Source organism: Adiantum capillus-veneris, chromosome 27 (assembly GCF_014529385.1).
Source record: "Adiantum capillus-veneris isolate H3 chromosome 27, ASM1452938v2, whole genome shotgun sequence".
Taxonomy (NCBI): domain Eukaryota; kingdom Viridiplantae; phylum Streptophyta; class Polypodiopsida; order Polypodiales; family Pteridaceae; genus Adiantum; species Adiantum capillus-veneris.
Genome location: NC_140957.1, coordinates 68,457,569 through 68,529,657, shown reverse-complemented (window position 1 = coordinate 68,529,657; position 72,089 = coordinate 68,457,569). Strand labels below are relative to the sequence as shown.

The window sequence follows — 72,089 nt, the reverse complement described above, 5'->3', positions numbered from 1 at the left end:
AGCATGGACCACCGAGTACGAGCATTCCCCTTAAGGTAAGAGGTAGCTCTCCGAATCTTGGAGTGCTCTGAACAGCGTCCTTCCGCGAAAGCGATGTCAAACTGCTGTATAAAAGACAAAGCCTTCGAAGCATCTGAGTATCCTGAAAAAGTATCAAACTTGATCGAGTGGCCACCTTCCTTAAACTCTTGGACTTTCTTGCTTTTATCTTCGAGAAAGTCATACTGGTTGGCTTTGTAAAAATTCTTCTTGTTCGCATAGAAGTTTCCATCATCAAAATCTGAGCTGTCTGTAGACGAGTCCTCAATAGAACTGTCAGTCTCTAGGCAAGATTTAGCTTTCTTTGCCTTTTTCTTGCCCTTTCCGAAGCTTAGTTTCTTGCTTCGCTTTTTATCTTTTCTGTCTTCTTCGCTCGAATCTGAAGAGCTAGAAGAACTATCAGAAGAAGAAGAAGAAGAACTGGGTACTCCTTCAAATCGAACACGCTTCTTCTGTTTCTTTGCCTTGTCAAAAGTCGACTGAAGACCCAAATATCCCGGGAAGTCGGTGCTTTTCTTCTGCTTTTTGTCGTGATTTTTGGCTTTCTTTTGCGCGTCAAAAAGCTGAGCAATCCGTGCATCAACCACCTCTTGTAATTCCTTCTCTGAATACTGTTTTCGATCAGAAGGTTTCTTGAGAGCGGGTTTCAGGGGTGGTGTAGTGGTTTTCTGCCACTGCGCATGCACTTCCTGAAAAGAAGTCTGCGCCAATTTCGGATCCTTCGCAAAACTAAGCATCATCTTTGTTGCATCACTGATCAATTGACGACGCTTCATCTCTCTTTGCTCCGCCTCAGTAGGCCGAGGCAGGCCATACTCTCTGCCGGACTCTTCGTTGTGATCCCTGCCCGTATCTCCAGATGCAGAGGGAGTCGACTGATCCTTGCGTGAAGCCATAGGTGCCGCGGAAAAAAAATTGGGGATCGGATTTCCCGTAGAAGAGAAATCGGCCGTGCTCTGATACCACTGTAATAGACTTCGACACTCCAAGTCAAGAATCAATCACGACAGCACCAAATAACCACTTCAAACAATTCACAGATCACAATAGATTTGCACTGGCCTGGCGGAGTTCCGTGCCTAGAGATATTGGCCCCAAAGACTGGCGCCCCTTTCGGTATTTCTTTATGTAATAAAAATCAGTGTCAGAGTACAAGAGCGGCTAGGGTTTCACTCTCAGACTCTGTGTCCAGATGCCCTGAGAAGTGAGGCCCTCACCGCATATTTAAATGTTACAAGGGATGCCCAAAAGCAGAGCCCCAAAAGCTTGAGAGCAAAAGCAATTTCTCTCTCTCTCTCTCTCTCTCTCTCTCTCTCTCTCTCTCTCTCTCTCTCTCTCTCTCTCTCTCTCTCTATGAGAGCAAGTAAATTAAAGCATGCTCTCTCTTTCTCTCTCTTTCTCTCAAAGCGTAGCAAAAAGCCAGCAATAAGCGTCGCTAGCTGCTTTTTTATTCCAGCCCGCTTTTTTTTCCGCCGCAAATTTCGGAAGCCTCCGTACACTGCTGTCACGTGGCACTGCCCCGCTGATTAGGGTTTCCAGTCAACAGTTAGGGTTAGGGTTTCCAGAAATTAAGGTTTCTGAAAATTAGGGTTTTGGGCAAAAATTAGGGTTTGCAGGAATTTTAGGGTTTCTGGCATAATTTAGGGTTTTTGCTGTCGGTAGCCACGTCATCACTTTGTGACAGTCTTAATAGAATCTTATTCCTCTCTACCTACTCTACGCATACACAAAGTTTGGAGCATTTCCATCGGAAAAGGACCTCCATTTTGGCATTGGAACGCGCTTAGGTAACAATTTCTGGTTATGTGCAGAAAATTATAGCAAGCGTGTGTGCGTGCGTTTTGCATGTTTCTTTCGTGGGTTGACTGCAGGAATGATTATGTCCGAAGAGACACAATTAGCGGAAGATAGACTCTCATTTTTGAGAGCTTCCGATGAGTTTTGTGGAAGGTAGACTCTCGCGTACGAGAGCTTCCCAAAATATCACAGAAGAGGAAAGATTCTCTCAATAGTCAGAGAGCAGTTCTTTTGCTCTCTCAGTCAGAAGTAGAAAAAGGACAAGAAAGGATAGAGGATGGGCTTTTGCCCCGTTCCTATGCTTGTAAAGATTCTCCCTTAGTAATAAAGATATTCTCTTTAGGGGGGGGGGGGACCAACCCATCTTCTGGTCCCCAATGATGTGTCAAGCTTTCTCTCTTTCTCTCCAAAGTCTCTCGAGTATATAAATTGCATTTAACAGACAGTTTTCGCTTCCATATTTTTGTCACGACCCCTTTAGTACCTCAGTAGCAGGTCCCCAGCATCAGTAGCATCAATACCCATTAGCATCAGCATCATTGTAGTAGCATTGTGCAAGAATAAAGAAAGTACTTGCTCTGACGACAGAGCAAGGGGACCATTGATGGTTGGGACCCGACACCCCTGTGTTGTCTCTTTTCTCTCTCTCGTCTCTCTCTTTCTTTCGGTTCAGTTCAGTTCTTTCAAGTGAAGTAAAGTGTCCCTTGTATTTGTGTGCGGAGTACTAGATCCGAGCAAAATCCTTATTCTCTTCGGCTGCACCTGGCAGCATCTGTCACAAATTGCTGACGTGTCAAGCCCTGAAGAATGGAGCCAACTTGTAGATCCCGGCCAAGGGACCTAAACCCTAAGTGAAGAGGCAGAAGCAGCAAAAGATGAAGCAGGACCATACGCAACCAACTACTGACGCGGCAGACCTGTACGGACAGTCCGGATTTCACGTTGACTGCTGACGTGGCAGACTGTACGGATTTTCGCGGTTTGCGCTGACTATTGACATGGCAGTTGTACGGAATTCCGTGATTTACGCTGGCAACTTTTGGGCATTGCTTTTGGACCAGATGCTTTTGAGTTTGAAGGCTTTTCATGTAAACTGCTTGTGGGGCTTGGGGCCTTTAAATATGAGGCCATGAGCTCATTCTCTGGCATGCTTCTTGGAGAAGGTGCAGAGTCTAGAGTACCGGCTTGTACCATGTTCATGCAATATAAAGAAATACCGAAAGGGGCGCCAAGGTTTGGAGCCAATACTCTGTGGGTGGGATTCTCCCACTCCGTGTCGCGTGTCGTCCCTCTCTCTCAATTCAATTGTTATTGAAATGCTGAAAGTCTATTCAATCTGTTCTTTTCTATTGGCACGTGGTGCCCGTCTTTGTGATAGTGGAATCAGAGCATCAGGCGTGTGCTTTTCTGAAAGCATACCGGTTCTACAAAAGAGCAGACAAAGCCAACCAGAGACTACTGGAAATTTATTCGAAGAAGCTTCGTGCTCCGACCCCGGATTTATTAGCCACTCCCACCCTTACTTCATTGCACATCGGGCGCGCTCCCATCTTCACCACTCATGTCTTATAGGGCATGGGTGTCAAGGTTTGAGGCCAATACTCTCTGGGGTGGAGTTCGGCCACTCCGTGTCGCGTGTCATCTCTCTCTCTCTCAGTTCAATTGTTATTGAAGTGCTAAAAGTTTGTTCAGCCTGTTCTTTTCTATTGGCACGTGGTGCCCGTCTTGTGACAGCATCTATTTCTCAGACAACTTGCGTTGGGAGAGAAAGTATTGGAAACTTTGATGATCGGTCTTGATTATGAAATCTGCTCCAGCTCCCAGAAGGTAGTCTTTCCGAGCATGGATGACTGTCTCAAGTTCTTTCTCATGAAGCTCCGCATCATGAAGACGTCTACTTTCATAAGCTATTGCGTGGCCTTCTTGATTGAGAACCGAGCCAATGCAATTACCTAAAGCATCATAATGTACTTCAGATGGTTTCCAGAGATTGGGTACGATAAGGATGGGTCAAGGTACTTGAGTTTTACAAAAGATTCCTTTTGTTTAGTCCCCAATACAAAAGATATACCTTCATAAGTTCCGAATAGTCTAAACTCATGAATTATAAGAGGGAATAAAGCACTCATAAAACTATAAAAGCAAGGACACAAGAAAAAGAAGAAAAGAAAAAAAAACTAAATCACTTTATTTGCTACGAAACAAAACATTTTTAACTTAAAAATGTTTTTAGAAAAGTCAAGCACAAAATAAGGTGACACAGTTTACTTGGCTAAAACTTAAAACAAGTACTCAACTTTAAACAAAAAAGGATAAGACATCTTAAAGACTTAATCCTAGAAATCAAACTTCAAAAACAACTTCTAAAGAAACAAATTCTTAAGTCCTAACGTAAGCTAAATACAAGATCGAAAAAAAGATATCTTTTTCTTTGTAAGATCATGGAGAGGTGCAGCTACATGAGCAAAATGGCATATAAAGCGTCTGTAGTAGGCACAGAGGCCAAGGAAACTTCGGACATCATGAACCGAAACAGGCTGTGGCCAATCTGAAATAGCTTGAACCTTTGCTCGGTCCAAGCGTACTTGATTATGGAAAACAACGTGTCCCAGATAGTGAATCTCTGTCAAGAAAAATTCACTCTTCTTAGCATTAACTTAAAGTTTATGCTGCTGCAACTCTTCAAACACAGTCTGTTGGTGTCGCTTATGTTCTTCCTCTGTGTGAGAGAAAACTAATGTGTCGTCAAAGAAAATTCCTGTGAACTGTCAATGAGGACGAAAAATTCGATCCATCATTCGATTGAACATTGTTGGAGCATTAGTAAGGCCAAAAGGCATCACTAAAAACTCGTACAATCCAAAGGTTGTACGGAAGGCAGTCTTATGTATGTTTCGATAGCAATACGAATCTAGTGGTAGCCGCTCTTAAGATCTATGCGGCTAATAATTCGAGCCCCTTGTAACTTATCTTAGATATCATCAATTCAAGGAATCGAGAATCTATTCTTAATCGTTATCTTATTTAGAGAACGATAATCGATGCACATACAAAATGTGTCGTCTTTCTTCTGCACAAGCAAAACTGGTGAAAAATACGGAGAAGTGTTAGGTCGAACAAGACCCTTCTCGAGTTCATTTACTTGTCTAAAAATTTCTTCTTGTTGCAAAAGACTAACCGGATAGGGTGGCTGGTTTGGAGGGGAGCTGCCCGAGATTGAATCGATACGATGATCTTCTTGTCTTCTAGGAGGTAATTCATCTGGAAGGGTGTCAATGAAACAATCTTCATACTGATTAAAAAAATTTAGTCGATCTTTATCTAAATTTGACAAGACATTTTCAGCACTCATCTCTCTATCTTTTGACAAAAATCAAGTCAGCAAGACTTCTTTATTTCTCTTTTAACAGTGATGTGATTGACCATAGGAATAGGCCAATCACTAGTACTTGCATCTACATCATATTGTTGCCCTTTAGAGGAAAAGGACAATTTCTTGCTTACATAGTCTGGAATGGGATGGATTTTGTAATGCCAGGGCATTCCAAAGATGACATCACATCCTTGTATGAAGGCAACTAGGAAAGACTCTCGATCAGAGTACTTTCCGATCTTCACATTCAACTGACCTTGGGTAGGAGTGGAGTTTGTAATCAAGCCTTCAAAGGCTAATCCTGAACTGATTGGAGTTCCCAATCTCTCAGGAGTGAGACCAAGAGATTCTGAGGTATCCAAAGAGATGAAGTTATCGGTGGAGCCTGAATCAAATAGGATCAGTACCCTTTGCCCATTCAAACTTCCCCACCCTTTGAGTAGCTGCCTTTTTCCCTTCTCCTTCCTAGTGTTGGCTTGGACATCAAACACTGAATTTGATGCACGAGGAGGTGAATCTTTTTGAAGTTGTGGGTGACTGGTTTCCTGTGGCCTTTCTCGCCACAATAGAAACATTTGCCCTCTTCCATGTACACCTTCAACTGAGAGCGAGTGAGAAATTTACTTTTCTTCCCCCCCTCTGGCTACTTTTCTAGGCCTTTGAGCTGATCTGAAGGCCGCTTTCGAGTGCAGTTTTCCACCTCAGTAGTGAGAGCCTTCTGTTTTGTATGAAAGGTACTAAACTCTTGTTTACAAGGAGTTCCTTTCGAATGCAAGTTACTAGCTATTTGGGCAGACTGTATCATAATTTGAAGAGTGTTTCGAGGATAGAGTTTCATACTTTTCTAAAGTCCCGCTTCAAACTTGCACACCTTCTCTGCATCAGAATTTTTCATAAAGGGAGTAACTTTAAGGAGGACTGCCCAAAATTTGTCGACGTAGTCGGACACAGCTTCATGCTCTCTTTGGGAGAGACAATCCCATTTTTTCTTCACATCGTCGGGAAAGTCGGGGGGAAGGAACTGAGCATAAAACTCCTTTTTAAACTCCTCCCAATCTTTGGGTTTGCGTTTCTCCAAAATTGTGATAAGCCACCAGTTGCTAGCTGTATCTTTCAAATACATGCTAACATGGAGTAGTTTTGAGCGTTTTGGAAAATTAGCTTCAGCAAAGGCAACTTTGAATTGTCGAATAAAAGCAAGAGCCTTCGTATCGAGCCTCTTTCCATTATAACATTCGAACTGAACATCCTTATCTCCAGTGTAAGGTGCAGCGGAATGAATGTTGTATTTTCTCAAGATTAGTGATCTTTATTGCTCAAGGTTCCTTCTCGTTCTTAGGGAAAGAGAGAGCTTTCCGTCTTGTAGAGTGCTATGGTCACGAACAAAGTGAGTGGATATTGTGCGTGCAAGTGAATGAGACTGAGAGAAGGAGAGAGAAGGGATACGACACCGAAAGGTTGTAAAACCCTCCTCCGAAGGCCCCACTCTTGTCGGCGAGAGTGGTCTACTTTGATTGCACAAAGGTATACAATGCGTATGCAATGGACTAATGCAATGGGACTATGCCAATGACGACGACGGCGATGACGACGACGACTGGATGGCTGAATCTGTGATCTTCTTTAGGCTGAAATTCTTGGACTGTTTCGGTGGCTGAAAATGACTGTTTTAGCTGCTTTTTCTTGGGCTAAACTTGGGGAACAATCTGCAACCTAATTGGGGCTGATCTGCTACTGATCTAACTGCTGAAAACTGACTGTTTTTGTCGGGTCGAGAGGATGATGAAAAACGCTGCTGAAAACTGCTCTTTGGCTGCGTTTTTGGATGGAATTTCCTTGCTGAAAAATGCTGGGACAGCAGAAGGTTTCTTGCTGAAATTTGCAGGTTTTCAAATGCTTAATGACTCCTTACCCGGCCATGGTGATCTGCTGCCATTTGCTTGATGGAAATGCTGATTTGGCTGAGGTGTGTCTGGCGATAGTGGAGGCCAAAAACGCTGATGTCATGCTTGTGAAAAACGCTAGCAGAGATGAGGTCCCCAGCGATGGTGAGGATCTGCAATGGTCTGCTAACGCCTGTGGTTGATGGCGAAGACTGCAAGAAAGAAAAACGCCAATGGTGGGGATCTGGTCCGGCAAGGATGAACTCCAAAACGCTGGGTGTGCTGGGAGGGTACTGCTGAGAAGTTGCCTGTTGAGTGGGAAGCTCCTGCTACCTCTTCTGCCATTTAGTGCTAACTTGGGTTTGCTTATATATTAACTTAGCAAAATTGCCCTACCTACTTTTGTAGGAAAGTCACTTAAAAATAATAAGTGAAAATCCCAATAAATAGGAAAATAGGTTAAATGCATTGGAAAATTCCCCTAACTGACGCTAATGGATTCTGATGGGAATTCCGATGATCATGCTGTGTGCAACCGGAGGATATGCATCTAAGCTAAGTGACTGGGCATGCACGGTCTACGAATAGACTCACAAAAGTGCCAGATCACTGCTAATCTAACTTGATCGGACTGACTGAACCCTGTTGTGGTGTAGCTTGTCCACGGACACATAGGGTTGGGATGTGTCACGTGACATCCCCTCCTTTTCAAAGTGAGGTACTGGTACCGAACTGTATGGCGTCGAGGGAGATCGCCAACAACATCCGGAATCCTGGAAGGGACTCTTCGCCGGCCCACTCTGCTGTGTGGGTCGTGCGGTACTTGAACTTCATAAAGTCTGCAACGCTTGCTTCTTTGGGTCGCGCCGAAAGCAACTCAAAGTCTTCTGAATCTCCTTTCTTGCTTCAACTTCGTCTAGAGATCTGCTTCTTTCGTCTTCAAGAATCTCCATGGCTGAAAATTCCTGAAACCATCTCCGACACAAAACCATGAACATACCCATTCCATGTAAAGTGAAGGAAAAAAATATTGTCTTCTCTAAAGACTGTGTATGCAATGTCGATGAACATAGAGACGGAGTGACAACCCATTCATCAAACACATGCAAACAATGCGCTCGAATCTTTTCTGTTTGATCAAAATCAATCAACTGTGGCAAATCACAATGGAAATGCCTATTCTTGGTGCTTATACAATCATGTGATCTTTCGGAAACCGTGTCATGCCAAGGAAGAGACATGGAATGCGACTTCCATACATACAAACTTTCCAGCTTTTTATGAACAATCCGCATACATTCGTGCGCATCCATGAGAGAAACGTGCTCAACATGCAATATGTCATGCCTAGTAAAAGGGATCACATAACGATGTTGACTAAAATACAGGAAACCGTCATGAATGAAACACTCAAACAATGCGTGCGTATCAATCATGCGAACACACAATACTTCCTGTGATGGTTCTTTGGACCAAGGCTCGAGAGCCAAGATCGGTTCTTCTTGAATGATCGAATCATCCTGTGGGGGTTCTTTGGACCTCGACTCGAAAGCCAAGATCGGATCCTCGTGATTGATCGAATCTACAACGAGGTTAGTTTTGCTAGGTAAAGCATCCACTAACACATCATCCTTGTGAACAATCACATCATCTTCATGCAATTCATCATGTTTGTGAGAAATCACAACTTGATCATGCAAATCATCATGCTTGTCATTGTCATCCAAATCATTATGCAAATCATTGGCATCCAAATCATCATGCTTATCATTGTGCTTAAAATCATCATGCAAGTCATTGTCAATCGAATCATCATCATGCTTCACACAATCATGCAAATACTGTGTATCATGCTTTGGAGAAGAAGAGACTGAAACAGTCTCCTTTCCGTGATTTTGTGCAAAGTACGCCTGCACTTCAGAAAAAAGTCGCAAGAACTCTTTGTTTTGTCGGTCGCTCTGTTCTTGTAGTGCTTTGGTATCACGCACTATGGCTGCCATTCTGTCTTGGTACTTATGCTCGATGGTTGCCATATCTTCATCGTAGGCTTTTCTTTCTGCTTCTCTTTCTTGGTCCAACTCCTCCATAGGAGTTAGTGCAATCTTTGTAGATGGGGAAGGGTCGGAAAAACCTCCTGGTGGGGAAAATTCTTCTTCGCCTCTCTCATGCTCATCACCTCCAAGCGAAGTATCCAATCCGCTTCGAGTGATGATCATTCTACAATCGTGGGTTCTTGTGTTCTGAAGTCCACGAGGGACTTGGGTTCTTGCGGGTCTTGGGTTCTTAAGTTCACGAGGAACTTAGGTTCTTGGGGGTCTTGAGGTTCTTGAGGTCCTTGACTCGTGAGAATCTAGGGTTCTTGAGGTTCTTGAGTCTTGAGGGTCTTGGGTTCTTGGGGTTCTTGAGGTTTTCTTTCGCTTGCAAATCGCGTTGGAGAAGGATCTTCTCTTCACCCGAGTTCTACCCTTTTCTGCGGGCGCACCCCTTGGCGGCCTTGCGCTCACACCAAGGTTGCTTTTTCCCACCTCACGTCGATTGGCCGACCGCTAAGTGCACGGTCCGCTCTCAATGAGTGAAAAGAGACACAAGGGGAGGCTGGACAAGCCCTTCTTTCTTGGGATTCCTGTCACTCTTCAACAATAACACGATTAGGAATCGCCACGCCCAAGTAAACTTGGGTTCGTGCGACCGCAACAAGCAAAAAAAAATTCTTGTGGTTCTTGTGGTTCTTTCCTTGAGTAATGCAGAACACTTCCAAAGCTTTGATACCAATGTTAGGTGCACCGGAATGAATGTTGTATTTTCTCAAGATTAGTGATCTTTATTGCTCAAGGTTCTTTTTAGTTCTTAGGGAAAGAGAGAGCTTTCCGTCTTGTAGAGTGTTGTGGTCACGAACAAAGTGAGTGGATATTGTGTGTGCAAGTGAATGAGACTGAGAGAAGGAGAGAGAAGAGATATGACACCGAGAGGTTGTAAAACCCTCCTCCGAAGGCCCCACTCTCGTCGGCGAGAGTGGTCTACTTTGATTGCACAAAGGTGTACAATGCGTATTCAATGGACTGATGCAATGGGACTATGCTGATGACGACGACGGCAATGACGACGACGACTGGATGGCTGAATCTGTGATCTTCTTTAGGCTGAAATTCTTGGACTGTTTTGGCTGCGTTTTCTTGGGCTAAACTTGGGGAACAATCTGCAACCTGATTGGGACTGATCTGCTACTGATCTAATTGCTGAAAACTGACTGTTTTTGTCGGGTCGAGAGGATGATGAAAAACGCTGCTGAAAACTGCTCTTTGGCTGCATTTTTGGATGGAATTTACTTGCTGAAAAACACTGGGACAGCAGAGGGTTTCTTGCTGAATCTGCAGGTTTTCAAATGCTTAATGACTCCTTACCCAGCCATGGTGATCTGCTGCCATTTGCTTGATGGAAACGCTGATTTGGCTGAGGTGTGTCTGGCGTTAGTGGAGGCCAAAAACGCTGATGTCATGCTTGTGAAAAACGCTAGCAGAGATGAGGTCCCCCGCGATGGTGAGGATCTGCAATGGTCTGCTAACGCATGTGGTTGATGGCAAAGACTCCAAGAGAGAAAAACGCCAATGGTGGGGATCTGGCCCGGCGAGGATGAACTCCAAAACGCTGGGTGTGCTGGGGGGGGGGGGGGGGGGGGGGGGGGGGGGGGGGGGGGGGTTACTGCTGAGAAGTTGCCTGTTGAGCGGGAAACTCCTGCTACCTCTTCTACCATTTAGTGCTAACTTGGGTTTGCTTATATGTTAACTTAGCAAAATTGCCCTACCTACTTTTGTAGGAAAGTCACTCAAAAATAATAAGTGAAAATCCCAATAAATAGGAAAATAGGCTAAATGCACTGGAAAATTCCCCTAATTGATGCTAATGGATTCTGATGGGAATTCCGATGATCATGATGTGTGCAACCGGAGGATATGCATCTAAGCTAAGTGACTGGGCATGCACGGTCTACGAATAGACTCACAAAAGTGCCAGATCACTGCTAATCTAACTTTGATCGGATTGACTGAACCCTGCTGTGGTGTAGCTTGTCCACGGACACATAGGGTTGGGATGTGTCACGTGACATCCAGCTTTGAACGTCTTCTTCTTCTTTTTGTGGTGTCGCGACCGCTTCTTGGTGATGGCTTTGGAATCCTTGTCCACCGGAATGTTGTGGACTCTTCTTATGTTCCTTGTCTTGCTTTCATGTGTGTGTTGGTTGATCGACAACCTCGTCTAGGGGCAGCTCAAGTTTCTCATCAGGAACGATATTGTCTAGGTTCTTCATAAAAGAGTAGTTGGCGAGTAAGTCAGCGAAGGGATTTCTTCTTCTTCATGTTGTCACGAGGTTCCTACTGTAGGGTCCCTCTGGGGCCTTGTTAGGGCCCCAGTCTGGAGTCCTTACTGGGGGATTCTGAGGTGGCTCTTCCACCATCTTTGCTTTCCCTTTTTCAAGAGTTGTAAGCACTTTCTGCACTTCTGACTGAGCAAGAGCAGCTTGCAATTCTGTCATCTGTTGCTTGAGCCGCTCAAGCTCTTGTATTTGTCCTGCCATGACTGGTATTTCTGCCAAGGACCATCTCGCCTTAAGAAAGGAATTGAGAGGACCTTGCTTTGATACCACTGTCACACATAAGGAAGCGTGAACTTTATTACTTTAATCTTATTTTAATTTTTACAATGAATCTTGCACTGCATAAATTTAAGTATGGCAATGCACAAAAACTTACACAGCACTAGCTAGGGACCAGAAGTTGGGCTGGTCCCCCCCCTTAATGGAGATTCTTATTAATTCTTAGTCTTTTACAAGCGTGTGAACCCGAAACGGAATTCACCGCTCATATCCAAAAAATGTTCTAATGCATTAGGATGCATGGATTTATAAGCTAAATTGTTGAAATTTGTCATACATGTAGCCACGAATGGCTAATCTGTCTTGCAATGTGATCTTCTGGGCATAAAATGCCTCTGGAGCTTGTTAAAACGCGGCAAACTGAGCGGGTAGCCGGTATTCTTGTTTGTCTAAGTGCAGCTTTTCCCCGCAAGGGCGCACTCAAGCTTCGTGGATCATCTACGGCCTTAGTCGGGAGCTGTGTGAACCTCGCACGGCTCTCACAAGAGCTCTACGCACGAGTTTGCTGCTGAGAGAGAGAACGGGCTGAACTAGATGTTGAGAGAGGAAGCTCTCTGTGCTTGTTAGCTTTTGCGAAACACCCCCCAGGAGGTAGCGCTAGCAACTATTTAGCCTTGCTTGGAGATTTTCCTGCCATATGGCCTCGCAAGAGAGAAGAAGAAGAAAGTTTTAACGTCGTAGGAAACTATCCCAAGAGACCTTAAAGATCTAGCCGACGAGGAGGGTTGAACTCAAGACCTGTTATTCAAGAGGGAAATGGCATAACCAATCTACCACACTTGGGTGATAGAAAGGTTATACCATTTTTCTCTTTTTTATTAGTGCGCACACGCACACACCCGAGAAGAAGAGAGTTTTAACGTCGTAGGAAACTATCCCAAGAGACCTTAAAGATCTAGCCGACGAGGAGGGTTGAGCTCAAGAGAGAAAGAGAGAAAGAGAGAGTTTGTAAGGCAATTTCCACGTTGATCTTTCAGTTTTCCACGCTATGGCTTAGTAATTTATTGACTTTCTTTTAAGTTTGGCCGCTTTCAAACTGACCCGCCACTTAGTTTATAAGGGTTTTAACCTTAACAATTTTTTGGCCAATCTGGGGCATTACTAACCCGACCGATCTCATACCTCTTCCAACTACCGTCTGTCGCCTCCCGTCGGGTCGTGTCTCCATCATGTCTGGCGAGCCACTTCGTGGGCGGCCTTCGCAAAAACAATTAGATTATAGTTTTTTTTTTAGCGAACTAGGGACACCATCTTATTACGTGCTTGTTCTAAACTATTCTGCACTATGTCTGGCTTCTATTCTACTTATCATACTATCCGGACACGGATAATTTTCCAGATGGCGCATTGCACCCGAAATTTACTCGTTCATAATTGGTACCAATAAATTCATAAGTTCATTAGATAAATGCATTCTGTGTGCACAAAAATCATTTTCATTTATCTGTAGCCTTAGCTAAAAATATTACAGCCTACGACAATGGTTTCTCTATCAACCAAGGTTATGGTGTTCAACATCACCCCATAGTGGACAAGGAGATCAGCGCCCGCATTCATATATGGCCATTGGACAGTGGAGAATACAGATGCTTACACCTACCTTGGGGTGGTCTTTGGTGGACCAGCTTTTTCACTGAGGAGAGCAGCAAAGACTAGATTGACCAAAGCACATGCAGCATTGGATGGATTGGAGAGGATGTGTTCACAGATTCGGATGTGTTCACAGATTCAGTTTCAGGAGCCTCGGACAAAGCTCTGGCTTTTTGACACTGGTGGCTTCTGCATTGCTCTGTGAAGTTCAGATATGGGGGGCTTCATTGGACCATCATGGGAGGTCGGTTCAGACATGGAGAAGCCTCTGATCTCTATGATCTCACGGCTTATTAGAGCCAAGGCTTCAGCACCACATGACATTATTCGAGCAGAGCTAGCTGCCCCCCCACTAGCGGTTGAGGCGCTTACCAGATCGGTCTCCTTTACACACCGCTTATGGGACCTCCCAGAGATAGATATGCCCGCCTAGCACTTGAGTCCTCTCAGCAGTTAGCTATGTAGGGAGATTCAGCATGCTGGTATGGGGAGATGGCATCGTGGTTTTAAATCATGGATTCAGCATGGACAGATTGCCCCCCTTCCAGTACTCATTGGATGCACCCTCGCTGACTCTTACACAGTCCAAGATCCCCAGGCTCATCTGCCAGGACCTGACTCGATAGATACTAGGAGGACTTGGATTCAACCTGCATAAGAGGTGGGCATGAAGATGGCTTTCTATAGAGAGCATCTTCTCCAACTTACTAAGAATGGTTTTGTGACGAGGCCCAGATACATGGACACCCACTTATCGCATGGGATACGATATGCTATTGGCCAAATACGCACATCTTCACACCATCCTCGGATAGAGACTTGTAGATATAGTGGAGTACCAACAAAGGCCAGGACATGTCCCCTATGTCACACGGAGCCTGAGACAGAGTTGCACTACACATGCGACTACCGAGTTTACTATGAGATACGAGGCCGCTTTCACTACCTATTCAGAGAGGGTTTTGGACCACTCCCTAGAGTCATGGGGTATGAGGACCAGATATGTCTAGGACTGCTTTTGCTCGAGTTGCACAGACACAAAGAGAGCCTGATGAGAGGAGAGGCTAGCCAATCTCAGAGACAGATCACAGACTTCTTTAGAGCAGACACTGAGGAGCCGGATAAGCAACTACCACAGCAAAGCTCACATTCTCCTCACATCAAAGGCATGTTGATCAATCGAGCGACCGAGCCAGGGAGATCCCAACGCCCACTACTGCGGAGGACCACACAGCATTGACGGAGGCTGCATCAGAGCATTGTAACATGGAACGGCGGAACGGCCTCTTGCCGTACCGAAACAGCGTTCCAACCGGCCAGAGCTGTCGAAACGGGGACGGGAACGGCCGAACGTTCCGGATGCACAACATGAGAGGGGAACGGGCCGGAATGAGCCGGGGGGAAAGAGCGGCAGTTTTGAATTTTGAAGTTTAAAAATCGAGTGGGCCTCCATCGCATTGCTCTCTAAAGCTCCATCCCTCCATCGGACATCCCTCTCTCTTGAGTTGCAAGTCTCGAGGCTCAAGCCTCAAGCGCCATCAATATGGCACAAGCTTCCGCATCACATGAAGGTCCCTCCATTGTTAAGAGGGGAAACAAGGATGAGCCTCATGGTGAGATGAGGTGCATTTCGAAGCCTTGGGCAAAGATGGCAATGCAAGATCATGGACGTGCAAACTATGTGTCTTCCACCATAAATCCACGACAAGCAAGGTTCGAGCACACCTCCTTCACATAGTGGGGGAGAAGTGAGGCATTGCAAGAATGTGATGGCAGAGAAGAAGGAGGAGCTTGAGACGAAGGATGCCATTATGAGAGCCAAATCAAATGATCGACCCAAGCGGTAAGCCAATGACCCCAATCACTTGGTTTTTCCTCCTTCTACCACTCATTCGCAAGCTTCTGTTGGAGGTAGTAGTGCGGCGGCTCAAACATCATTTCAAACAATTTCATCCTCTTCCCACCCATCTTCAAAGAACTCTAGATGCATCATGGGATCCAAAAAAGGAGGAGGATGTGGATACCTCTGTTGGCCGCTTTTTTTATCACGACCATATCCTTTCATAAAGGCTCGGTAAGTTCCAAGTTCTCAATGCTCATACATATATGTCCATAACTAGTATGTCCATTGTCTATTCAACATTGTCTTGACTCTTGACTTTTGTGACATGTATAGGCCGGCGGACTACTTCAAGGCCATGTGCACAAGGATTGGGGAATACGGGCCACGCTACGTGCCACCCACTTCAGAGGCCCTCCATACTGCTCTTCTTGATAGAGAGAAGGCCGTCATGGAGATGGCAGTCGTAAACATGAAGCGATAATGGGCCAAGTATGGAGTGACACTCATTGCAGATGGATGGAAGACACGAGGAGGAGATCCATTCATGGGCCTCTGGCTTATTGCAAGGGAGAGATGTACTTTGCCCACTCACATGATGCCACAGAAACAGGGACATACACCGACGTGCTTGCAGGAGAGTGGGCGTCCGCCATCGAAATCATTGGCCCAGAGGTGGTGTTGCAACTTGTCACGAATGGGGAGGCATTAAACAGGGCAGCCGGTGCCATTGTGGAGGGCATGTATCCCCGCATCAAAGTGTCATTTTGTATGGCACATTGCCTTAACAACCTTTTAAAGGATATAGAGCGCCTATCTTGGATTGAGCCACTCATTACATATGCGTCCAAGCTAGTGTCCTTTATCAACAATCACAATCTCCTTCGTGCTGCATTTTTGAAGCAGTCACGGGGCAAGGTTCTCTTGAAGTATTGTGAGACCCGCTTTGCCTACAACTTACCTAATGGTTCATCGCCTATGTGAATGTCAGAGTGCAATGCGGCAAACCCTCATCAGAGTACAGAGTACACTTCCTCATCCTATATGTGAATGTCAGAGTGCAATGCGGCAAACCCTCATCAGAGTACAGAGTACACTTCCTCATCCTATGCACGTTCAGTTGTAGGGATCTTATGTGCAGGCAAGTCAAAGGATCTCCAGTTTTGGGAGTCATTGAAGACTACAGACAAAATGGTGCAGCTTGTACTCCACTTGCTTCGAGTAGTTGATGACATGCAACCTTGCATTGGCAAGGTTTATGAGGCCATGGATCGCATGGTAGAGGCCCTCCAAACACTTGAGCCAGATGCAGACAAGTTTGAGGAAATTAGCCAACTTCGTCAGAGCTAATGGGACTCCTATGCTTTCCCTTTCCATAATGCGGCTTCTGTGTTGGATCCAAAGTTTCAAGGTGCAGGACAAGAGCATGATGGGAGATGACCGATGTCACGTGCACATCTAACCCTATGTGTACGTGGACAAGCTACTTCATGACATGGGTTCAGTTCAGTTAGATTAGGAAGTGATCTGGCACTTTTGTGAGTGTGTTCGCAAACCGTGCATGTCCAGACACTTGGAGTAGATACATATCCTCTAGTTGCACAAAGCATGATCATCAGATTTCCATCAGAACGCATCAGGAGCATTTTTATAGTGCATAGACCTATTTTCCCTATTTTAGCCAATTTTCACTTATTATTTTTAAGTGACTTGTTGGGAACTAGGTAGGGCAATTTTGATAAGCAAGTACATAAGAAACCTAGCGCTAGCACTTTCTGGCAGAAGAGACAGCAGGAACATCTCTTCAACAGGCACCTTCTCAACAAGATCCCCCCATCAGCAGACCTAGCATTTTTGCATCTGCAAGGACCTAGCGTTTTCATCCCTAGATCAGCCCTTGCATTTTTGCATTGCAGAGCAGCCGGCAACAGCAAGTCCAGCAGAAACACTAATGTTTTTGCAGCAGAACTCAGAACCAGCCCTAGCATTTTTGGATCAGCAAACAAGCCTAGCGTTTTGCAAATTCACTGCGACGGAACCATCAGAAGCACCGGCGTTTTCAGTTTTCAGCGGTCAGACACCGCAGTAAAAGTCCCGAACTTCGCAGATCTCACCTTCCCGCAGCAGATCCTCGCCGCAAGGTCATATCCAACACAGATTTTAGCATCTGTGTTTTCAGCGCGTTGTCGTCGCATCGTCGTCATCGACATCATCACCACCATAGAGTCAGAATTCAACAGATAAAGATTTGCAGATTTCTGCCATTAGCGTTTTCAGGTTTCAGCCCATCTCATCGTCGTCGACATCGTCGGCAAGTCCAAGCATTGTAGAGATTTGTGCAATCAATAGTAGAACTCTCTCGCCATAGAGAGTGGGGCCTTCAGAGGAGGGTTTGACAACATTCTAGTGTCGTATTCTTCTCTTTCTATCTCTCAGTCTCATGCACCTTCATTCACAGTGTTCACCACTTTGTTTGTGATCATTTGCACTCTCTCACTAAAGGAACGGAAGGCTCTCCCTGCCGTAAGTAAAAGGAACCTTGAGCATAGTTCGGAGCACTCATCTTGAGCAAAGTTCAACATTCACTTCCGCTGCACCTTACATTGGTATCAGAGCTTTGGCAGTGTTCTGTATCACTCAAGGAAAGAACCACATAATTTTCTTTTGCTTGTTGCGGTCGCACATAACCCAAGTCCTCTTGGGCATGTCGATTCCTGAACGTGTTTTTGAAGAGTGACAGGAAACCCAAGAAAAAAGGGCTTGTCCAGCCTCCCCTTGTGCCTCTTTTCACTCATTGAGCACGGGCCGTGCACTTAGCGGCCAGCCAATCGACGTGAGGTGGGGAAAAGCAACCTTGGTGTGAGCGCAAGGCTGCCAAGGGGTGTGTCCGCGGGAAAGAGAAGAGCTCGGGTAAAGAGAAGATCCTTCTCTAACACAGATTGCAAGCTAAAGAAGAACCTCAAGACCCTCAAGCACCTCAAGAACCCAAGAACCGCAAGAACCCAAGTTCCTCGTGAACTTAAGAACCCACGACTTCAGTGAATGGTCATCACCCGAAGCGGAATGGATACTTCGCATGGAGGTGGTGAGCATGGGAGTGGCGAAGAAGAGTTTTCCCCACCGGGAGGTCCTTTCGACCCTCCCCCTTTCCCATCTACGCCAAGGATTGCACTAACTCCTATGGAGGCTTTGGAGCAGATGTTTATGGACAGGAGGATAGAACTAGAAGCGCAACGCGCTGCCTTGGAGTGCAAGTGCAAAGAAAGACAAGCAGCATGGGAGCAAAGAAAGGAAGAATTGGATCGTAAACACGCACAAAGAAAAGCAGAAAGAGAAGCAGAAAGAAAGGCCGACTTGGAGCGTGAGCGTGAGCAAGCGCGCGAAGCGGCCAAAGAAAGAATGGCAGTCTTAGAGCGTGAGCATGAGTGCGCACGCTTGGCAGCCAAAGAAAGCCTAGCCAAATTCGATTGCAAGTGCGAAGAAAGACGGTTAGAATACGACGCGCAGAGCGCCCAACAGATGCAAGAGTTGTTGCGACTTTTTTCTAATGTGCAGACGTGAATTACAAAGGATCAAGAGAAGGAGACTCTCTCAGTCTCTTCTTTTCCAAAGCACGACACACAGGAATTACATGATTTGCATGATAATGATAAGCATGATGATTTGCATGATAATGATAAGCATGATGATTTGCATGATCAAGATGTGATTATTCACGAGCATGATGATTTGCAGGAAGACACTGTGATTGTTCACAAGAATGATGGTTTAGTTGATGCTTTTTCTAGTAAAGCTAACCTCATTGCAGATTCGATCGATCACGAAGAACCAATCTTGGCTCTCGAGTCGAGGTCCAAAGAACCCCACAGGAAGTATTATGTGTTCAAATGATTAGTCAGCACGCATTGTTCGAGTGTTTCATTCGTGATGCTTTCCTGTATTTTAGTCACCGTCCTTATGTGATCCCTTTTCATAGGCATGACATATTGCACGATGAACACGATTCACTCATTAATGAGCACAGATGTATGCGGATTACTCATGAAAAGATGAAATGTTTCCACCCAAGGATTTCACATTTCATGTCTCTTCCTTGGCATGACACAGTATCAGAAAGAGCACAAGAAGGTTTGAGCATCAAGCGTCAACATTTCCATTGTGTTTTGCCACAGTTGATAGATTTAGATCAGAAAGACGAGTTTCGAATCCATTGTTTGCGTGTGTTTGATGAACGGTTTGGCACTCCATCTCTATGTTCATCTACATTGTATGCACAGTCTTTTCGAAAGACTAAAATTTTTCCAGTCACTTTACATGGAATGGATATGTTCATGTTTTTGTGTTGGAAGTGGTTTCAGGAATTTTCATCCTTGAAGATTCTTGAAGAAGGTAGACGCATGACTATAGACGAAGTTGAAGCATCGAATGAGCCACAAAAGACTTTGTCGCTTTCGGCGCAGCCCAAAGAAGCAAGCGTTGCAGACCTTTATGAAGTTCAAGTATCGCATGACCCACGCATCAGAGTGGGCCGGCAAAGAGTCCTTTCCAGGATTCCAGACGCTGTTGGCGATCTCCCTCGACTCCATACAGTTCGGTACCAGTACCTCACTTTGAAAAGGAGGGGATGTCACGTGCACATCTAACCCTATGTGTACGTGGACAAGCTACTTTACGACATGGGTTCAGATCAGTTAGATTAGGAAGTGATCTGGCACTTTGTGAGTCTATTCGCAAACCGTGCATGTCCAGACACTTAGAGTAGATGCATATCCTCTGGTTGCACACAGCATGATCATCACATTTCCATCAGAACCCATCAGGAGCATTTTTACAGTGCATAGACCTATTTTCCCTATTTTAGCCAATTTTCACTTATTATTTTAAAGTGACTTTTGTTGAAAACTAGGTAGGGCAATTTTGATAAGCAAGTACATAAGAAACCTAGCGCTAGCACTTTCTGGCAAAAGAGGCAGCAGGAACATCTGTTCAACAGGCACCTTCTCAGCAAGATCCCCCCCCCAATCAACAGACCTAGCATTTTTGCATCTGCAAGGACCTAGCGTTTTCGTCCCCAGATCAGCCCTAGCGTTTTTGCATTGCAGAGCAGCCGGCAACAACAGGACCAGCAGAAACACTGGCGTTTTTGCAGCAGAACTCAGAACAGCCCTAGAGTTTTTGAATCAGCAAGCAAGCAAGCTTAGGGTTTTGTAGATTCACCGCGACGGAACCATCAGAAGCACCAGCGTCTTCAGTTTTCAGCAGTCAGACACCGTAGTAGAAGTCCCGAACTTCACACATCTCACCTTCCCACAGCAGATCCTTGCCGCACGATCAGATCCAGCGTAGTTTGCAGATTCAGCCCGGAAAACGCAGATTTCAGCATCTGCGTTTTCAGCGCGTCGTCATCGCATCGTCGTCATCGACATCGTCACCGACATAGAGTCAGAATTCAGCAGATAAAGATTTGCAGATTTCAACCATTAGCGTTTTCAGATTTCAGCCCGTCTCGTCGTCGTCGACATCGTCGGCAAGTCCAAGCATTGTAGAGATTTGTGCAATCAATAGTAGACCTCTCTCGCCATAGAGAGTGGGGCCTTCGGAGGAGGGTTTGACAACATTCTGGTGTCGTGTTCTTCTCTCTCTATCTCTCAGTCTCATGCATCTTCATTCACAGTGTTCACCACTTTGTTTGTGATCATTTGCACTCTCACTAAAGGAACAGAAGGCTCTCCCTTCCGTAAGTAAAAAGAACCTTGAGCACAGTTCGGAGCACTCATCTTGAGCAAAGTTCAACATTCACTTCCACTGCACCTTACAACCAAGCAATGGAACGAGATCTTCAGCATGTTTCACCCTGATCGAGAAGAATGCCGCAAAATCAAGGGTCAGCTTGCTATGTACAAGAATATGTGAGGATCATTTGGGCTTGCTGATGCTCAAGTTGATCGCAGCAAGATCCCCTCAGTTTTGTGGTGGTAGGACTATGGCTCAAATGGCCCAAAGCTTCAGCGACTCGCTATTCGCATCCTCGGCCAAGCGGTTAGCTCCTCTTGCTTGGAGCAACAGTGGAGTGTTTACAGCCACGTTGCATCCAGGAAGAGAAACCAACTTGCCATGGAAAAAGCAAATGATCTTGTATTTGTGAGTGCAAATTGTGTATGCTTTGCAAGTCGGCATCCAAAGTATCAACTCTCATTACAATTTACATCCACAACCACTAACGCGCACAAGCGACATGTTGAAACATGCCTGAACATGATTTTGATTGTGTAACTAGATGTTAGAAGCTTCACTAATAGTTGTTTACTAACTTATAGACTGTTTTGAGGCTAATTTCAGCATTTTTTTTGTGGACCGTTCCGGCGTTCCTATTCCGGTCTCCGCCTCCCCGTTCTGGTACCGTTCCTGAGTCCCCCCCCCCCCCCCCCCCCCCCCCCTTCCCGTTCCTGTTCTCGTTCCCTGTTCCAAGTAACTTTGCATCAGAGGATTCGGATCCCGACATGCACGACACCCAGTCAAACTATTGACCATGGAGGAGATTGATGAGATCCACTAGCAACTGATGATGGATCTCCTGTGATTTAGCTCTTTCAAGGATTGCACACCCTGTTCATCTTGTACTAGCCTTTGTATCAGCTCTTACCCACACACATACACACATTGTGTTGTATTAGCTCTCAGTCACTACTTTTACCCCCCTATTCATATCCTACACAGTTCCCAGTTAGCTGCTTAGTTCACATCTAGCAGTTTAAGATTCTATAGTAGCTCTTTTCCGGTACCTTTTTTTCTCTGGTACTCAGACATTGTATCGAATTCATCACGTTGTAACTTTTGGCCTTTTGAAGACATTAATATAACATTTCATTTCATTTTCTCTCTCTCTCTCTCTCTCTCTCTCTCTCTCTCTCTCTCTCTCTCTCTCTCTCTCTCACACAGTTAACCTGTTGTGGTTTAACAGCAAATGTTTGAAAGAGGAGAGGTAAGCTTTCCTTCGGTATGGGGTCCAGCAAGGTGAATTTAGAGCCTGAAGTAATACCTCCCCAATTCCTATCTCGTTCCTTCTTTCGTAGCTTGAGTCTATCCTTTTGAACTGCCATGAGTGCCTTGTAGTTATGGCATTGACTTTGAGGATCCAAGAGCTTTGTCAAATGGTCCATTACCTGCGCACTGTTCCATCAGGGCTCGGTTCAAGTGTGTGTGTGTGTGTGTGTGTGTGTGTGTGTGTTGTGTGTGTGTGTGTGTGTGTGTGTGTGAGAGAGAGAGAGAGAGAGAGAGAGAGAGAGAGAGAGAGAGAGAATATACCTGCAAGCTCACGTCCGAAGAATGGCTCGCGCTCGCGCTCCTCAGTGAAAATGCACCTTCGAACGTTTGGCTGTGAAATAAAAAATTACAATTTTTAAAAACTGTAAGATTTTTCCTGCTTTGCAAATACTTGGAGAAAAATCCGTAAACTTCGCAAGCCCAATTTTTTCTATTTGTTTAGAAAAATGTTATGGAGTGTGGGAAATTTTAGCTCCTCGAGTGTGGGAAATTTCTTCTAGGCACTGGCCACATTTACAAATGAGTTTTGGCCTGAAATTTCTACGCAATGGCCACATTTACAAATGAGTTTTGGCATGTTCCAAAGGGGGGAGGCCCTAGTTATGGTTTCCCTTTTTGCTGATGAAAAAGAGAAGATTATTTTAAAAAAATATAACATTTTATTTTTAGATGTTTTAAAAAACACTATATGTCATGATTATAATTTTTCTATACTGAAAAATGGAAGTTTTATTTTTGTTGACCTACCCAAAATAAGATAATCTCCTATTGGTAGATGAAAATGGAATATCTCATAATGACTTTGCTTTGAAGTAAGTACCTATGCTTGAAGTTCACTTCCTTTACTCATTTTTTTTAATCTTCCGAAGAGAGCGTTCCAAATAACTCCCTATGCGTAATTGGAATGATTATAAGTATGAGTGCATTATTTCCAAAAAATTTGTGGAAAGCAAGAAACTGAAGGAAATCCCCTGTGGAGTTACTCTCTCTCTCTCTCTCTCTCTCTCTCTCTCTCTGTGTGCAACGTGCATGCATTGTGCCCTTGCTTTGTGTCCCTCGCAAGCATAGACGCACTGTGCTAGTCTCTCTCTCTCTCTCTCTCTCTCTCTCTCTCTCTCTCTCTCTCTCTCTCTCTCTCTCTCTCTCTCTCTCTCTCTCTCTCTCTCTCTCTCTCTCTCTCTCTCTCTCGCAATTCAAAAGAAATCGTATCAAACGTAGGTGCGTAAGGAGAAGGCGGATAGGTTGAAGGGGATATCTTGAAAAGAGATACGATACCGTATCAAACGTAGGTGCGTAAGGAGAAGGCGGATAGGTTGAAGGGGATATCTTGAAAAGAGATACGATACGATTTCTTTTGAATTGCGAGAGAGAGAGAGAGAGAGAGAGAGAGAGAGAGAGAGAGAGAGAGTATTTAATGCTCTATGTTACGTGGCTTTCACCTGCTCCAGCACCCTACACAAAGTGTCTTTGCTCAACCTCCTCCTTGCTCTCACCCTCGGTGCTCAACAACCTCCTCAACCTTTAACTCCTCTCTCTGTTCTAGCTCTGCAATCCTCAAGCCCTCACAAACATGTTGCAAGTTAGGTGCGGCCTGAATCTATTCAAGTTTTAGCTTGCCCTACTCTAATCAAATCAAGTATGGTTGTCTCAATAGCGATAGTGAGCTAGCTTGTAAGGGCCTTCCATAGTAACATTGATGTATGCAACCTGATCCTTGGACAGTTTCGTCATCTTGGCTAGATGCAAAGCAGCAACCTTCTCATCCAAATGCTTCCGAAAAACATATACTCGCTTGGAATATTTACAAGACTTCCTTCCATTCCACAGCTCCAACTGAGCAATCACCTGATTTGTGAAGGAGCATGGCATCAGAAAGCTGGGGTGTCCAGTTGCACATCCCAAATTCATCAATCTTCCCTCTGCCAGCACAATGATGCCTGTCTTTGTTTCAGGAAGGATCCAGTGATCAGTTTGAGGCTTGATGATCACCTTCTTCACACACGGGTAAGTCTCCAAAACATGCATGTCTATCTCATTATCAAAATGACCAATGTTGCAAACAATAGTGTTGTTCTTTATCTTTCTCATATGGCTAACCATAATAATATCCAAGTAGTGGTTACAAAAATATCCTCAATCTCGACCACATCCTCTAATGTCAAGATATGAAAACCCTCCATGAGAGCTTGCAAAGCACAAATGGGATCATCTTAGTGCCAACTACTACTCAAGCTTCAGCAGCCTTCATGGCTACAACACAACCTTTACCAACATCATCACAACCACAGACAATAGCAACCTTCCCAGCAATCATGGCATCGATTCTCATGAGACTACCAAACAAGGAATGATGGCAAACATGAAGATTGTCAAACTTTCTTTTGGTCACTATGTCATTCACATTAATTGCAGGGAATAGTAGAGTTTGTTGTCTTGCATCTAGTAAAGTAGAGTTCTATCAGCTGAGTCTTTGACATTAATTGGAGGGAATAATTGAGATCTATTAGCTTGCATTTGGTAAAGGCAATGCACTTGAGTGATAATCTCTTCAGAAACACCCACAAGTCTGTCCTTCATTTTGTGGTACGTCTTGGGGTCTTTCTTAATGCCATCTCGAATAATTGTGAGAAGCATGGATAACGAGATTGGTATCACCACCATCAATAATCAGATCCGGTCCACCACTAGGACCCAGTCAAGGGTCCTCTCAGTTCACCACTAGTATTCCTGAAGATTATATCTCTACCAAACAAAGACAGATGCTCTATCGCGAGCAATGACCACGACAACATGGTCTTGAATAGAGAAGATGTTGCAAGAGCGCCAATGTACTTCAACAAGAAGGGCAGTAAGGTCTTAATCAATACAACACTTTGAATGGTCATGTGAAGAGACCCAATAATTTGAGCTCCCTTCAGAGGCTGTGAGGGACCAAACTCAATTCGTTCGGAAAGCAGAACCCCCCCCCCCCCCCCCCCCCCTCCTCCTCTCTCTCTCTCTCTCTGTGGCCACCCTGTAATGTAGGTCTTCTTCTTCTTCCTCCTCCCCTCCTCCTTTTGTGACGTACAAAGTTCCATCTCTTTGCAATTCCTCCAGTAGTATCTATTTTATATATTTCCTATGTAAGAGCTTGGCCCAATGGTCCATGTGGGATGAATAGGTTGTACAGTTCTTGCAAGTTACCAAGTTGAAGGCGCTTTTCTCCTCAAACTTCCATGTTTATGATTCATGTGCTTTACTAGCTACAAGTTGCCTCTCTCTTTCTCTTGATAGATTGGCGAGTGTACCCCTTGATGGCATGTTGAGCTTCTTTTATTTGTATGAGCCATGACATCTTTCATGAGTCATTAAAGAGGGAGTTTAGTATAAGTAGAATTCCACAATAGAAGTAAAACCAGGAGGAAGCATTGTTAAGAGGTTTACAAAGATTTACAGCAACATGGTGCACGAAGAACTTATTCCCTTTTACTTCACATGCCCACTAAGTCAGCAAAAAGATTTTAACCGAATCAGATGTCGAGTTGAAGAAATGGTTGAAGAAAAGAGTGGGCCTTATACATCAAAAAGATCAGATTGGTATCTTTCAACCATTCATAGTCACTTTGTTTATAGAAGCAAAACCTCCTAGTTGTCGCTCATTTTAAGATGCCCTTACACACATTATTATCTCAAAGAGTCCAATATTTTGAAGATCTAAATGCGCTCTTCATTAATCAGTATTATGAGAATTGGTAATCCATCCATAACTCTCTTCAAATTTGAGGTATCCTCATTTTAAGTGGACTATCAACATAGGTTACTTTTATAGATAATATAAATGATTATGTATGCACATTTATTAGACGATAAACTACACATGACTCCCTCTATATATAAACACTTAATTTCACACACATCTGTGTCCAAAAATGTGTCATGGCCTATATATGTATAAGCATATTGATTAATAAAATTTGTTGCTCACTCTATGGACGTTGGACAGTGTTGGTCCACATGGAGAGAATGATCTTGATCCACTAGATGATAAGAGTGTCCAAGGTATCTTATATTTTGTGGTTAACTAGAACTATGTGGACACACACACACACACACACACGGGGGGGGGGGGGGGGGGGGGGGGGGGGGGTTGTTTGTGTGTGTGTGTTTGTTATCTACCCACTCTTGGGAATTGCCTACTATTGCAACAAATGAAACATTGTGAATTATTTCAGAAAACCTCATAGGCTTGCGTTGCATTGCTAAGCGGCCTTGGGTGGCTGAGGAAGCCTACAAATTACAATCTATGTGGTTGTCTTCTCGTACAATCTCTTGAAACACTTTCCAAGGTGCACTAAAAAGAAGCAAAGCCTTAGAAGGAAATGAGGGAAATTGTACTAACATTGGACAGCTAGAGGGACCAACATTGCAATGCGCAAAGAGGAGAGTTGGAAGCATCTTAAGTGAGGATGGTTGAAGGGAATGGGTTGTGCAACATTAGTAAAACGACCAACAAGGTGGTCCCCATGAAATCAAGGAGGCCCCAAATTTCTACACCACTAATTTTGCAATTGAGAAACAGAGTGGAGCTTTGATGTATCATGCAGCTAAGTTACATTGTCTTTGAAGAGTTCAAGTTAATTGGGAAAACATAATGTGGCTTAAGCATTATAGTTTTTCCTTTGGCACCTCTTCAGTATTGGCAGGCCTCGTGATTTTTCCAATTGTTTTGGCTCTAGGCTAAAGCACACCTTTCTGGCACACATGGGGGACAACATTAGATTTTTGTCCCATATGTCCTCCAAAATTTTCTTAGAGATATTATTCTCCACAAAAATCCCCTACAAACCAAGACAAGGAAGAGACATCATGGACATACCTAACACACTAGCACTACGCAACGTGAAAAGGCGCCACAACAACACAATGTACGAGCAAGGATCATCAAATGTGCATTGAGCGAGAGGTACCAATAATGAATCTCTTCTCACCTCATTCTCTTTAGACATTAGTCCCCTAACAAGCTTAGTTAAATACATGTGGACAAATGGAGCACGCATCAAAACAAGTCAAATTTAAATTTCTCTTTCAAAAAAATGGTAAGATGCAAGTGCCAAAGCTACTCATGTTTAAATTTTATGTAAGAAAAATAAATGGTAAGCTAAGCAGGGCTTCATGTGCATGCAAGCGTCTAGCAATGACACTCTTGGGTCATATGTATGCGCCCTATGAGCAAAACACAATGTATGTACCCTATGAGCAGAACACAATGGTAAGTAGGTAGCACAACCAATTGTCAACCATTGGGAATTAGAATGTGCCTATCCATCTATACTCTTTATAATGCAGCTTGAGATTTTCAAGCTCAAAGAGCCCCTCCACGTGTCGTATGCTGGAGGGGTGGACATTTTGGCTTTTTTTAATTAAAAAAATGGCTAAAAAAAAAGGCGTTGACTTGATGGGTTAGCCTGTTCATCGTGCATGTTGCCTTTAATGGATCCGACGAGCCCGCCTGAGTCACAATGTGTGTGTGTGTGTGTGTGTGTGTGTGAGGCCTGCCGTGCGCGCCCTCCCCAATCAAGGCAAGTTTGTGTGTGTGTGAGGTCTGCCCGCCGTGCATGCACTGCACAATCAAGGCTACGACGATGGAGAGCCCAATCAAGGCAAGCGCGTATGAGAGAGAGAGAGAGAGAGAGAGAGAGAGAGAGAGAGAGAGAGAGAGAGAGAGAGAGAGAGAGAGAAGATCTCAAGGAGCCCACCCTTCTTAGCTCTCCTTAGCCAACCTTTTCATGTATTGTAGCATTATCTTCAGTCGATGGTCCCCTGCTGATGCTGCGTGTGAGAGTGAGACAGAGAGAGCGAAGAAGAAGAGAGTTTTAACGTCTGTGTGTTAGAGAGGGAGAGGGAGAGGGAGAGGGAGAGGGAGAGGAGGAGAGAAAGATAACATCAGGGGTGTGTGCGCGACTCGCTTTGTGTGCGGCTCGAGGTCAGTAAGGTTTCTCTCTCTCTCTCTCTCTCTCTCTCTCTCTCTCTCTCTCTCTCTCTCTCTCAACCAACTCCTGTTGCCTTCTCCATGAGAGCAATGGTGGATTCGTATGTGTGTCGTCTGTCGTCTCTGTCCAGCTTGCAAGGTGTGGGACATGGAGAGGCCCAGCTTCATGCGGATTATCAGAGTTGAAGAAAGTCATCCTCTTCACCCTTGTCAACGACCTCCCGCATGAGACAAGGCATTGGAGCTGTGCTGCAGAAGACATTTTTGAGCTGCCATTGTTGGCGTCTTCAGCTTTCGCATGTTGAATATGGTCGTCTCTATGAAGGTGAAACTGCATGACAGGCTGCAAGTCCGCCACAGTACACCCACCACTTTTCCTTGTAGAGTCCATCGTCAACCTGTTTCTCGCTTTTTGCCCTGCTTTCTTGCTTTTCCTTCTCCTTGCTTTTCGTTATAGTTGCTTGGAGCTGCGCTGCAGAAGACATCCTTGAGCCACCATTGCTGGCGTCTTGAGCTTTTGCGTTGTGCATGAGACAATAATTCAGAGTTTGGGGTGGAGGCAAATCATTTGCTCGTGCATGAGACAATAAAAAGGCTTTGGGGTGGAGGCAAATCATTATATCTTTTGATTTTCGCCATAAAAGGCGAGAGAATGAGCAAGGCGACAGGCTTGCTGGAGTGGTTAGATGCGCGTAAGGATGGGAACGGGGGCAGGGGACACTCAGAGTTTGGGGTGGAGGCAAATCATTATATCTTTTTTTTGCATAGATTACCAATGTGAGCAAGGCGACGGGCTTGCTGGAGTGGTTATGGGAGTAAATTGGTTGACTGCAATTGACGGGCGCGGGTTAGAATTCCGACCTTTACTTTTGTAAAGGTAGGAGATCCTTGGGAGAGAATCTTGTAGAAGAATCTGAATGCAAATTGAATAAAATAGTAGAGGAGCGAGTAGGCACAATATAAGTAATTCATGGTGCTCTTTGATGACTCAAATTGTTTCGCCTGGATATGGTTTCTTTACCATAAGGATAAGACTTGTGAGACCTTTATAAATGGCACACACTCGTGGAGAAGTACTTTCAATGCAATGATGTAGTTCTGCTATCTGAGGGAAGCAACATAGAAAGTACTCTATTCGGTAAGCCTTGAAGATTTTGGAGCGTTGGTGTACCTATGCAGGTTCCATCACTTGAGAGTGCCCTTTATTTGATGTTACTGGTTGATGACTCCAATCATTTCACTTGGATATGTTTTCTTTATCGTAAGGATGAGACCTTTGATAAATTGGTATATATGCTCATGAAGCAATACTTTCGATGCCTCAATCCATTTTCAAAGAAGTAGAGTGGGGAACTTGGAAAGTTTGTCTTGAAAGTCCAATAAAATTATATATGCTAGCTATAACACTTTTTCCAAAAGCTGGCGCTTTTATGGTCTGATGTAGGAGGATATCATAGTCAGGAGAGATGATGTCTTTTACAAGCATCTTCTAATGAAGCAACACAAAAAATATTTAGGGTGTAAAACACTTTTTCCAGACATACAAAATTCCTTTCCTTTAATTTGCCAAGGGGAAATTTTGAAAAAATAAATTTATTTTTTGAACTTTTTACACTATTTTTGTCTATTTCGGAGTGGAATTTCTCCTTTTTGCCTTGCCCTCAACCGGCAGTTTTGAAATTGAGAACGGCACAATATTAAGTTGAAACTCATTTTTCCCGAACATTGCGGGCCATGCGAGACGAACTCATGTCCTTTGACAGTTATCTCGCACTGATGCTTTTGGGGCGGAATTTGGCCTTTTCCCCTTGCCCCTCACCTTATTGCCAAGCTTTGCACAAATTTTCTTGATTTTTTGGAGCAAAGTTTCACTTTTTCCCTTGCCCCCAACTGGCCCTTTTTGATTGCTAGACCGAAAGTTTTTTTTAAAAAAGATTGTTATCCAGGGTTTTGCGGCGAAATTTCGCCTTTTCCCCTTGCCCTAAAATGAAACTTTGGGAAATAGTTGTTTTGAAAGTTTGGACATTAAGGTGTAAAAACCTTTTAAAACATACAAAATTCCTTTCCTTTAATTTGCCAAGGGAAAATAATAAGTTTATTTTTTCTATTTTTACACTATTTTTCTCTATTTTCGGGTAGAAATTCTCCTTTTCCCCTTGCCCTCAATCGGCATTTTGGAAATTGAGAACGGCACAATATTGTGTTGAAACTCATTTTTCCTGAACACTGCAGGCCATGTGAGGTGGACCCATGTAATTTGACGGCTATCTTGCACCCATGCTTTTGGGGCAGAATTTGGCCTTTTCCCCTTGCCCTCACCTTGCTTTTGGAGTATAGAAAACCGTTTTTCATTCATACAAAATTCCTTTTCTTTAATTTGCCAAGGGGAGTTTTTTTAATAAAAGTTTACATATAATGCCTACTTGGTGTGACAGGCACTTTAGAAAGAGATCACTAACTGTAAATGCCCTCGATTGGCATTTTTGACATTGAGAACCACACAATATTAAGTTGGGACACATTTTTTCCAAACATTGTGTGAGGCGAACCCATGTACTTTGACGATTGTCTTGCACCCGTGCTTTTGGGGCGGAGTTTGGCCTTTTCCCTTTGCCCTCAAGTTATTGCCAAGCTTGCACTAATTTTCTCAATTTTTTGGGGTGGAGTTTCACCTTTTCCCCTTGCCCCCAATTGGCGCTTTCCGATTGCTAGATCGAAGTTTTTTTTTAAATTGGTTGTTTTCTAGGTTTTTGCACTACTTTTTCTCTATTTTGGAGTGGAATTTCGCCTTCTCCCCTTGCCCTCAACCAGGACTTTTTATTAACAAGGGGAAAGTTTGGAAACTAGGGTGTTTTTGCATTGTTTTCCTCGATCTTGGGGCGGAATTGGTGTATAAGCTTAGGAATGCGTGTGATAGTGGACATAGTTGCACCACAACTAAGTCTATTATTATAATGGTAGAAAATGGTACGATGTTAAGCTGAGACACATATTTCCCGAACACATTGTGTGTGTGTGTGTGTGTGTGTGTGTGTGTGTGAGAGAGAGAGAGAGAGAGAGAGAGAGAGAGAGAGAGAGAGAGAGAAAATAAGATGCTAATTCCATATATTGGTTTTTGGCATTGACAAGGCCCAAAGCAAGAAGCCAAGTCCAAGGTTGAAGGCAAGCAAATCCGAGGCAAAGAGTGAGCAAATCCAAGGCAGCATGAGTAAATTCGAGGCGACAAAGGCGGAGGAAAATCTTGACTGAAGTTGAAGGTTTTCTCTAAACTGTATGCCATTCTCACCTTTGCCTTGGGATTTCAAGGTCTAAATGAAAATTTGAAAATTACAATTTTTAGGCGTAAATATCATAATTTGTTAGGTGGGATTACACTAAACCGGTCCTCTTGACATTGCATTTTCTTTGCATTTCGTGTGTGCAATCACCTTGTGGCGTTCTCAAGGTCAAAATGAAAATCTCAAGGTAAATATTAAATTTTGTTAGGTGGGACTACACTAAGCTGATCTTTTAGAGCACTCCCATAGCCTTTTTTTTTTTCAAAACACCGATGATGAAGGGCACGACGAATTAGGGTAGCCCTCCACTATATTTGGAGATTTCTAAATTAAATTCCTCCAAGTTTCATGCGTGCTATCACCTTGGGGTGAAATTTAGAGATAAATCTCAAAATTCGTAGGTGGGATTGCACTTAAGTTATGATGCTTTTCTCCAAAACACGGGTGCTTTGAGTTTCATGGGTGCTATCACCTTTCGTAGGTGCTATCACCTTGAGGTGAAAGTTTAGAGGTGGATCTTAAAATTCATAGGTGGGATTGCACTAAACTTGGATTTTTCCTGTGTGTCAATGAGTGGTGGTCTTTTGATGTGGTGTGTTTTCCCTTGGGACCAGAAAGAGAAGCAAAAGCCTTTAATTTGGTGATGGTTCAAATGGTCTCACCTACAGTCAATGCTGTGTGGTTGACTTTATCATGATTGAGATTATTTGGCCCTATTTTTTAAAATAAGATATCCATGGATGGAAGTACACTAAACCAATCTTCGAGCACTCCAATACACAATGATTTTTTCCAAAATGTGAGTGGTGAAGATGGGTGGTGGCAAAGGGAAACCCTTGCCTATATTTGAAGTTTTTCACACCCTAAATTCCTTTGAGCTTTGGAGGTGTTCTTGCTTTCCAGTTGGAATTTAGAGGTGAATTCGAAATTTGCAAGTGAGAATGCACTAAACCTAGGTTTGAACAATGTTTAAAGGAAAATTATAGCTTTTGAGACAACTGTCTCCCTCCCCCCTCCCTCTTTCTATCATAGCCACTTTTGGCCACGAGCTATCCTCTATGTCTTTGTAGGTTTTCTCAGCTTCAAATAATGATTTCAAAAGTAAAAGTTATGTGGGATTACACTAAAAATAGCCCTTTTTTGAGCACTTGGATAAAAAATATCAATGCTGCAATACTTGAGAGCTTGAAGATTTCTTTTGGAGCGATTTAGTCTATCACCCTGCTAAAACATCTCTCTCTCTCTCTCTCTCTCTCTCTCTCTCTCTCTCTCACTTTTGACCACTAGCTACCTCTCTACACCTTTGCACCATAGCCTTCGGGGCCATTGGGACTACTACACCTATGTTCTATCACGCTGTCATGATGTCTAAATTGATTATACATATTGCACTGCTAAAAGAGGCCCAATGGAACCTCGTCTCAACATCTCCAAGCATCAGGCAAGTGCATGATTCATGCTCATGAGAAAAGCCGCTCTATTTATTTTTCTTTTACACATGAAACATGCAATTCCTAGCCTTGTGAAGCGCGCGCGCGCACACACGCATGCGCGCACACACACACACACACACACACACACACACACACAGAGAGAGAGAGAGAGAGAGAGAGAGAGAGAGAGAGAGAGAGAGAGAGAGAGAGAAAAAAGAGGTCGAATACAACCTCATCTCAACATATCTTAACATCAGGCAAGTGCATGATTCACACTCGTGACAAAAGGCACTCTATATTTCTAAAAAACTACATGGCACGTACAATTCCAAAAAAACTATATATATATATATATATATATATATATATATATATATATATATATATATATATATATATATATATAGAGAGAGAGAGAGAGAGAGAGAGAGAGAGAGAGAGAGAGAGAGAGAGAGAGAGAGAGAGAGAGCAATCAAGAAAGTTTGTGCCAAAAACTAGCCTGAATATTTTCTATTTTAGAAGAAACCCATGTAATTCCTCATACTACAGTCGTAAACGTAGAGCTCATTACCTCATTTGTGTTATTCTAAGAAAGAAATATTGCATGAGACAAGTAAGGCTCCTTGACATGTCCAGATGTCAATGAACTAGACTTTTCCTCTTAATCACGGGCAACATAGCTGTCCAAACTGGAGAAGGAAATGGGAGAGCCAATCTATTGCAACGGGGCAGGAAACTCTGATAACCAATCTACCAAACTTCAAGCTTCCTCTCCTTCTTAATGTATGTAGCCATGATAAACACATTTTCTAGCACCGTAGAGAGAGATAAAAGGGTCCAAATGTAACCTCATCTCAACATTGCCTGCTATAAAAGAAGGCATTCTGTATTTCAGAAAAAAAACACATGGCACATGCAATTCCTAGCATTGTGAGGTATAGATAGATAGATAGATAGATAGAGAGAGAGAGAGAGAGAGAGAGAGAGAGAGAGAGAGAGAGAGAGAGAGAGATAGATAGATAGATAGATTTATCATCCACATAGGCCATATATGACCCATGGGACCATCACAAAAGACATTACGTCGACTTGTTGCTTCTGAGTGAATCCGTTGGATACATATCAGTTAAGGACTGAGGGTCCAATCATTGGGATAAGGGAAAAAAAAGAAAACAAGATGTAGGGAGGGTTGAACAGAGCCTTTTTGGGGGCTCGAAATTCTTGAATGATGGCTTTACCACCTCGATAGACTGCCCATTTACCTTGCTTGCGGGCTTCGTGCATCTTTTTGAGCTCGCTCTTTTTTATCTTCAATTGAGTTGTGGTCAGCTCTTCGTTGATCCAAATCTTTGTCTCTTTGAGGAGTCGGGCTTGTCGTAGTAATTGCATTATCCTCTCTATCTTTGAAAGTAAGAAGACAGTGTTCGGGTGGCACTTACCTGTGTGTATCGTTGATCCAAGAAACCTTTTCAGGCTTGATGTTAATTGGTTGAAGGATGTCGTTGAGCTTGGTGATCGCTTCCTCGAGAGTGTCCTCGATGGTACACCATGGCGAGGGGAGCCCACCAATGCAAACCTTGAGGGCATTTTCTTCTTGAAGTCTTTGTTCACAAAGCTCTGCTGTCACGCAAGTTTGGACTTTGGCAAAGGCGATCGATTGGGCTTGAGTAACCTTTGATTCGACTTCTTTTGCTTTGTCGGTGACAAGCTCAACCATGGAGTCAAAGCGTGCCTCAAGCTTGCCAAGGTGAGCTTTGAGGTCACGGTTCTCCTCCATTACCTGGTCGAGGGTTGCTTGGAGTTGTGCAATTTGTGTGAGCTTGCTCGGGGCTGCAACAATTGTTGCGAAGCTTGGTCGACTCCTGGCGGCGGGCTTAGGAGTGTTCATTCTGGGAGAGGGTCGGCTACCGTGGGAATAAACCCTAGGTAGAGAGTTTGTTGGAATAGTCTTAGTGCTCTCAAAACAAAAGCCAGAGGCTCGGGCATCCGAGATTGTTTCTTGAAGCCAAGACCTTCGTGCAGATACAGCTCGTGCAGCCAAGACCTTCGTGCAGGGCAAGAACTTTGCTGGGGCTGTGAAACTATCGACCTGCAGCAGGCGAGGCTAGGGCGGGCTCGAGCTTGTCAGTGCAGGAAAGGCCAGGGCGGCCAGTGCAACTGGGGCAGGGCTGGGTTGTTAACGCCCCCCACAGGGCAGCCCCTCGCCGAGGGGGAGACTAGGGGACGCCTACAGAGACAACGAGAGGCGAGAGTGCTAGGGTTTCCTGTAGAGAGAGAGAGAGAGAGAGAGAGAGAGAGAGAGAGAGAGAGAGAGAGAGAGAGAGAGAGAGAGAGAGAGAGAGAGAGAGAGAGAGAGAGAGAGGTCAAGAAAATTTGTGACAAAAACTAACCCCAAAATTTTCTATTTCAAAGGAAACCCAAGTGATTCCTCATATTACAGTGGAAAATGTGGAGCTCCTTACCTCATTTACTTTATTCTGAGAAATATTGTATGAGACAAGCAAGACCCCTTGAAACTCTTGCTCTTAGCATAGCAATCAAAAATGGAGAGGGAGCTGGGAGAGCCAGTCTATTGCAATGGGGCAAGAAACTCTGATAACCAATCTACCAAACATTAAGATTCCTCTTCTTCTTCATGCAAGTAGCCATGATAAGCACATTTTGTAGCACAATAGGAAACCCCATTACGGGGCAGATTTTGAATGTCATACGGGCGATGCTAATAGACTTGTCGATGAGTCTTGATACCTAAGCATACTATTTCAATGTGAATTGGGAGAACCAACATACAATATTTGGAGAAGGAATTGGAAAAGCCAATCTACCACATTGGGTGAGAAAACCAACAAAACCACTCTTACCACACTTGGGTGGTTCAAGCTTTCTCTCCTTCTTCCTGCAAGAACCCATGAAAAATCTGTTCTTGATGTCATAGAGAGAACCAATGATAGGAGATGCTAAATAACCTTCAAGAAGTCTCACACTGAGTCTTCAACTCCAATGGTGTCATTTCATATTCAATTTATCCTATGACGTCTATTAAATTTACTATATCTTACTGATAGAAGAAGTGGGAGGATGCATGAAAGGAAAGGTTTGTTAAAGCGATAGAAAGGATCTATCAAACAAACCTTGAACTCATGCGCACTCTTTATTCCTTCCTTGGGTATAATACTCCAATTAATATTGTGATGTGTTGAGGGTAATATATGCTTGCATTTGGAAGTTAGTATAGATAAGGAACTTCCCTACCTTAAGTACACTACTTTAATTAATACTATGATGTATTGAGGATATTTTATGCTTGCATTTGGGAGTAACTAAAATGATAAAACTTATGCACTCATTATGAACTTATTGTTTTCTCTTTTGCTTGAAAGAAGCATTTATGAGGACAAGGGACACATGCCTTTGTATTCCTGAATCTACAAGTCATTCCTCTCATGTGCGTGCACGCCGAAAGGTTGCACGAAATTATCGACGTCAACTAGCTATACAACGTACGATATACTTGCTTAAGGATGCCTTGCCATGCTCAACAAATGGCCATGGTCGTGGTAGGAGTCCCTCCACATTTGTGGAGGGTTCTATCCATGGTGATGTTAGTATTACACAAGTTCCTTTGAAAATTGTCATGCAAGGACAAGGACAAAGACAGCACACTCTTTCATGTTTGGATGCGACAAGAAGATATCGTCAACAACGGGCAAGGCAACGCGCCTCCAACATAAGACAGCAGTGCCATCAACATGATGGACACTTTTGCCCTCTCATAGACCCTCAAAATGAGGAACATGTCCCGTATGTTCATGACACATCACTTGGAGGAATTGCTTGCATTCTACATGCCTATCCATGTCTACGAGGTGTCCACCCTTCCATGGTACCATTGATACATGTCTCATTGCCTACAGATCATACAGGAACCATGTCCTCCTTCTGTGAGTTTTGCGGTGCACGTCTTTGGCCGTGTGAAATGAAGAAGGAAGATACACCATCAATGGGAAAATATTGTTGCAAAGGTGGGAAAGTATCCCTCTTTCCTCTTGCAAGACCGCCAGATGTATTGGAGAGGCTACTCACTAATAGTGATGCTTTGAGTAGGTCTTTCAGAAGAAACATCAGGAATTACAATAGTGTTATGGCATTTGCATCTCTTGGAGCTACCATTGATGAGACATTGATGGGTAGGTCTGGTGCATATTGCTTTCGTGTACATGGTGGTGTGTACCATCGAATTGGTTCTTTGCTACCACATGAAGCAGGGCCTCCAAAATTTGCACAGATATATGTATATGATACTAAGCATGAGGTTCGGAATCGTATGAGTGCCTTGGATGGTTTGAATTTGTCCACTCTTGAAGCATTATCAATGATGATGCGATCATGTAATCCATATGTGAATGCCTTCTACAATGTTGGTAGAATGTTACGTGACAGTCCTGGTGTGGAGATCAAAATGACAATTTTTGAGAATAGAAATACTTCCAGGTAGTACTTGATACCTGTTGGCAATGAGGTTGCTGCGATTATGCCAGGTCAAAGGGATGTACAAATAGTTGGCCATCGAGACATTGTGATACATTGTCAAAATGGAAGGCTGCAAAGGATTTCAAATCTACACAGGTCGTACATGCCACTATTGTATGTTCTTCTCTTTCCACGGGGAGAAGATGGATGGCTTATCAAGCTTCCTTTTGATAATGTGCATGACTCTTTGAATGCCTTGGTTGGTCGACAATGTGTCACGCAAAGAGAGTACTATGCATATCGGCTACAGGTTCGTGCTAATTTATGGTTGATGCATATTGTGCCATTGAGGAATTTCGTCTTGCATGGGTCCGTACAAATCAACAGACGTTGAGGGAAGAATTGTATGCAGGCTTGGTTGACATGGTGCATTTGTCTGGGAGCGATGTTGTACTTGGACTGTTTGCAGGTCGAAGAATTGTCTTACCCTCATCTTTTATAGGCGGCCCTCGACACATGTACCAATTGTATCAAGATGCAATGGCAATTGTGCGTGCAAAGGGAAAGCCATACCTATTTATCACATTCACAAGTAACCCCAAATGACCAGAAATAAATGAGGCATTACTTCCAGGACAGGTTTTGTATGATCGACCAGACATAACCACCAGGGTTTTCTTCTTGAAACACTCGAGCATGATGAAGTATATCTTAAAAGAAAGATATTTTTGGGAAAGTGGTGGCTTACATGTCTGTCGTGGACTTCCAAAAGTGAGGCTTGCCACATTCTCATACATTATTGATTCTAGATCCTTGATGTAAGCCTCAATCAACATTTGACTATGACAAGATGGTTTGTGAAGAGCTGCCAGATAAAATTCAATTTCCAGTGCTGCATGATATCATTGTTAGTTGTTACATTCATGGTCCATGCGGTGAGTTCAATAATTCATCTCCTTGCATGGTTGATGGCCGATGTATTGGAAAATATCCACGTTCATTTTGTGAGCAAACAAGCATGGATAATAATGGCTACCCCATTTATGTGCGACAAAACAATGGCTTTATCGCCAAGGTTAGGGGTTCTACTATTGATAACCGATGGGTTGTGCCATATAATCCTGTTTTGTCAACACTATTTAATGCGCATATCAATGTTGAGGTATGCTCGACAATTTCAGTCGTCAAGTATGTCTCTACGTACATCTACAAGGGGCATGATAGGGCAACTGTAAGATTCCATACATCGGTGCGTGATGCAGAAAGGGAGAACATTGATGTAATAGACATGTACACGGATGGCTGCTATGTATCTGCATCTGAGTCTTGTTGGAGAATTTTTGAATATCCTTTGCACAATGACGCACCAATTGTTCAGAGATTGAGCGTGCATGTTCCAGCTGGTCAAATGGTGACTTTTCGAGATAATGATAGACTTAATGATGTCTTGTAAAGAGATAATGCAGAGAAGACCACTTTGATAGAGTGGTTCACATGCAACTTGGAGAATCCTGAAGCAAAAAATAGTTTGTACATTGATTTTTCTCAAAAGTGGGTGTGGAATTCGGGTTCCAAGAAATGGACAAAGAGACGTCGTGGGGACACTATTGGGTGGATGTATTTTGTGCAGCCCTCTGCAGGTGAACGATATTATGTCCGTTTGCTTTTGACTATTTGTAAAGGATGTAAATCATTTGAGGATCTACGCTCAGCAAATGGTGTATTGTTTCCAACATTCAAGGCAGCATGCATTGCAAGGGGTATCTTCGAAGATGATGGGGAATGGTTAGGATGCATGGAGGAAGCTTACAGTACACATACAGACTTGCAATTGAGACATTTGTTTGTGACCATTCTATTGTTTTGTGAACCCTCCTCCCCTCATCTCTTATGGGAAAGATTTCGACGTTTTTTGTATGAGGACTATCAACACATGTTGGAGATGAGATATGAGTTGTTAGATGGTTGTACACAGGTTGCTGAAGGGTATGCATTGAGAGATTTGCATAACATTCTTGGTACTTTTGGACAAAGTTTAACTGAATTTCCTGGAATTCCAATGCCTGATGAACACTTTGTGACATGTGATGAAAATAGCTTGCTTTTCCAAGAGCAATGCCTTGACACAATGCAAGAGCTATCCTTGTCACGTGAAATGGAGCAAAGTCTAAATGAAGATCAAAGGATTGCTTTTGAGGCAGTGTTGCATGGATTGACTATTAATGGTGGGGCTTATTTTTTCCTAGATGGTCCTGCAGGGACTGGGAAATCTTATTTGTATAATTGTTTGTTGTCACGTGTGCGTGGAGAAGGAGAAGTTGCATTGGCCACATCATCTTCTGGTATTTCAGCATTGCTATTGCGAAATGGATGCACTGCACATTCTAGATTCAAGATACCCTTGGACCTTGATAGTTGTAGCACATGCAATATCCCTTTTCAAGGTCAACTTGCTGAATTGCTTAGAATGTGCAAGTTGATTGTGTGGGATGAGGCTCCTATGATGCATCGATATGCCTTCGAATCTTTGACAGGTCTTTGCAAGATATCATGTGCCCAACAAATCCATTTGGTGGAAAAGTGTTGCTTTTTGGGGGAGATTTCAGACAGATCTTACCAATGGTGTTCCAGGGAGCGCGTGCTGACATTGTTGATGCTACACTTTGTCGATCGCACTTATGGAATCGTGTGAAGATTCTTAGATTGGCACATAACATGTGTGTGGGAGGTGGTGATGTTACAAATTCTGCCTATAGAGAATGGCTTATGGATGTAGGAAATGGGACTTTGACAATCGGTGATGAACAAATGATAGAAACCCCCTGTCACATGGTGCTTTCTTCATCCTCATTGGATGTATTGATAGGTTGCATCTATTTAGAAATTGATAAAGATGTGGTCCATGCAGAATACTTCAGAGAGCGGGCCATCCTTGCTCCAAAAAACTCTGAAGTTGATATTCTCAATGCTAAGGCCCTGTACAAGGTGATGTTGTGGAATACTTTAGTGCTGACTCTGTGGTGGAAAACTCGATGCAAGATCCTTTCTTATACTTTGTGGAGTTTTTAAATAGTCTCACCTTGGGTGGTGGATTTCCAACACATTGCTTGGAGTTGAAAATGAATGCCCCAATAATTCTACTACGGAACATTGATCCAAGTTGAGGTCTATGTAATGGGACACGCTTGGTGTGCAAGGCATTTCATGCAAGAGGAGGCAGAAGTTATTAGAGGTACACGGGTAGGCACTCGGGTTTTCATCCCTCGAATATGTTTTGTGCATTCTGGTACAAAGTTGCCATTCGTTCTTAGACGGAGACAGTTCCCAGTTAGATTGGCTTTTTGTATGACGAGAAATAAGTCACAAGGACAAAGCATTGCCATGTTGGGCCTATACCTGGTGACACCGGTCTTCAATCATGGACAACTGTATGTTGCATTGTCACGTGCACGTTCAGCCATTGGAGTGAAGATTCTCCTACATGACGTTGATGTAAACGAAACAACTGCACTATCAACAAACATTGTGTACCATGAGATATTAAACAATGGGGGGATATTTCTAGGCGAGCAATTTTTGGCGAGCGCTTTTTAGGAATCAGGTGAGCAGATTCCTAAAAAGATTCTCTCTTCCTCTTTGTGGACCATCTCTATCTCTCTCTTTGAGAGAGAGAGAGAGAGAGAGAGAGAGAGAGAGAGAGAGAGAGAGAGAGAGAGAGAGAGAGAGAGAGAGACATTCAAAGGTATGGAAGCTAGACAAATTGTTTCGAAAACAATATAGACAAGGGTACTTAAAACAAGAACTCCCATTAATAATAAAAAAGTTACATTTTATTAAACTTGCATTACATGAACAAGAAGTGTTCATCTTTTGGAAGGCCCGGTTTTAGTAGTTGATGTGCTCCCTTCGATTGGCATATTAAGATTCACCACGTTGCTTAGCTGCTGCCTCATTTCCTCCTCATCCTCCTCTGTGATGAGCCCAATTTTCTTCCAGCAAGAGAAAGCTAGTTGTCCTGTCTCGTTCAAATTGATTAAGCTCCGCATATTGAGTTCCTTGCGGCATTGATAGAGGCGATACACGTTGATGGTTGCCTTGAGAGCCTGACGAAACCAGTCGGCTCCATACAATGCCTCTCCGTTTGGAATGGCTTCCATGGCATCCCGCGCAGACTTTATTTTACTCGCAAGATCGTCGGACATCGTGAAAGAAGGAGAGGTGTGCTAGGAAGCTAGTGGACGCTTTCACAAAAATAACTCAAGCTATGGCAATTTATAGCCACTGTGGTAATATTATATTATTTTATACACGATTTGACACATAAACAACCAGTAATCAAACATGAAAAAACAATGAAAAAAATTTGCAAATGAATGTATCCCAATGTGACCATCCTAAGATAAAATTAGAAAGTAGTACAATTGTTTAGGTAAAGCACACTAAGAAGAAGTGAGCATTGTCAAATGCTATGCATCCATGCCTGGATAAGTCCGGCTTCGACTCAGTGCCCTGAAGATATCAACATCTGCCATGATTGGTTGATGGATAAACATGTTCTCATTTTGGCTTAGCCCTAGCACACGCAGATAAATAAAATACAAATGTTTACATGCAAGATATGGTTTTTGCTTTGACACCCGTTCCATGAAGTCTGGGCATGTGCACGATGGCTGGTTGCTAATACAAACTTTGTACATCCCGACATGACCATCTTCACTGTTCGTCTCTAGTTTGAAGACCTCACTAACACCATCTGCTGCACATATCTCTTCTACGACCTTCACTCTCAGGGCTAGTGCTAGACTGATCTTGCGAGCAACATCCTCGAAAATGGAAGTCCGATACCATCCACGTAGACCATCTCGCACTGTGGCTCTTGCACTGCCTTCAGGAGTGGATGCATCTTTTGACTTGAAAGGAGAGTTTGTCATATTTTGTTCTTGAGCAACTGGCGTTACATTAGATACTCCTTCTTTGCTTAGCTCCACTTGATACCCCCCTTCATGCAATATTTGCACCTCATCCTCCGATAGGTTGGTGCCCACATGCACGGGCCAAGTGTGTGGTGGATGAAGAGGCTGCGGCTCAATGTTCTGGTCTACTATATGACAATGCAAGACATGATCCGGTCAAAACCAAAACCATTGACGCACCACACCATTTGGATGTTTTCGATATCCTTCAAACGATGGGGCTGGTATACCAAGGCTAGAACCTGCTATACTGCATCCACACCTGCGTCCGCCTCTTGGTGTGCCACTACATGTGACCCTACTACCTTGTGGAGTTTGACGTATGGCCCACATTGCCTCATTGACCTTGCGCTCAACTACATACTGCCCACCAGAACCTATACTTCATTTTGGGGTTTGTGATATCCCTTCTTCTGCAAAGTTGATCTTACGTGGTCTTCCACACTTCTTGCGATCTTTGGTGACCGAGTTGTACTCAGGCCTATGTGATGCATCATCTTCCACGTTGATAACCTCATTTGGCTTCCGTTTTTGCCTTGATGTCTCCTTATCTCCTGTTAATGGAGTTGGTTGTTTATACATTGGAGTGCCCTCAGTAGCCGCATTCACTGCTCTAATCACTTGGCTAGGACGTTTTTCATTGCGTTTCATAAGCTTTTGTATTGATGGACCCTTCCCAATGTGTTTTCCATGGCTGTATGAAATGGCCTTTGTGCTCTGTAAGATGGAATTTGCAAGGTCGGTTGTACATGCATCATATAATGATATGTGTTTACGGAAACCCTCCCTTGCTAGCCAGCTGCCATGCTTGCTCTCCGCAAGGTTAGTGCGTGGAGTGTTTGGTCCATCAGAGCTACTTTCTACGCATTTCATAATGCCACCCCGATGTGCAATACGAATTTCCCACCAACTAAGCCATGAATCCATGTATGGAATGTTACGCTCTATGCAATGACCGTTACGCCACCATTGGCATATCAGACGAGCCTCTGCTGCTGCAGCCTCTTTTGTTGGTGCTTGCCTCCACTTCTCACACATTTCTTTGTGTGTGTCTTGAGAAGCTTGCACCACATACTTCATTGTGTGTTGATTCAAGCTTTGCTTCCAATGGAAAAGACAAGAACGCTCTCGGCCGCTCATTGTATTGGTCTTGTCACCACCATTGAAAACAATTCGAACTGCATTCCAATTTGCTTGAGCTTCATCAACCATGTAGACAAAGAAATTTGCTAACATTGCGTTTCCATGTCTTCCTGTTTCATTTCACAAGTTGCAATAGTCAAAAGGTCATGCATGCTGCAAACAAATTGTTTTAGAGAGAGTAAATGGAAAGCCAAAAATCTCTTAAGATAGGCCATGTACCTTGGATCATAGACATGACAGGCCATAGCCACCCAATCGTTAACACGTTTGGTGTGATCAAACTGGATCCACCCACGTCGAAGATCACCATCCCGATCTTGTTTCATTCGGTTGACTAGGTCCACACCGGATGCTGGACCAATTGTGGACATTTTGAAGACACAACATTTCTCCCCCTCCATACCTTGACCAGGAAACCGACTTCCATGGAAAAACTCATATGTGCAGTCTCGCTTCAGTTTTAGGAGTGCATCAATGCCAAAAGATTCTTTGTCAACCCCTCTACGTAAAATAGATACTGACCTTCGAAACCTGTCAATGTTAAAAGTGTTTAGATTAAAAAATAATTTAGCATAGAGTTTTGCATCGAAATAAGAATCTACGAAATGCTCATACCAGTTATCTTGCACCAACGGGCCCAACTCCTCAGCGATTGCAAATAGCTGTTGCTCCCTTAAAGTACCTTCGTTGGTGTTGTTGCGAAGAAGTGTTGTACTTATAATTTCTTTTGCCAAACACATTTGAACCTTCCTGGCTCCTGCGTGTGGGTCAACAGTCAAAATCCTTTGCACCATCAGCTTGGTGTTGTTCGTTAGTGTTTTGGATGTGCCGCTGCGCAATGAATCATGACTCTAGTGGCAGTCTCATCGGATGGCATGACATAGTATACTACACAATCACATGTTGCAATACAAAAAGCAATTGCCTTACAAAAATGGCATGTAAGGCTCTTATCTCCATTCTTACAATATTCCCCAGGTCCAGTTGCCTTTTGTATGTACCCGTTGAAATGACTTGTATTGGGAATATGGTAATTAACCAAGTGGACACATTGTTCATTCATGCACTTGAGAGATCCTATGCAATGACTAAGACGCACTACACCTGCAAATACAATATTGGATGTAGTAGGCTTCGACCACAAATGAGGATCATACTTATGCTCCATCGCATCCATATGGTGCAACTTTCCCATGGTAGGTGGAAATTCTAGAACGAGATCGCCATTGTAAGACCTTGGAATCTCTGTAACTTGTTCCACTACTTTGATTTGCATTAACAGCTTTGTCAATGTGCCCTTCTTCTCGGCCTGTAAGAGCTTTTGTCTTGTACTCCTTTTGAAGCTGTTTAAGGGCAAAACTCGAGGGGGGGTACATAGATCTATTAACTCCTTTGGACCAAATTGCATCTTTGACGGACTATCCACAATGGAAATGGGAATCATGCTAGGTGAGCCGGCATACTGTGTTTGATGAGATACGTTGACTTTGTATTTACGTGAAAGGTGATCATCCAATACATAGATGAATTCACCCAAATTGTTGAGAGTCCTCTCAAGAGGCAAATTCATTTCAATATCACCTACTTCGATAACAGCATCTCAAGTTGTAAATTGCATTGGAGAAATTAATTCTAAAAGAAATGATTCAGATATTATGAATTTACCATTGTAAAAAGGATAAGAAAACTCTTTACCCAAGAAAAATAAAGAGCAAGCCATAATAATATGCTAAGCAAATAATTAAGCACAATATCACATTGTATAAGCTAAAACAAATTGATTATATACTCACATCTAATAAGTAGCCGTTATAAATTTAAAATTAATATTATTTTATTAAATTAAAAAATTAATATTAAAAAATATTTAATATTAAAAAAAATTACAAAATATTTGTTTGTGACTGTGTGTGTGATCACGGGCTGGAGCGTTTTGCATGGACGAAAGCAAGGCACTAACGCAAGGGGGGCGGAGGGAGAGAGACCAGGGCAATGGACGGCCGGGTTTTGCGTGCTGGGCCGCCAGTACGGACAAAGGCGGAGGTTGGGTGGGGACGGAGGTTTTGTGGGGGGGGGGGCAAGGGGACAGCGGAGGCGGGCAAAGGCCGCAGATTTGGGTGGGGGGGGGGGGGGCTAGTGGGCGCAGGAGTGGAGGCGGGGCGGGGGGAGGGGGCAAGTGGAGGCGGGATGAGGCGGGGGCGGGCTGAGGCCGCAGGTTGGGTTTGGGGGGGGGGGGGGGGGGGGGGGGGGCAAGTGGGCGCAGGAGCGGAGGCGGGGGCGGGATGAGGGGGGGAGGAGCAGAGCGGGATGGCCTGCATACTCGCCCATGGCCAGCTCGTTGGCCATGAGCGGGCACACGCTCCCATGTGGAGCGTGTGCCCGCCCATGGCCAACGCGCTGGCCGTGGGCGCGTGGGTGCCTGTGGGCGTCTCTGCCTCTGGCCACGCGTTGGCCAGAGGCAGAGGCACCCACGGGCCCACGGCAGTCCACGTGGACACGTTGGCGCAGGTGGCCGTTGCGTGTCCACGTGGTCTGGCCACGTGGTCACGCGCACTACCACATAGGCAATAACGTGGCCACGTGTCATGACACGTGTACTGCCGCCCAACGATAGTACACATGGCACGACACGTGGACACGTTATTGCCTGTGTGGCAGTGCGCATGACCACGTGGCGGGCCACGTGTACCATCGATTGGCGACGATACACGTGGACACGCAACGGCCACTTGCGCTAGCGTGTCAACGTGCCTTGCCACGTGTGTGTGTCCACACACACACACACAAACACAAACGCACACACACACACGGGCGTCACACACACACAAACACAAACACACACACACACACACACACACGGGCGCGTGTGTGTACACAGAAACGCTGGCGTGCGTGTGTGCACCACACACACGCGCCTCAGTGCAGCGTGTGTGTGCGCACACACACACACGTACACACGCACGTGCACGTGCACACACACACGCTGCACGTACACACACACACGCTGCACGTACACATACACACACACACACACACACTACACGTACACACAAACGCACACGTACACACGCACACACGCGCGGACATGGCAACACACACACATAGACACACATTCCTTTCTCTCACACACACAATCATAAAAAATAAAAAATAAAAAATTAAAATTAATAAAAAATTAAAAGCTTTATAAAGTGACCTTCTCTTCTTCATTTTCTTCTTCTCTATTCTCTTGTGCTACATAGATCTCTCTCTCTCTCTCTCTCTCTCTCTCTCTCTCAAGTTCACATCGCAAACTTCCAACCTACAAATTCTCATAAATCATCCTATATCTATTTCTTATAAATTATTCTTCTTTCTCGCAAGCATGAGAACAAGAAACCAAACAAAAAATACTGGTGCAATTGATGATGTGGATGTTACTACCTCACAAGAAGTACCTCCGTTAGGCACACAGGATACCTAACAATCTCAGGCATTGAGTTCTTTGGATCGTATTGTATCCATTGTAACTGGAGTGGCTGGAACATCACAATCAAGCGCCGGACCCAGTCATCATGTGGAAACAGGTACCGCTATTGAGAATGTCAAAGATGAAGTGTTTGGAAATGTTGTCGACAAACACATTTCTTTGGGTTGGGTGGATTCTCACAGAGTACCATACGATGGGAAACTTCCACGATTGCCTCTTTGTCGACTTCTCTCAAACCCCGCCATCCGCACGCATGATGACCATGTGGCCGATTTGCAACTCTCTATTGCAAACAAAAGCTACCAACCAACGATGGCAAGATTTATTGTTAGTGAACGAATTCCTGGGGAGGATCACAAACAATTTACTCGTCGTGGTCACGCTGTGAGGGATCTTGCAATGTCATATGATTTGGATGAAGAGCTTCGCCAAATCCCGGAGCTTAGTCACATGGTCGAGAGGTACTTTGTGGTTTGGGATGGTAATCACCGATTGGAGGCATGGATGCGGTGGATGAACGAGAATGACATTCCAATTGAGAAAGCGCCAAAGGTGGACTGCATTCTGGTTGACTTTCAGCCACATGAGGCAGCGGAGTTTCTATTGGTTTTGGGTATGATCAATAGGTGAGCCCTTTGTTTTTTTGCTAATGTAAATGCATCTTATTTGTAAACTAGGGTTGACGGACCCTACATCACTTCTGCAAAAATTCCCTGAAAGAGCGCGTTTGGCAGTAGAAAGGGCTTTGAATTTTAGAGGTGCAAATAAGTCTAAGTGGCTAAAATTGCCAATGGCTGTCCTTGCGCAACTACTTTGGAAGGTATGCTTCAAACCAATCGTATATGAGAATATGTTTTGATTACGAAATCTTATTATTTGTATTTTGATTGAGTCTTTTGAAAATAATAGGAAGAGTTCGATCATATGTTTAGTAGTAAAACGGAAGGGCTGCCATCAAAAGGGAGTTTTGACTACGAGTTGGCACCTGACACATACGAGGAAAGCATCAATCTAGCGCTTTCTCAAACGGAGCAATACTTTACGCGCAAAGGGCTAGAGATAGCCACCATTGCAAATCCAGAGAATGGCAGTGATTTTTTCCAAAAATGTATTTCATGTACAGGTTGGGGCGAGAAGACCACGAAAATGACACCCTCGAGAGTGGCAGAGGTAGCGTGTGCACGCATTAGCCCAACAGAGTAAGTAATAGTCGTTTAAATCATTGGATATATTTCTTTTTTTATTATGTAGCAATAAAAAATATGTCTCGCTTTTCCTTTGATAGGAAGTGCCGATTGCTTGATTTGCTCCAAGCCGTTGATGCATCCTTGAAGGAGAAGGGCATCGGTTTGACGAAGAAGGCCTGGATCCAGTGGCTTCGATATCACGTGTACTGGTGGCAGTTGGAAAGGTTAGATTTAGTGAACATTTGCACCAGCTAGCAGTTTGTTATGTAACTTGTGACTTATTATTTGTTGCTGCAGGAGAGTGCTTGAGATGGTCGAGAAAATGGAGGCCGAGAATCATGATGTTGCTATCCAACATGAGAAGGCTGAAGGTAGGCATGTTGCACGCTTGCCCACACATTATTGACATACAGACGCAAGCACTTTGAGAAGGCCTTCAAGAAGTGGAGTGCTCGGATCAAATCCACACATGAACTCGAAGAGCAACCCCATTTTGCTTGTACCGCACGACGCTTGTTGTACAGGTTCGACATCTTTAATTGACAAATTAAGAATGTAGTAGGATACACTAATCTTGTTCTATACAAATGAAAACATTGTGGTCTGTCTTGTAGATGGTGGAGAGATGCTCTTGTCTTTCCTATTCCCGAGCACCCCAGTGATGCATGGTGCAGGTCGGAGAGAGAGGAGACGGGCTTATATCCTGACGAGTGGATAGATGACTTGCGGCCAAAGGGAGCGTGGCTCAAGTGTCCTTGGTGGCTGGACTACCCGGACAAGGAGTACCCACCCGAAGAGGAAGACCTATACATAGGTATGCCTCTATGTAGTTTTTACATTTGCCATGAAGCAATAGAATATGGGCTCAATAACTCTTCTTCTTTTAATTAATAGCGGAGCATAGTGCATCACGAAGAAAGCGGGTGTGATAGAGGATGCTCTATCTCCAAACACATCAAAGAAACCAGAGAGGAAGAAACAGACCTCAAGGAAAGACTTGCAAGCACAACAAGCTGACAAGCAACATGCGAAGAGAAAGAAGAGGGCTGTAGTTTCGAGCGACAGTGAGAGCGAGCATGTGGTTGTGGAGTATTCTGTAGAAGTCAGCGATAGTGCTCATAGCCTTGGTGCTATGAGTCACAGTGTACCGACACTATCCTTCACTCCCAGACTAGTGGGGGGCATCTAGGAGTCCCCTCCATGTTCACCATCACATGGTAGGGCTGCAGAGGACCTATCAGACATGGCCAGAGTTGTGGGAGATAACCATCCAGGTACGTGAAAATTCTTAATGTTGTGTTGTTCTCTTTAGCATTGCTTGAAAGATATATTTGATCTTATGTTGCTACATACAGATATGCATGTAGAGCCACGCCACCTTGCAGTGCATGCTAGTGCCAAAGAGTTGGCAAAAGCTATTCCAGATGTGTTGTGCAATGACAGGTAAGCCACGCTTATTTACAATCATAGTTATGTGCACACTTATAGTGCTAACAAAAACTGCATGCAGTTCTATGCAGTCACTATGTAGATTCTTGGGCTCTCTATCAGGAACAGGGCAGATGAACCCCAGCTTGAGATTGGGTGGTGTACGTTTGGTGTACATGGACTTTCCCTTACACACTAGGCCACATGCAGCTAGCAGGGGTGGGGTTCCTTTATGGAACCAATGGGATAGTGACCTTGTCGATGCTGCATTCCTTGATCGTATGGGCCGGCCTTATCGTAGAGGTGTTGAGAGGAGTCCAGCGTTTGCCAGGTGGTAGAATTTTTTTGTTAGCTGTTTTTATTGTTCCTATAAAATTATAGGTATAATAAATCTAAAGGTAACTTTTTTTTTGTAGATGGCTACTAGGTACCTTCACAGACATGGGAGATGCTGTGTTGGATTGTTTTGCAGGAGTTGGGACATTGGCAGCACAATGTTTACTACTACATAGACATTGTATCAGTTGTGAGAAGGATTGGGCAGTTTTCAGTGCTTGTTTGGAGCCAGCTCAGCGCCTACCTTTCGATTTAGGCTCGACATTGATGTTTCATAGGAGTGTCAGAGCTTAGATAACTGAGCAACCGCAGCAGGTGTCCGAGCAGCTTCATCCGCTTGACCCACCATTCCCGACACCACTCAGCATTCAGGGCGGGGCAGTAGCAGCACCATATCCCACTTTCATAGCCCCATTTTTGGCATGGCGTGCAACTGGACCGTCTCCTAGTGCATTCATTGCCTCCACATTTGAGATCCCACCCGGGGTTGATCCATTGCCTCTTTCACTACCTGCAGCCCCCCCCACATATAGTTCATACCCTTTGCCATTTGGAGTAGTTCCCCCACCATTTGGTGCACTGCCCCCGTTGGCACGACCTTTGTTTCCTCCCAGAGGATATGGCCCCCCACCGCCCTTCTTTCCTCCACGTCACCCATGATGTATCACCCCCCATATGTACTTACTTTGGATGCAATGGAACTCATAGATTTGGGGTTTGCTAGATGAAATAGACCCTAATTGTGTGTAAGGAACTTCTATTTCTCTTATTAATAGTGTATTGAATGATTCACCGGTGTTTTTTGTTTGAATGTAAGTTGGTCGTGAAATGACAATCAAATTTTAGTTGGAGAGAGAGAGAGAGAGTGAAGTGAGAGAGAGAGAGAGAGAGAGAGAGAGAGAGAGAGAGAGAGAGAGATGGGTAGATTGTCCCTTCTTTTGAGAATCCGCTCGCCCGATTCTTAAAAAGTGCTCGCCAGAAACTGCTCGCCCAGAAATCGCGTCCTAAACAATGCCATATGAAGGTTCCAATCCTACTTTCTGTATGACGATAAATAAGTCACATTGCCAAAGCATTACCATGTTGGGCCTATACCTGGTGTCACCGGTCTTCACTCATGGACAATTGTATGTTGCAAAGCATTACCATGTTGGGCCTATACCTGGTGTCACCGGTCTTCACTCATGGACAATTGTATGTTGCACTGTCACGTGCACGCTCAACTGTTGGAGTGAAATTTCTCCTACATGACGTTGATGTAATGACAAAGCAATTGCACTAACAATAAACATTATGTACCATGAGATATCGATCAATGCCATATGAAGGCTCCAATCCTTCTCATCGTTGTGTTCTTCTTTGTATATGTTTCAAATCATAAAATATTTTGTAAATTAATTTTCTACCTCTCTCCATAACATATACTAAACTATGTCATGTGAAGGTTTTGTTCCTTCCTCACATTGTCTATTTTGTGGTTTCCATTTGGGTATATAGATCATGGATCAAATGACTTACATCTCCAAGGTGTCCTTTCTATTAAATGTAGAAGATCATCCACATCCTGGTATGTTTTGTACACCATTAAGACATGATGTGGAGACTTATTGTGTTATCTTTGGGACCTTGATTTTTTTTGCATTATTTTAAGCAGAGCCACTTTTTTGGTGTTTGCCGCACAAAAGAATTGTTAGGACCATCCGCAAGCACTACAAGACCAGGTGTGTGTGCATGAAATCAGAAATTCACTTTGGCATAAAGTAAGATTCATGGTTTTTTTGTTTCCTTATGTGTTACGGACCTTAGGAAGTTGCCATCTATCGATATCTTTACATTGCATATTTTGGCATACTCCTCCGACGTTGAGTACGGTGTCTACTCATTAAGGAAGGAGTGTGTGTCTTCCCAAGATGAAGATGATGCTCAATGTTTTGCTAGATATGAAGGATACTCCGTTCCCGATGATTGGGAGTACCTCCAGAGTTCTAGGTTCGCTGAGTTGATCTACCAAATCTACTTGCCTAAACAACTTGCATGTTTGGCAGTACCATACATAGCTACAATAACTGGTATGTGTAAATTGTTGTGTTTGGTGCTTCAATTGTATTATTTTAAAAAAAGTCTCCCTTTTTTACTACTATTGTTTGTTAATCCAGGAGATAATCAACCTTGGAATGGAAAAACGGTCCTTAATTTAGGAATGGAGAGACTCCAAGCCGATTGCCAATTGCATGATGAAGCAAGCTACATTGATATTGCCTCTTAGATCATTTGTGGCACGATAATGTCTTTGATTGTGTTTGCTTCTATGACAAACATATCAATAGCTTTGCCATGCTTGTGATCCATTTTAGGTAATGTTCTTTGAAAATTTGGATACATTTCTAAATGTCTTGGTGTTTATTATGACTTTGTAATTCTATGCAATAGAGTTTTCCACTTGCTATTTGAGTTTGAGGGATCCAAAATATTAGGCTCATATCTTAGAGAATCTTTGTTTAAGCACAACAATTCTATGCATTGATCCTCACATTTGTGAGAGGATAGGTTGCTATGTTGAGAGAGAGAGAGAGAGAGAGAGAGAGAGAGAGAGAGAGAGAGAGAGAGATGTGCAATAAGGAAGAGAGAAAATCATGCATGTTGCTTGAGGAAAACATTAAAGTCTCTCTGTGTCTTTTCCTGAACTTGCACCTCTTATGCTTTGTGTAGATTATGTTTTTTTGTATGATAAGATGTTATGTTCGTAATATTGTGCAAGAAATTGCTTCCTTTGTGGTAGTTGACACATAGTTCAACTTTATATGCATTGTGATGTACTTTTTAATGGTACAACTATGGAAAACATGAATAACAATGCCATCGTTGAGACCGAGTCGGATGGTATTGAGTCCACTCCTCCAAGGTTTGCCAATGTTCGAGCCGCAAAGAGAAGTGCTCGATGCGTGGGATCCTCTTCTATTAATCCTGTGGTAAATGATGGGAATCATGAACTCATGGCTGCATTATGGGACTTCTTTGTCCGTAGTGAGTCTAGGCAATTGGACTTTGAACGACACTTGGAAGCACTTTTGAACGTGGCTCAGCAAGCGAATGAGCAACAAATTGTAGACCTTCGCAATGAGGTGCGTTTATGTGCACAACTCTTCAATGGAGGAATGGCCCAGGTTGAGGAGAACGAATTCAACATGCTGGTGCGCATGGAGCAACAATTTGAATCAATGGAAAGCTCACACATGCCCAATAGGGAAATCCAGGTCCAAATTGATGCACTTAAGGACCAGGTCCTTGCTTTAGAAGGAGAGGTAACCCGGCTCAAGGTCCATCTGAATCGATTGAATGCATTGATGACAAAGATGGCTTGAGCTTCTGATGGCCGTGCCATATAGCAATGTTCAACCTTGGCTACTAGAAATAGTTGAAGCACGTACTTTTGTGTGTTAATTTGATTCACTATGTTGATGTACTAAAGCATACCTTGCTTTGAACTGCATTGGTAGGATAAATTATTGAACGCGTTGTTTTTTTTGTTTTATATTTGTGTTGCTTGATCTACATGGCATGAAGCCATAGAGTATACTTAAATTAAGTTTTGAGACTTTGGTTGAGATGATATTTTTGGTCAAAACAATATGAGGTACTACCTTTGTGGCTTGGGTACATAAGGTAGCATGTTTTTAGAAAAGAGGCTTCCATCTTTACAACTATGCTTAGCTATGTGAGCTTCAAGGACATTGCAATTAAATACTTGGAAGCTTGATAGATTCCATGATATTTTTCCACTATCTAAATTTCATTCTGAAATTTATCTTTAGGTTTACAAGTAGAAATTGTCTTACTCCTTTAGATTTGGTTCACTTTCTGCACTCTCAAATAACTGGGTAGCACTTTCCAGACCCCATTATTAGTTCGTAATGACCATTGTAGACAACTTCAGATTGGGGTCATGTACATCAAACCACTTCAATTGTGATACTTTATTGTATTGATGCATATGCACGTGCCTAAAGTTTGTTTTCTCTTTGCAAACAACAAACTTCCTCCTATGAAACCTTGTGCTTTTGGAAATTAGGGACCATTGAGACCCTGTTATGATGTGTATCCACAAAGTATGTATAATGTATCCTAATTGTGGAAGGTTCAAACAAGATGATAGAGTTTGTGCAATTATTTTTACAAAAGGGTCATCGATGTATGATAGTGTAGGAAATGTGAATGTTATTATAGTTATTATATATTACCAATTGAAACTCCACCAAAGCATCCTTTGCCACTAACTATTTTGTTTGATTGTTTCCTAAGAGTTTTGACATTTTGCATGGAATGGACAATGTAAATCGTAAATAAGATCTGTCGGTGTTTGAAGGTTTATTGGTATTGCATTCAAAGTTATTTTCTTTTCTTAAAATCTCAAAACTATGTGTTGCCTCTGCTTTAAGTTGTTGCATATGTGTGATATTTTTCATGTTTTTCCATCTCATTATGTGAAAATGTTGAAATTTTATGGCTTATGTACACACAAATGAGTAGATTTATGTAGCTCTTTATGCATGTCTATGAGTGATCGAGAACTTCGATTATCATGAAAAGCTGATGTTATGATGTTTCTTGGACGGGGTTGAAATATTGTATTTATAGATGCCACGTCAAAGAAGGCATTGGATAGTATCTACGTTTAGCTGGATGCTTCATCATCCACCTATTTCTTATCTATGGTAGGATCTAAGTATATCCTTTGAAAATTTTCCAGCTTGGTGTTCAAACTAACGATTTTCTCATTTAGATTCACCTAGTTGGAGAGGCCCACTTAGTACGCATGATGTAGTACACGTTATTGAAAGCTTTGAAGTTGTTAGGTAAGGAACACCAATGAAGCACAATGCTTTTTTAAATATTTTTGGTTATTGAACTTATTGTAATTAACCAATTGGCTTGTAGGAATCACTATTATCGTGATCACATTTTAATGGAAGTGCATCAGGTTTTTGGAGGACTCCAAGGGTACTTTCATATCAGTGTGGCTTTGAATCGTAATGCATGTTCAACTCGCATACGGGTTCGTGAGTTCGGAGATTGCTTGCCGGCCAATGAAAAATACTCTTATAGGGATTATTATCCATGCTTGTTTGTTCACAAAATGAACATGGATATTGTCTAATACATCGGCCATCATCCATGCAAGGAGATGAACTATTGAACTCACCGCATGGACCATGAATGTTACAACTAACAATGATATCATGCAACACTAGAAATCAATTTTTATCTGGCAGCTCTGCACAAACCATCTTGTCATAGTCAAATGTTGATTGAGGCTTACATCAAGGATCTAGAATCAATAACGTATGAGAATGTGGCAAGCCTGTCTTTTGGAACTCCACGACAAACATGTTAGCCACCACTTTCCCAAAAATATCTTTCTTTAAGATATACTTCATCATGCTCGAGTGTTTCAAGAAGAAAACCTTGGTGGTTATGTCTGATCGATCAAAGGAACCCGTCCTGGTACATGTGCCGAGGGCCGCCTATAAAAGATAAAGGTTAGACAATTCTTTGACCTGCAGACCGTCCAAGTACAACATCACTCCCAGACCAATGCACCGTGTCAACCCAGCCTGCATACAATTCTGCCCTCAACGTCTGCTGATTTGTACGGACCCATGCAAGATGACAGTGCTCAATGGCACAATATGCATCAACCATAAATTGTTGAAGTAAACGACCCCCACAAAGCAAGCATGACTTTGTATCAGCACAAACCTATAGCCGATATGCATAGTACTCTCTTTGAGTGACACATTGTCAACCAACTAAGGCATCCAAAGGGCCATGCACAATATCGTAAGGAAGCTTGATATGCCATCCATCTTCTCCCCGTGGAAAGAGAAGAACATACAATAGCGGCATGTACGACCTGTGTAGATTTGAAATCCTTTGCAGCCTTCCATTTTGACAATGTATCACAATGTCTCGATGGCCAACTGTTTGTACATCCCCTTGACCTGGCATAATCACATCAACCTCATTGCCAACAGGTATCAAGTACTGCCTGGAAGTATTTCATTTCTCACAAATTGTCATTTTGATCCCCACACTAGGACTATCACGTAACATTCTACCAACATTGTAGAAGGCATTCGCATACGGATTACATGATCGCATCATCATTGATAATGCTTCAAGAGTGGACAAATTCAAACCATCCAAGGCACTCATACGATTCCGAACCTCATGCTCAGTATCATATAAATATATATGTGCAAATTTTGGAGCCCCTGCTTCATATGGTAGGAAAGAAACAACTCAATGGTACATACCACCATGTACACGAAAGCAATATGAACTAGACCTACCCATCAATGTCTCATCAATGGTAGATCCAAGAGATGCAAATGCCATAACACTATTGTAACTCCTGATGTTTCTTCTGAAAGACCTACTCAAAGCATCACTATTAGTGAGTAGCCTCTATAATACATTTGGCGGTCTTGCAAGAGGAAAGAGGGATACTTTCCCACCTTTGCAACAATATTTTTGCATTGATGGTGTATCTTCCTTCTTCATTTCACGCGTCCAAAGACGTGCACCACAAAACTCATAGAAGAAGGACATGGTTTCCGTATGATCTGTAGGCAATGAGACATGTATCAATGGTAGCATGGAAGGGTGGACACCTAGTAGACATGGATAGGCATGTAGAATGCAAGCAATTCCTCCAAGTGATGTGTCATAAACATGCGGGACCTGTTCCTCATTTTGAGCGTCTATGAGAGGGTAAAAGTGTCCGTCACGTTGATGGCGCTGCTGTCTTATGTTGGAGGTGCGTTGCCTTGCCCGTTGTCGACTATATCTTCTTGTCGCATCCAAACATGAAAGAGTGCTCTGTCTTTGTCCTTGTCCTTGCATGACAGTTTGCAAAGGAACTTGTGGAATAGTAACATCACCATGGATACAACCCTCCACAAATGTGGAGGGACTCCTACCACAACCATGGCCATTTGTTGAGCATGGCAAAGAATCCTTTAGCAAGTATATCGTACGTTGTATAGCAAGTTGACGTTGATAATTTCGTGCAACCTTTCAGCGTGCACGCACATGAGAGGAATGACTTGTAGGTTCAGGAAGACAAAGGCATGTGTCCCTTGTCCTCATAAATGCTTCTGTCAAGCAATAGAGAAAACACTAAGTTCATAATGAGTGCATAAGTTTTATCATTTTAGTTACTCCCAAATGCAAGCATAAAATATCCTCAATACATCATAGTATTAATTAAAGTAGTCTACTTAAGGTAGGGAAGTTACTTATCTATACTAACTTCCAAATGTAAGCATATAATACCCTCAATACATCACAATATTAATTGGAGTATTATACCCAAGGAAGGAATAAAGAGTGCGCCATGAGTTCAAGGCTTGTTTGATAGATCCTTTCTATTGCGTTAACAAACCTTTCCTTTCATGCATCCCCCCACTTCTTCTATCAGTAAGATATATTAAATTTAATAGACGTCATAGGATAAATTGAATATGAAATGACACCATTGGAGTTGAAGACTCAGTAGTGAGACTTCTTGAAGGTTATTTTGCATCTCCTATCATTGGTTATCTCTATGACATCAAGAACATATTTTTCATGGGTTCTTGCATGAAGAAGGAGAGAAAGCTTGAACCACCCAAGTGTGGTAAGAGTGGTTTTGTTGGTTTTCTCACCCAATGTGGTAGATTGGCTTTTCCAATTCCTTCTTCAAATATTGTACGTTGGTTCTCCCAATTCACATTGAAATAGTATGCTTAGGTATCAAGACTCATCGGCAAGTCTATTAGCATCGCCCGTATGACATTCAAAACTTGCCCTGTAATGGGGTCTTCCTATTGTGCTACAAAATGTGCTTATCATGGCTACTTGCATGAAGAAGAAGAGGAATCTTAAAGTTTGGTAGATTGGTTATCAGGGTTTCTAGCCCCGTTGCAATAGACTGGCTCTCCGAGCTCCCTCTCCATTTTTGACTGCTATGCTAAGAGCAAGAGTTTCAAGGGGTCTTCCTTGTCTCATGAAATATTTCTCAGAATAACGTGAATGAGGTAAGGAGCTCTACGTTTTCCAATGTAATATGAGGAATCACTTGGGTTTCCTTTGAAATAGAAAAATTTGGGGTTGGTTTAATTTTCTTGACCGCTCTACCTCTCTCTCTCTATCTCTCTCTCCCCCCCCCCTCTCTCTCTATCTATCTATACCTCACAATGCTAGGAATTGCATGTGCCATGTGTTTTTTTTTGAAATACAGAATTCCTTATTTTATAGCAGGGAATGTTGAGATGAGGTTATATTTGGACTCTTTTATCTCTCTCTATGGTGCTAGAAAATGTGTTTATCATGGCTATATACATTAAGAAGGAGAGGAAGCTTGAAGTTTGGTAGATTGGTTATCAGAGTTTCCTGCCCCGTTGGAGTAGATTGGCTCTCCCATTTCCTTCTCAATTTTGGATAGCTATGTTTCCCGTGATTAAGAGGAAAAGTCTAGTTCATTGACATGTGGACATGTCAAGGGGCCTTACTTGTCTCATGAAATATTCTTTCTTAGAATAACACAAATGAGGTAATGAGCTCTACGTTATGACTGTAGTATGAGGAATTACTTAGGTTTCTTCTAAAATAGAAAATATTCGGGCTAGTTTTTGGCACAAACTTTCCTGATTGCTCTTCCTCTCTCTCTCTCTCTCTCTCTCTCTCTATATATATATATATATATATATATATATTTTAAAGGAATTGCACGTGCCATGTAGTTTTTTAGAAATATAGTGCCTTTTGTCATGAGTGTGATTCATGCACTTGCCTGATGTTAAGATATGTTGAGATGAGGTTGTATTCAACCTCCTCTGTGTGTGTGTGTGTGTGTGTGTGCGCGCGCGCTTGACAAGGCTAGGAATTGCATGTTTCATGTGTAAAAAAAAAGAAATAGAGCGGCTTTTCTCAAGAGCGTGAATCATGCACTTGCCTGAAGCTTGGAGATGTTGAGACGAGGTTCCATTGGGTCTCTTTTAGCAGTGCAATATGTATAATCAATTTAGACATCATGGCAGCGTGATAGAACATAGGTGTAGTAGTCCCAATGGCCACGAAGGCTATGGTGCAAAGGTGTAGAGAGGTAGCTAGTGGTCAAAAGAAAGAGAGAGAGAGAGAGAGAGAGAGAGAGAGAGAGAGAGAGAGAGAGAGAGAGAGAGAGATGTTTTAGAAGGGTGATAGACTAAATCACTCCAAAAGAAATCTTAAAGCTCTCAAGTATTGTAGCATTGATATTTTTAATCCAAGTGCTGAAAAAAGGGATATGTTTAGTGTAATCCCACATAACTTTTACTTTTGAAATCATTATTTGAAGCTAAGAAAACCTACAAAGACATAGAGGATAGCTTGTGGCCAAAAGTGGCTATGATAGAAAGAGGGAGGGGGGAGGGAGACATTTGTCTCAAAAGCTATAATTATCCTTTAAACATTGTTCAAACCTGGGTTTAGTGCATTCTCACTTGAAAATTGGAATTCACCTCTAAATTCCAACTAGAAAGCAAGAACACCTCCAAAGCTCAAAGGAATTTAGGGTGTAAAAAACTTCAAATATAGGCAAGGGTTTCCCTTTGCCACCACCCATCTTCACCACTCACATTTTGGGAAAAATCATTGTGTATTGGAGTGCTCGAGATTGGTTTAGTGTACTTCCATCCATGGATATTTTATTTTAAAAAATAGGGCCAAATAATCTCAATCATGATAAAGTCAACCACACAACATTGCTCCAGCACACGCCTGCTCACTTTCTCCGATTTCAGTGAGCTTTGGCGAGCGTTCGCAGGTCGACAAAATTTTTGGGATAGCTCGAAGAGCTGGGTCTGCTCAGAATTTTGATTTGGGCTCATTTCGACCTCCGTTTCCACTACAGGCAGTACTGCACAGGCTATTTCGTCATTTTGTGCAGAATTTCTGTCAGTGCCATTTTCTGCATAACAGGTGCCTTATAGTCTTCTACGGTTTGTGCTATATAGCACAGGTTGTTCCCGCTCCATTTCTCCTATTTTCGGGCAGTTTTCACATCAAGTGCAGCATTTACCATGGCTGACAACAACAACACAGATGTGTTCAAGATGTTTGATGCTGAGGAAAGGTTGGATGGGGACAACTACCCTATGTGGGCTTATATGATGCAACATGTTCTTGTGTCAAAAGGTGTCTGGAACATTGTGCAGGGCATTGATGTACATCCTGGTTCTGAGGATGTAGGCGATGTTGAGGATGTAGCAGGTCTTGCTGCAAGGATTGCAGCTGTTAGAGTTGTTTTGCCTACGGCAGAACAAGCTCGTTGGGATGTTAAGGATGCGCAAGCTCATGCATTGATTGCGTTGTCTATGAAGCGCACCATTGTTCCTCACATCCGTTCAGCAAAATCAGCAAAACAGGCTTGGGATATTTTAGCAGGTCTTTATGCAAGCCGCAATGAGGCAAAAATTGCTTTGCTGCGTAAAGAGCTGGAGTCGAAGATTATGCATGAGGAGAATGATATGGACACTTTCCTTGCTAGTGTCAAGGATATCAATGAGCAGCTTATTTCTGCAGGTGAAGTCATTTCCGATAGTTCCCTTGTGCAGACTGTTCTTGATGCCTTACCAGATTCCTACAAGACTTTTGCTAGTACTTGGAGACTGATGACCCAAGGAAATCCTGAAGTTGTCAAGTTTGATGCATTATGCACATTGCTGCTGCAAGAGTCACTTTCTAGAAAAAATAGGACTAGGCAGCGTGCAGTTGAACATGCTTTTATTGCTTCTCAAAGAAAGGGTGGTAACAGTAATGCAGCCACTTCTTATGGTTCTGCTGCGAGTGGCAAAAATTCTGTTCCTAATGCTTCTGCTGGCAGTACTTCGTCTGGCAATTGTGGTGATAAGGGAAAAAAGAAGATGCGCTCCCATTATTGTAAAGCCAATGATCACTTGATCAAGTCGTGTCCTACGTTGAAGGCCAAAGAGGCTAAGAAGAAAGAGGGTGGTTCCACTACAAATGCTGGTTCCACTACAAATGCAGTCATTGTTGAGTCTTCTGTGAAAGGAGATTGTGTTGCCGATGTTGATGTAGAATGGGCTTTTAGTGTAGAGTGCACTTACAATCCTGCTGTCCATGATGCATGCTTGTCAGTTGCTGCAGATACACATGTGTGGTATTTCGACAGTGGTGCTACAAAGCACATTACCTCACATCGTGAATTATTTACCTCTCTCGAGTCTGTCCGTCATGGGAATTCAGTCACTTGTGCCAACAACTTCTCTTATCCAGTTCAGGGAGTTGGAAAGATTGTGCCCACTGCTGCTAATGGCAGTTCCTTCACACTTGTTGATGCACTTTATGTACCTGGGATCAAGAAGAATCTCTTGTCTGTATCCGCACTTGCTAGACTTGGACTTGTAGTCAAATTTGTGGATGACAGATGTACAGTTCATGATCTCAGTTTTGGTGATGAAATTGTTGCAGCTGGGCTTTTATGCCGTGGGCTGTATAAGCTCACTTTGTATGACAAGTGTGGACAAAATTTTGCAAATGCTGTTGCAGATTCAAGGGCTATTCAGATGCAAAACTTCGGCATGCACGTTTTGGTCATCTGAATTTTGCTAGTTTGCTGCGTTTGCAAAAATCTGATATGGTTGCTTCTTTGCCGCCTCTTGAAGCACCTGTCAAACATGTTTGTGAAGGCTATATTTTGGGTAAAATGTAGCGTTCTAACTTTCCAAAGGATGGTTCAGTTCGGGCCACATGCAGGTTGCAGCATGTGCATAGTGATGTTTGTGGGCCCATGCAAACTCCGTCCTTGGGCAATTACCTGTACTTCGTGACTTTCATTGATGATTACTCTAGGCATGCATGGGTATTTCCGCTTAAAGCGAAGTCCAAAGTTTTTATGTGCTTCAAACAATTTCTGGCTATGGCTGAAAATGTCTCGAAATGTACTATGGGCACCCTCCGTTCCGATCGAGGGGGGGAGTATATGTCTCATGAATTTAATGCATTTCTGGCTAGTCGTGGGATAAAACACGAATGGACAATGCCTTATACACCTCAGAAAAATGGTGTTGCTGAGAGGAAAAACAGGTCACTGACGGAAATGGCACGATGTATGGTCAAAAGCAAGCTTTGCCGCATTCTTTTTGGCTTGAGTCCATCATGTGTGCCACTTATGTGCTTAACAGGTGTCCTACGAAAGCTTTGCAGTCTATTACTCCATATGAAGCATGGCATGATAGAAAGCCTTCTATTGAGCACATGCGTGTTTTTGGCTGTTTGGCATATGCTTTGGTGCCACAAGTGCAGCGCAAAAAATTGGATGATAAGGCTGTCAAATGTATTTTTGTTGGTTATAGTGCTGAAAGCAAGGGTTACAGGTTGTATCATCCGCAAACAAAACGTATTCTGGTTTATCGGGATGTAGTGTTTGTGGAAGATTCTGTTCAGCCCTTGCTGTCATGTACTAGAGACAATAATGTAAGCTCACAGGACATTTATGACACTTTGTTGCCTCTTTTCAGTGGTGGAAATACGAATGTAAGTTCCAATGAGGCAAATGTACAGCCTATGGGGGTTTCTGAAAATGTTTTAGATCACCCTATTACTGATGCAGATGTACATGATGTACTTGATGAGGAAAGGGCTGAAAATGAGCAGGCTAGAGGTATACCAAAATGGCTGGTGCACACTTTGCGTGACAGTAAATTGGATGCACCTTTGTCTAGTCGTACTCGTTCAGGCTCTCGCCATGCATCTTATGCATCAGATTGTTATGATTTGGCTGTGTCTAGCTTACATGATGTTGAGGAGCCCCTGAGTTTTGATGAAGCACAGAATTCAGAAAATTGGATGGCTGCCATGCAATCAGAATATGATGCACTTATAGAAAATGACACATGGACTTTATGTGATTTGCCTCCTGGCAAAAAGGCCATTGGTATGAAGTGGGTTTACAAGTTGAAACGCAAACCGGATGGTGAGATCGATCGCCATAAGGCTCGACTTGTTGCAAAGGGTTATGCACAACAAAAAGGCATAGATTATGAAGAGACTTTTGCTCCCACTTGTCGTATGACTACTGTGCGTTTTCTATGTGCATTGGCAGCTCATTTTGGTTGGGATGTACATCAATCAGACATTGTTACTGCTTTCTTGAATGGTGACATATTTGAGGAAGTTTATGTAACGCAGCCTCACGGTTTTGTCATAAAAGGACAAGAGGACAAAGTGTGCAAATGTAACAAAGCTTTGTATGGGTTGAAGCAATCTCCTCGTGCTTGGTATGAGAAAGCTGACACTCATTTGGTCAAACAAGGCTTTCGTAACAGTCCAACAAAAAGCACATTGTATGTAAAGCGTGAGGGTGATGTACTTCTCATCGTGGTTCTTTATGTTGATGATTTGCTGATCACTGGACCAAATGAGAGACATATTGCTGAATTTAAGGCTGATTTGAATGCTACTTTCAAGATGAAAGATTTGGGGCTATTGCATCATTATTTGGGTATACAGTTTAAGCAGTGTGATGGTGGTATTGCCTTGTGTAAGAAAATTTACATAGAGACATTGCTATGTAAGTTTGGACTTGAGGATTGCAAACCTATTGCCACTCCCATGGAAACAGGTTTGAAGTTGAGTCTCCATGATGCTGGCGATCCTGCTGATGTGACTCTTTACCAAACTGCTGTTGGCTGCCTCATTTATGTATGCAACACGAGGCCGGATATTCAGTTTGCAGTCTCACAGGTCAGCAGATTTATGCATAGCCCAGGGTCTAAGCATTGGCAGGCTGTGAAGAGAATTTTCCGCTACCTTAGTGGCACTTTACATCTTGGCTTGTTTTATCCCAAGGGGGGATCATTGCCGTCAGACTTACATGCTTTTTCAGACTCAGATTGGGCTGGTTGTTTTGACACGCGAGTGTCCACAAGTGGTTTTTGTTTCATGCTTGGCAGTTCATGTATATCATGGTTGAGCAAGAAGCAACCTACTGTGGCCACTTCGAGTTGTGAGGCTGAGTACAGGGCAGTCTTCACAGCTACGGTTGAGTGTGTATGGCTCAGACGCCTTATGGCTCATTTGGGTGTTGGACAGGACACTGCCAACACTATCTACACTAACAGTCAGAGCGCATTGGCAGTTGCGAGGAACCCAGTTTTTCATGCTCACACAAAGCACATTGAGGTGCATTACCACTATGTCAGGGAGAGGCTCTCAGCAGGAGAGATCAGCTTGGCTTATGTGCCAACACATGACAACCTTGCAGATCTTTTCACAAAGGCATTGTCTCGCGAGAAGCTTGAAGCTTTCCGCAAAGCTTTGGGCTTACTCCCCTTTGTGGACTGATCCTGTCCTTAGGGCATGGCACTTCCCTCTACTCATGTGCCAGCTACGTTCACCGCATCACTCCAGGGGGGATTTGTTACCATATACATGTGGTAGTGATGTGTGTGAACACACTAGGACCGCCGGGGCATTTTTTCCCTCTTTAGGAGGTTTTTCCCCCCGTGCATTGTATATACGCCCATCACTCTAGGGCTATCTATCTTTCCATTGCACACTAAGTTATACACTCTCTATTGTGTGCCTTGAGCTTCCTTCGTCTTCTCCAAGCTATGTGTGTTTCTCTGCAACCCTAATTCCAACAATGGCCTGCCGTTCTCAATTTACAAAATGCCGATTGAGGCAAGGGGAAAAGGAGAATTTCTACCCCGAAATAGAGAAAAATAGTGTAAAAATAGAAAAATTAAACTTATTTTTTAAAATTTCCCCTTGGCAAATCAAAGGAAAGGAATTTTGTATGTTTTAAAAGGTTTTTACACGTTAATGTCGAAACTTTCAAAACAACTATTTCCCAAAGTTTCATTTTAGGGCAAGGGGAAAAGGCGAAATTCCGCCGCAAAACCCTGGATAACAACTTTTATAAATTTTCGGTCTAGCAATCGAAAAGGGTCAGCTGGGGGCAAGGGAAAAAGTGAAACTTTGCTCCAAAAGTTCAAGAAAATCTGTGCAAAGCTTGGCAATAAGGTGAAGGGCAAGGGGAAAAGGCCAAATTCCACCCCAAAAGCATCGGTGCGACGACCAATCCTATACCCTCTATCTATCTCCCGCTACTCTTATCTCTCTTACTCTCTCTCTCTCTCTCTCTCTCTCTCTCTTTTGTATCACATAAGTCATATTGTTGGACTCTAAATATGTTAATATGACATTTTGTCTATGTGTGTGTCTCTCATACATTTTTAAATATTTTCTCCCATATTTTTTTCGTAGGACACCACATAATGATCATGTTTCCCATAGCCATAGGGCACCACTCTCATCGGAGTTCATGAGCTAGAGCAATGCATTCCCAACCTTCATACATAGCCACATGTCCAGGAAAATAGAACTTCCTTTGGGGGAGGACCTTGCAAAAGACATGCACTACCATGCTTCCACCTAAAATCAGAAATAACATCCATATGGATTCATATGCACACATGGAAATCCTTCTTCTAGAATTCACACACACAAATCCACACACCCTAGTGTCCAAGATCCTAGTTGTCGTGGTAGAGACTACTATAGCACATCTCTCTCTCTCTCTCTCTCTCTCTCTCTCTCTCTCTTGCCCATGACATTCTCTATGTCTACACCATTAGCATGTAGCACATGTGACATTCTGTCTTGGTCCTACAACAATAATTAAGTCCTATCCCTGGATCCCAACTCCAAATGGTGAGATATGATACATCCAATGCTGAAATTTAAATAAGTTAGTGCAAAGGTAGAATTCAGCTACGGAGTCACCACTTATCAAAGACATCAAATGATACACTTAGTGGACAAATAAAGGTCAACACATCAAGTTTAACAATTTTCCATAACATGGAATCAAAAGTGTACCAGAAATACCCAGTGCCTATAATACATATTCAGGTTGCAGCAGAATCATCTTCAACTTGAATGGTAAGTACTCTATATTTGTGCTATTTCTTATGAGATAACAATTGTTTTTGCTTTCTCTTAGTGTAAATTTTGGTGAGGACATTGACTCATGAGACCTTTTATTATCATATGAGATGCATTCCAGTGGAGTCCCCTAGCCTTTTTACATGACCCAAGGCTCAAAATCCCTCTCTGCATCCACACACTCCACCATTGCGTCATCCTTGCTCTTGCATCCCTACTCCCTGTGCACTTAATCAACTACAATACATCCATCACAAACATTAAAGTGTTACCATCCTTGGCAATGGCCCCCATTGCTAGAAGCTTCATATTGCCATTGATTTTGAGCTCACACCATATCAGAGACATTTTCTCACCACCATCCTTTGTTAGCTTGTAATGGGGAGCACTTTTGTCCAGCTAGAGAATCTCTTGAACCCGCATACATGGATGTAGACACCAAGTCATATACATCGATCCTCCTTGTCTACCAAAGCATTGAGCATGGATTCAACACCTATCTGTGTGTGTGTGTGTGTGTGTGTGTGTGTGAGAGAGAGAGAGAGAGAGAGAGAGAGAGAGAGAGAGAGAGAGAGAAGAAGAAGAAGAAGAAGAAGAAGAAGAAGAAGAACAGGAGGAGAACAAGAATTACGTTGTTACGGACTTTTGATGCTACATTGCAAGAAAGGATCAAGAGGCTCTTTCCGATACGGGGATGGTAAGAAACTGTATGGTGCTGTTAGCCTCAACATTCATGTGACATCAACAACTCTCAATAATGATCGAGTGTGGAATGCAAGTGTCTTGTAGGTGGTTAATGATTAATGTGATGACTCTAATGAGTAGAGAGAAACATTGTAGGCTTGCCATGTACATCATGATAGGAGGTATGGGCCCCGACTGGGTCAGAGGTGGCATGTCTTGTTACATGGCAATCCTTCTTCCGAAATTCACACACACAAATGCAGACACCCTGGTGCTTGATATATTGGAGACTACTATAGAGCACCTCTCTCTCTCTCTCTCTCTCTCTCCCTCTCTCTCTCTCTCTCTCTCTCTCCCCCCCCTCTTCCTACCTATAAATGATGTTCTCTTCATCTAGACCATTAGCATGCAACACATATGATATCCCACTCTTGACCCTACAACAATAATTAAGTCCTATATCCGACTCTCAACTCCAAATGGCGTCCGATAGCTACCTGTGCAAGATGGTAGAAAATTGAGAGGTAGTTTCATGTATGTGCACAAAACTTGTACCTCCCAACGAATTCTGACTTGACATGTCTAAGTAGATGGTGCCTTTTGGTGTGCCACTACTCTCCATGTCAGGATTTATAGTGATAGCTAAGCAAGAGCCACTTCGAGTGGGGTAGTTAATAAAGAGGCATGAAAGCCTATAGGAAAACTTGGGAAGGTCACAAAAGACCTTCAAGGTGAAAGAAAAGGTAATTGCATATGACTACCAATCTCCTCGTTACTGGTGAAAGCAACATCGCTAGATCTTTGCACAAGCATGCAGGCTTAAACTCACATGCGACCTTTCATTTGTGCAGAGAGGAGCAACAAAAAACCTTGGGAAATTTGTAGAGAGTATTCCCATGGTGGTGGAGTTTCAAGCTAGGATAAATGAAGTTTCAAATTAGTACTAACTCCTACCTCAAGGATTTTCTAAGGTTGTGGTGGCTAATACCCTTTATCGGAAATAGATGCCACGAAAGTAGGGCAAGCCATAGGCTAGTGATGATGAGACTGCCTCTCACATGTTTGTCATATGTTCCCCCACACTGACGCACATTTTGTATAATCACACAGTGTTGATGGCATTAATAGAGTAGTAGGTGAAAGTAGAATGCTACCCTTAATAGAATCGTCCAATTGAACACCATGGGAACCCAACCTAAGTTCTCTAGCTCTACAACTGTAGACGCTAGTGTTAGGAAATATGACGTAACTAAGTAGATAATATAATGGAGAGAGATTATTTTCACACACAAGAGATTATAGAGTAGAGTAGAGTAGAGAGAGAGAGAGAGAGAGAGAGAGAGAGAGAGAGAGAGAGTACACACGATATACGTGGTTCACCCAATGTGGGCTACGTCCACGGGAAGGTAGCCACTCAATGGCTTTAGTACTTCAAAACAAGAAGTAGATTACAAAGGGATTATACCCTTTTGGAGCTCCCGCCTTGCTTCACTCTCACCACCTTACATCAACTTCACAATGAACCACAATGCTTCACAATTCGTTTTTGTGTGAAGAAGAGGCCTCCTTTTATAGGCCAAAAGGGTTGCCCTCTCTCATGAGAGGCAGCCATGTGTAGCCGCCCTTGTGTAGACAAGTCCAAATCGGATGCTCCAATTCGCCTATGTGTGGCCGCCCTTGAGAAGACAAGTGCTCCTTTGATATCGGCCATCAACCACCGGCCATTGACTATCGACCACCACCCAACCGGCCAACCGACCGATCGTTTTCCCCGACCACTTTTCGGCCGCCGTCCGGCCATAATATTCCGGCAAAGCCAGAAGCTTTGCTCGAAACTGGCCATGAAAATTTTGGTTTTCGGTGAGTGATTTTGGTTTTCGATGAGTGATTTTTCCTCATGCACGATGGCTTCTTCTCATAACGGGGGCCTTACAAATGTGCATTTTTAATAAATAAAATTATAAGGGGTAAATTGGGCTCCATACTTAACAATCTCCCACTTGGAGACTGATCTCCACACCAAACTTGTGATTGCTTTTCATCCTGCCTTCTTCTCAACTTCTCTTTGTTGACCACCTTTGTAAACATGTCTGCAAGATTTTCACTTGTATGCACCTTTCCTAGCTTTAGCTGTCCTTCTTCCAAAAGAGTGTGTATGAAGTGATATCTCACCTCAATGTACTTTGTCCTTGAATGAAAGCCTGAGTTCTTCGCAAGGTGGATAGCACTTTGGCTATCACTGTACAAGACACAATTGTCTTGTTTGAATCCAAGCTCTTCTAAGAATCTGTGAAGCCACATAATTTCTTTGCTTGCCTCCGTCATTACTACATACTCTGCTTCCATGGTAGAAAGTGAGACCACTTTCTGCATCTTTGAAGCCTAGCTTACTGCTGTGCCTTGAAACGTGAAGACATAGCCAATAGTGCTCCTTCAAGTATCTTTGTCACCTGCCATATCTGCATCAGCATACCCTTGAAGAAAAATATCAGTTTCTCCAAAATACTCAGCATTTGTTGTTGTCCCTTTCAGATACCTAAGTATCCACTTCACAGCTTGCCATTGCTCTTTACCTGGGTTGTCTGTGAACCTACTTACAACTCTCACTGCATGTGCAATGTCTGACCTTGTCTTGACTATAGCATACATAAGAGAACCTATCGCTGCAACATATGGAACTTTAGACATATAGGCTATCTCCTCTTGTGTCTTTGGACACATATCCTTGGTTAGTTTAAAGTGACCAGCCAAAGGTGTAGAAACCATTTTTGCATTTTGCATTGCAAACTTTTCTAGTACCTGCTTGATCTAATCCTCTTGAGATAGCTTTATTGTCTTCTTTGTCCTTTCCCTTGATATCTTCATACCAAGTATCCTCTTTGCAACACTTAAATCTTTCATTGAAAAAGATTTAGACAGCTCTTCTTTTAGGTCTTTGATGTCCTGCATGTTAGCACTTGCAATCAGCATGTCATCAACATACAACATTAGGATGATGAACCTCCCATCTCCCAAATTCTTCGTGTAGACGCAATGGTCTGAGTTGCACCTTCTCAATCCATGATCAAGCATCCATCAATCGAACTTCAAGTACCATTGTCTTGATGCTTGCTTTAAACCATACAAGCTCTTCTTTAATTTGCAAACCATTTTCTCCTTACCTTTTACTTCATCCTCCTTTGGTTGAAGCATGTAAATTTGCTCCTCTGAGTCACCGTGAGGGAATGCCATAGTTACATCCATTTGCTCAAGATTTAAATCATGAGAAACCACAAGGCTTAAGACAAGCCTAATTGAGTTCATTTCTACAACAGGAGAAAATATTTCATTGAAGTCAATACCTTTCTTTTGAAAAAACCCATGTACCACAAGCCTAGACTTGTACCTTTTCTTCCCATCTTCTTCTTCCTTCAGGTTATACACCCATTTGTTATGCAGTGCTGCCCGCTTACCTTTAGGCAACTCAACCAATTCCCATGTTTGGTTGCGATGTAACGAGTCCATCTCCACTTGCATCCTCTTCATCCATTCTTCTTTGGATTCGTGATGCATAGCTTCTTCGTATGATTCCGGATCTCCAGAATCTGAGATCAAGAGATAGTTGAAGGAAGGAATAAACCTTTGTGGAGGTATACTTGCTCTTGTAGATCTTTGGGGAATAGATTGGGGTTCCTCATTTGGTTGACGTTGTTGTATGTTGTCACCGTTTGTACTCCTTGAGTCTTCACCGTCCTCAAGCTCCATGTACTCATTACCTGTTTCTTTTGTTTGTTTTCTTTCCAGTAATCTTTATACATATTTTGTTTGATAAAAATTACATCCCTACTCCTAAAGATTTTACCATCTTCAGGATTCCATAGGTGATACCCAAAGTCACCTTCTCCATAGCCAATGAAGAAATACTTTTTGGACTTTGCATCTAGTTTTGATCTTAAGCTTCAATCTATGTGCATGAAAGCCTCACACCCAAAAACTTTGAGAAATGAATAATTCACCGGTTTACCTGTCCATGGCTCCTCTGAACTACCCCATCCAATGCTGTTGAGGGTGACCGGTTGATCAAATACACATACGTACTTATTGCTTCCGCCCAAAGCGCAAGTGCTAAGCTTGCATATAGCCGCATGCTTAGTGCTTGCTCCATGATTGTATTGTTCATTTTTTTCAAAATCCCATTTTGTTGAGGTGTCCTTGGGGTTGTATTTTGCCTCCAAATGCCATTGCTAGCACAAAATCTTTCAAAAGCTTGGTTGAAATATTCACCTCCATTGTTAGATCTGAGGCATTTAACCTTGGTACCTACTTCATTCTCCATAAAGGCTTTCCACCTTTGAAATATGGAAAACACATTGGATTTATTTTTCATGACATAAACCCATGTTTTCCTAGTTGCATCGTCTATGAATGTTACATAATACAATGAGCCACCAAGTGATGGTGTACTTTCAGGACCCCAAACATCAGAATGAACAAACTCCAATTTTTTATTTTTTCTTTCATTTCCTGTTTTTTGAAATTTTACCCTCTTTTGTTTACCATAAACACAATCTTCACAGAACTCTAAGTCCACTTCTTTCAAACCTGGTAGAAGCTTCTTTGTTTGAAGGATTTTCATTCCTTTGGTACTCATATGCCCAAGCCGATAGTGCCACACCGCACTGTCGACTTTCATACCTATTGAAGATTGCATGCTAATAATACACAAGTAAAGTGTACCAACCTTTTCTCCCTTGGCAACCACCAAAGGTTCCTTTGAGATCTTCCACTGTTTGTTTCCGAATGCAATGTTGTGGCCTTCATTGTCCAATTGTCCTGTAGAGATCAAATTTTTGCGAAGAGAAGGAACATGCATAATATCTTTAAGCTTCCATTCATTTTTGTTAGCATTCTTGACACAAATTGTACCTTTGCCGACAATTTCACAAGCTTCATCATCTCCCAAGTATACATACCCAAAATTACCTTTGGTGTAATCTTGGAAATGCTGCTTGTGTGGTGTCGCATGGAATGAAGCCCCAGAATCTACTATCCAGGAATTAGACACATTGTCTAATGAGAGAATTAGAGCATTTTGCTCTACTTTACCTACCACATTGGCCTCCCATGTTGGCTTGTTGTCTTGAGAATCCGACTCCTTCTTCTTCTTGGACCAGCAATCCTTCTTGACATTGCCCTTCTTGCTGCAGTTCCAACATTCATGAACTGACTTTGTGTGTGACTTGCTCTGTCTTGAGCGATCACGACTCTTTCTGTTTTTGAACCTCTCCTTAGGCCTTCCTCTTGTTTCCACTGATAGTGCAACACTTGATGATTCTCCTGTGCTTCTCCTTTGCATTTCCTCGCTTAGGAGGACACCCACAACATCATCAAACTTAAGAATATTTGTGCCAGAGATAAAATTACTTACATCCATCACAAGGTTGTCCCAACTATATGATAGAGATGATAGTATAAGGAGAGCTTGCACTTCATCATCAAAATTGATTTTCATCGATCAAAGCTGACTTATGTTG

The 72,089-nt window shown here is 43.0% G+C and overlaps 3 protein-coding genes and 1 pseudogene across 3 annotated transcripts; 3 read left to right on the top strand and 1 right to left on the bottom strand.

The window, feature by feature from the left end:
• The first annotated feature begins 15,656 nt into the window (after positions 1-15,656).
• LOC147422146 (uncharacterized) lies at positions 15,657-16,523 on the top strand. The gene is made up of 2 exons (XM_086503020.1): positions 15,657-16,140; positions 16,231-16,523. The coding sequence occupies exons 1-2, from the start codon at positions 15,657-15,659 to the stop codon at positions 16,521-16,523; spliced, it is 777 nt and encodes a 258-aa protein (XP_086359146.1).
• A 7,341-nt stretch (positions 16,524-23,864) lies between these two features.
• Positions 23,865-25,294, bottom strand: LOC147422145 (adenosylhomocysteinase pseudogene; annotated as a pseudogene).
• Positions 25,295-38,216: 12,922 nt separating this feature from the next.
• Positions 38,217-38,819, top strand: LOC147422144 (uncharacterized). The gene has a single exon (XM_086503019.1). The coding sequence runs from the start codon at positions 38,217-38,219 to the stop codon at positions 38,817-38,819; it is 603 nt and encodes a 200-aa protein (XP_086359145.1).
• Positions 38,820-38,981: 162 nt separating this feature from the next.
• Positions 38,982-40,058, top strand: LOC147422143 (uncharacterized). Its single transcript, XM_086503017.1, has one exon. The coding sequence runs from the start codon at positions 38,982-38,984 to the stop codon at positions 40,056-40,058; it is 1,077 nt and encodes a 358-aa protein (XP_086359143.1).
• The last annotated feature ends 32,031 nt before the right edge of the window (positions 40,059-72,089 follow it).

Coding starts and splice junctions, on each gene's coding strand:
- LOC147422146 (XM_086503020.1), top strand. CDS start 15,657: ATGGGCCAAGTATGGAGTGACACTCATTGCAGATGGATGGAAGACACG. Junction 16,141..16,230: donor TGCCTACAACTTACCTAATG/GTTCATCGCCTA, acceptor TGTGAATGTCAG/AGTGCAATGCGGCAAACCCT.
- LOC147422144 (XM_086503019.1), top strand. CDS start 38,217: ATGGTTTGTGAAGAGCTGCCAGATAAAATTCAATTTCCAGTGCTGCAT.
- LOC147422143 (XM_086503017.1), top strand. CDS start 38,982: ATGTATTTTGTGCAGCCCTCTGCAGGTGAACGATATTATGTCCGTTTG.